The sequence below is a fragment of the Glycine soja genome, chromosome 9 (assembly GCF_004193775.1).
Source record: "Glycine soja cultivar W05 chromosome 9, ASM419377v2, whole genome shotgun sequence".
Classification (NCBI taxonomy): Eukaryota; Viridiplantae; Streptophyta; class Magnoliopsida; order Fabales; family Fabaceae; genus Glycine; species Glycine soja.
Genome location: NC_041010.1, coordinates 19024413 through 19096501, shown reverse-complemented (window position 1 = coordinate 19096501; position 72089 = coordinate 19024413). Strand labels below are relative to the sequence as shown.

The window sequence follows — 72089 nt, the reverse complement described above, 5'->3', positions numbered from 1 at the left end:
CCACCTTTATTAGGAACCACTTGCATCGGACTTACCTAAACACTGTCGGAAATAGGGTAAATGAGTCCTGCCTCCAACAGCTTGAGAACCTCCTTGCGTACCTCTTCTTTCATCTAAGGATTAAGCCTTTGTTGTGGCTATCTTAATGGCTTGTACTCATCTTCCATCATGATCTTGTGCATACAATATGAAGGAATGATTCCCTTTAGGTCTGATATATGTCATCCAATAGCAGCCCTGTGTTTCTTCAGAACCTCCACCAATCGGAACTTTTCATCATAAGATAGGGAATTGCTAATCACTACCGGTTTTGCTTCATTGTCCTCCAAAAATACATACTTCGAGTACTCTGGGAGGACCTTTAAATCTACCTTGGATTTCTTTGTAGGGAGGTCTTTTTTCAGCTCTTCAAATGGACCTTCCTCGGATGGACTTACTTTTAAACCATCCAAATCCTCCAAACAATTTCTCAGATCTTTCTCTTCCTCCTTTGTGAGACAATCAACAACATTTATCAGTGCTTTCTCCAGTGGAGAGTGAGACATTATACTTTGAACCACCATAGCAACTTCTTGCTCAACTGATTCCACTTTGAAACATGCCTTGTGATCATTCGAATGTTTGATTGCATCGAATAAATTAAAGGTAACTTTTTGATCATCAACACTCATTTCCAAGTTACCATTGCCTATATTAACTACACATTTGCCTGTCAACATGAAAGGACGGCCTAAAATCAGTGGAATATCTGCATCCTCTTCAATGTCCATTATAACAAAATCTACAGGAAATGTGAATTGGCGGACTTTGACTAGCACATCTTCAACCACGCCATAAGGTCATGTGATTGAGCGATCTGCAAGCTGAGGTGTCATTCTTGTGGGTGCAATTTCTAAATTCCCAATTCTTCTACACATCAAAAGTGGCATCAAATTGATGCTGGCTCCCAAGTCAATTAGTGTTTTTCCCACTAACACAATCCCTATTGAACATGGAATGGTTACACTTCCTGGATCCTTGAATTTTGGTGGTAGAATTCTTTGAATAACAGCACTGCAATTTCCTTCCACCACTATACTCTCATTGTTGATATATTTGCCCTTTTTGGTGAGGAAATCCTTCAAGAACTTGGTATAAAGTGGCATTTGCTGCAAGGCCTCTCCAAAAGGAATTGTAATCTCCAACTTCTTAAAAATATCAAGGAAGCGAGCAAAATATCGCTCCTTGTCCTTCTTAGATGGCACCAAAGGGTATGGAGCCTCCTTAACTGGGTTGGGGACTGCCTCTCTTTTTCTCTCTCTAGCCAACTCACTTTTAGTCCTCTTCTCTCCAGTCTCTTTCTTCTCCACTTCTTCAATCTCTCTCTTTTTATTTTTCTCCTCATTTTTTATCTTCTCCTTCTCACTTATTTCCATTTCTTTCATTTGTTCTCCTTCTTCTTCCTATTTTTCCTCTTCTTCTAGCTCTCCCTCACTATTTTTACTCTCCTTTCCCACTAGCATTCTCCATTGACTTCTAGTGATCATAGCCTTACACTCCTCCTTTGGGTTTTTCTCTGTGTTTGCTCCAAAATTTCTAGAGGAATTTTCTACTAACTGTTTAGCCAATTGTCCCACTTAAATTTCTAGATTTTTTATCACTGACTCTGCTTTTATGATTGGACAAAGAAACCTGCATAAATTGAGTCAGTATGTCTTCTAATTTGGTGGTCCGCTCATACAGATTAGGCCCTTGGTTGGGAGGTCGATTGGATGGACCTCTTTGGTCTCTATTAAACTGATTTCCAGGGTGTGACTGCCAACCTTGACCTTGGTTATGAGAAAAATTTCCCCCTTGTTGATATCCTGCATAGCCACCTGGATGAAATCCTTGCCTATTATGATTTGCCATGTAATTAACCTCCTTAGATGTATCATCTTGAGTCATACATGCACTAGACTCATGAGCTCCTCCACATATGTTGTAACCTCCAACTTGCATGACTGTTGAATGAGTGGGTTGGGCTGCCTGCAACTGTGTGGGCAATTTACTTAAAGTCTCAGTGAGTGATTCAAGTTGTTTAGCTAGAGCTTATTCTGTGCCAACAAAGCATCCTGTGATGTGAGCTCCAACAAACTTCTCTTTGTGGGAATGTGAGTCCTATCTTGCAATATGGCATGGTCGCTGGCTGTCATGTTTTAATTAATTCCATAACTTCCTCGGGAGTCTTCAATTTAATCTTTCCCCTAGCTGAAGCATCCAACAATTGTTTTAGATTGGGGGCGCAAACAATCAATGAAAATGTTAAGTTGAATAGGTTCAGTAAACCCATACGTTGGAGTCTTTCGAAACAAACCACGAAAGCGCTCCAAGGCTTCACTCAAAGATTCATCGAGAAACTGATGGAATGAGGAAATCTCTACCTTTCCCTCAACTTTCTTTGACTCAGGAAAATACTTCTTCAAAAATTTCTCGACCACCTCTTCCCAAGTTTTCAAGTTGTTTCCTTTAAATGACTGCAACCACCTTTTGGCTTCAACGGCTAGCGAAAATGAAAATAGATTAAGTCTGATGGCATCTTTCGAAACTCCTGTTATCTTTACAATGTTGCATATTTCAATGTATGTAGCTAAATGAGCATAGGGGTCTTCATTGGGTAAACCATGAAAAAGATTTCCTTGAATGAGCTGGATCAAGGAGTGCAGGTATAAAATGTTTGTTACTTGAACTTTTGGCCCCGCTATGCTAGTGAAAAACTGCGGCATAGTAGAACTAGAATAGTCTTCAAGAGTCACCCATGGTGCTTGATCTTCTGCCATTATGTTTGCTTTAGATACACCAACTTCAATTTCTCTCATTTCAGTGGGAAATGATGAAGAAGATTCAGATGAAGGAATTCTCTCGTCATTGAGGTCAGTTATCCTATCCTGTAGCTCTCTTCTTTTCTTTGCTGCATTGTCTCTTCTACAAGTAGCCTCAATCTCCAAATCCAATGGAGCTAAGTCCCCTGTTGGAGTTTTACCTCGCATACAAAAAGCAAGTTGCTACAGAGCAGTTAACCAAGACAAGAGATTAAATGAAATTGAAAATAAGTAACAGTACAAAATTAATCAATGAATAAAGAATAATTGCTTCCAAACTGTAACATACACATCAAGTAAAAAAAAGTTCCCCGGCAACGGCGCCAAAAACTTGTTAGACGATTGGCAAGTGCACCAATTCATTCAAGTAGTAATTAAAACGGTGAGACCGAGTATCGTGTCCACAGGGAATTTGTTATGCTTTGGCGATGCATATTCAGTTTGTAAACAATTTTAATTGCAATGAAGTAAATTGAAATAGCTCATTCATGTTTTCAAGTGTCTGTAATAATTTTTCTCAACTTAAGAACAAATAACAAGAACAAACAGAGTTGTAAGATGAAACAATTACCGAGGTGAGTGTGTCGGGGAGTATTCTACTGAACTTTCTCTTAATGTGATTAAAGAATTTTTTCTCTATTTAACATTATCCTAATGTTCTTTGCACCGTTAAATTACTCTAGATGTAATTCCTCACATGAAATAGCCTAGCCCTCCTAGCTTCATTCTTGATTCCTCAACAAACTCATCCTAAGCGAGCTGCATTACGAATTAGATACAGTGTTTACTAGATTACTTCACACTATTCCTAGAAATGAAGGCCTCTAGCTGCTCTACCAAGTTCTAAGGACTAAAAGAATTTCCTAATACTTAAATCCTAACAAAACATATAAATGGGTGATCAAGCCACAAATATGGAAAATAAACATAGATAAAAGCAGAGAACACTAGCAATAATCTTAAATAGATAGTTAGAGTTTTTACATCAAGAGTGCTCATTGGAAAAACTCCCCAACAATGAAGTGTTTAGCCCTCCATTAGCAAGGAGGGCTCAATACAAAGATGAAATAAGATGGAAATGGAGTGGTGAAGTGAAAGTGTGAAGAAAGTAGCTTCCTTCAGCCTTGATCTCTGTTTCTTTCCTCCCACACTGCTTAATGCTTGGTTTCCCCCTCCTCTTCCAGTTTTAAAGACTTTTGGACTTCTCAGATTATGAATGTGCGCTCAGTGACCATGTCTCGTTGAGCGAGAGTTAGTGACTAGGCACTTACTGGGGCTTGGACACACTAAGTGTGAGAAGCGACAAAGGCTTCGCTGGGTGGGTTGGCTGCACGCTTAATGGGCAGCTCTCTGACTTAACATTCTCTAGGGTTTTTCTCTTGCTGAGCAAGCTGGCTTCCTCGCTAAGCGAATTAGCCTCGTTTAGCCAATATGGCTCGCTAAGCGAGCTCTTCAGCAACATTTTCAAATCTTTTCTTCTTCTACCTAAAAATCCAAATAATTGCAACATTAGCCATCCAATTGGAGCTTCCACTATAAAAACTCACACAAAAATCAATTATTTACAAATCTCACACAAGAAACCATAAAATTAGAGGCACATTGCTACTTTTTATCCATTTTTAATGCATTTAGTACTCTTGAATAGCAATTATCACTCAACTTGCTTAAAAGCACCATATTTCTTAAAAGGGCCTCAGTTCCAATTTTAGGTAAGTAAATTATAGTTTCTCACCCTAACTTATATGATTTCGTCAAAATGCAAGCGACCAAGCCTTAAAAAAACTTAGACACTATCTAGCAAATGCAAAAAACAAAAGGAAGCAAAACACGAAATAGAGGAAGCACCTTTTGTAGAAATGAGAAAACACACAACTAAGGGACCAAATTAAAGGACTTACCAGTTTTGCAGAGAGGACTAGTGATAGCAGAGAGGGCATCTAGGTGTGACAGTGGCAAAAAGGGGTGAGGGAGTGAGGCACGAGGGTAGTAGAATTTGAGAACGAGCGATTGAAGGAGTAAGAACAATGGCGCGAGGAGTGAAGGAGTTTTCTTTTTTTCTTTTGTAAAAGAGAATGAGGGAGAGAGTTTTTTTCTGCTAGCTTTATTTTTTAAAATTTTATATTTGTCATACATATTTAAATAAAAAGTAATTTTAAACTAGAATACTAAGATGATGATGATGATGATAATAATAATAATAATAATAATAATAATAATAATAATAATAATAATAATAATATATACACATAATTAGTAATGTCAATTAAAAAGGTTTAAAATGATTATGAAAAAGATTATTGGAGAGGAACATTTTTCTAAACACATAAATAAAACAGAATATAGATTATTAGAAATTAGGATCTAAAAAATTATAATTTTTTACCGGTTTTATAAATTCAATGGTTCAACTACAGTTGAATCGTGGTTGAACCGATTTTATATTTTTAATATTATATAATATTTTAAGTAATAAAATAATATATAAATGAAAAATTAGGATCTAAAAATTATAAATGACAAAACTATATGTTTCATAAGATAAAAACTATTAATAGTTGGGCTTTATCAAACCTAGATCAATCATCAGTGTTACACTTAAACTTTATCGAACCTTAGTCATTCATCAATGTTACACATAAGTCTTATTGAGTCTTAGTCAATTATTAGTGTTACACTTGAGTCTTATTGAACCTTGCTTAATCATTAGTGTTACACCTAAGTCTTATTGGGCCTTAGTCAATAATCAGTATTACATCTAGGTCTTATTGGACCTTGGTCAATTCTCAGTGTTACACCTAGGAATTATTTGGGGGCCTTAGTCAATAATCAATGCTACACGTAGGCCTTACTAGGCCTTGGTCAATCATCAATGTTACACTTGAATCTTATTGGGTCTTAGTCAATCATCAATATTACACCTAGGTCTTGTTGGGCCTAAGTTAATCATTAGTATTAAAACTAGGTCTCATTAGGCCTTGGTCAATCATCAATATTAAACCTAGGTCTTATTGGGCCTTGGTCAATCATCAATTGTACACTCTTAGATTTTATTGGGCTTTGGTCAATCATTAGTGTTATCCTTCACCTATTGCTCAATCACCAATATACACTTGAGCCTTATTGTGTCATATTCAATCATTAATGTTACAACTGGGGTTTTTTAGGCCTTAATCAATCATTAGTACTACACCTAGACCTCATTGGGTCTTGGTCAATCATCTGTACTACATATAGGCCTTATTGAGTCTTGGTCAATCATCAATAATGCTTTTGGTCCTTATTAGGTTTTGGACAATCATAAGTGTTATACTTGGGCCTAGTTGGGCCCTTGTCAATCATATTTGGGCTTTAGTAGGTATTAATCAATTATTAGTATTACACTTGGGCTTTATTAGGTCATAATCAATCATCGGTGTTACACTTGGGTCTTATTAGGTCATAACAAATCATTAGTGTTACACTACTTAGTAACTAGGCCTTAAGCTAGTCATCTATCACAGTCATCTTTTTAGGCTGGCGTGTCTTGACCTTTTTTGCGGACTATTTTGGTCTAACCTACCTTTTTAAAGTTAACCATGTTAATGTCTCCACACAATTACATCTTTATGACCTATTAGGATTTTTTATAAGCCCAATGAGCCTAGCCCATTAATTATCTAAATAAAGTTTTTAAAAAAGTCCAAGCCTAACCTATTAGTTAACCAAATATTCATTTTTTACAAGCTCAAGCCTAATCTTTTAACTAAACATACTAGGTTTTAAAGAGGTTAGGTCATAGGCCCCTATAAGCAACTTGGCCAATTTTCATTCCTAAAGCTAGAAGTGATATATTTCACGATGAATTCCGTAGCATGTAGATCCAGAATTTTTTTTCGAGTGGGAGTAGAAAAATAGTTCAGTATTTCTTAAACAAAAAAAAATAATATAAGCTTTATTAAGATGGTATTAGCTTTGGAAATAATAAAAACTAAAAGGATAAAGAAGGTAAAAATAAATTAATACATATATTTATCAAGTTATTGTTTGTTCTATCTTCACAACTTTTTGTAGTTATCTTTTTTAAAAAATTAACTTATGGGAACAACCAAAAAATTTCTTTAATATTCAACTGAAAATATTTAATATGCTCAAGAAACCAAATACGTGGATCAAGGAAGGGTTTAAATTCATATATATATAGAGAGATTAACTATATATATATATATATATATATATATATATATATATATATAAAGTTTATATATATACAATTATATTTAATAACATTAATCATTTAAATTCGCTTATGTGTTTAACAATTTAATGGACCATTTTTTATTAGCTAGCATCAACCAATTGGTATGGTTGTCTCTCTTTTTTCTTCTTCCTATATTACCGATAGAACATCTGTAGGTAAAATCCATTAGTGATGTTAAATGTTCTAATAGATAATAATCCGTTGGTAAATTTCCGTCACAAATACATATTTATAAATTCCATTGAAAATCCATAAGAAAAGTTAATATTTTTGATAAATAAAAATTTGTTGAAAATATATCTGTTGGTATATGAATTTTACTGACGGATTTAGATCCTTAAAAAATCAATGCTTTTCTTGTCGTACATAAATGACATAATCTTTAACCAATTGCTTTGTGACTTTGAAGTTGTGTGGTCGATGACCTTAAGAAAAGATGTTCATGTCGTGGAAATGGTGCAGGGAAAAGGTCACTAATTTTAATTTCTCTCTTTACGCTTGGAAGATGGACCTTTTGTATCTTGCTTGCTCCATATCATGTAACTTGGCCAATCATTTGCAGTTGCAAATTGATTATCATTGGACTTGATACCTAGGGGCATTGACACGAACTAAAAACTCCTTGAATGCACCACAAAGGAACCCTAAGGCGCGGTGTGTGGCGTCAAACTTTTGATTTGATGTATATGGCTCTTGATGCAATTTGGGACGACTCCGACGAGGGGCAGGTGGTGGTGGTGTCTGGCCTCCATTTGGTGCTTGACCCCCCACGAGTGAGACAGTTCTATGCAATCCAAGTGTTGGTGATGGCAGGCCTTAACCTTTTATTTATGAGGGTGGCATAGATGTTCACCCCATGGTATTTGCAAAAAGTCGTAATGAGTGCCGAAAATCCCAAAGTGAGAATTTGGCCCAAGTCAATGGACCTGCTCTCGATGATGGATGGTAAGCCACTTCCTTTTTGGTACCAGATGCCTGCATGGTGGGCTTGATGTTAGAGTTGAACAAGATGAACCATACCGGAGCTACATTACGCGCACCCAGCACATTTGTTGGTATACCTAGCAAATCAGCTCGATTCCCGTTTTATCCTTTTGTAAAATTGATACGGATTGGACAATCCATAAACCTCATACGATTTTTTTAAAAAAAATTAAAAATATATTTTACGAATTAATTTAAAATTAATAATCCATGTAGGAATCAAATATGTGACTTTCATGTTATTAACACAACACTCTAACCAATTGAGTTAATAGGTCAATTATATTATAAAATAATTAATGTCGTTATATATAACACTACAATTTCTAATATATATTTAATGCGCATGTAAATTTAGATAATAAATTTTGTGACAATTAATTTTGATCTAATAATTAATTTGTTTACATATATAAATTGTAAATAAAAATCGTATGTTTATTAACATAAATCTACTAATGTATTTTTTTTACCTTATTACAATTAATTTTGATCTAATAATGTATTTTTTACATATATGAATTTTAAATAAAACCATATGTTTATTAACATAAATCTACTATTGTATTTTTTGACCTTATTAATATTAATTTTGATCTAATAATGTATTTTTTACATATATAAATTTTAAATAAAAATCATGGGTTTCATAAAAATTCATATGAATGAGGTTTACGGATTGTCCAATCCGTATCAGTTTTAAGGAAGGACAAAATGAGAATTTTGCAAGTTATGTTGGGTGTACTAACAATTTACATGATCCGTGTAGCAACACCCGAGCTAGAATAACCATATTGAGGCGATAGAGCCTGCTAGTGATTGACGGAGTGCAGGAAAAAATGAGAGCTCGAAAGGCACATAATGACCTCAACATCAGTATGATTGATTGGATTTTGGACCCACCGATCATATTCTAGAGGAGTGTCCACTTGAAGGTTCAACTGAGTGTCTAGGAGTTGATTGAGTGAAGTTGCATCATATGGGATAGTGACCCCTTTGACCATGGATGTCCTAGTGTCATCCTCTGGAGTGTAGGCATTCACATAGAACTCTCACACCAGAGTTTCACTTTATTCTTTTTTGGGGGCAAGCAATCTTCATCTAGTTTTTGTTGTCAAGCTTTTGAGAGAAATTTTCATGTTCTTCTTGTCTCAATTATACTACTATCTCAAGAATGAAGATCACTCTAGTTTAGATTGTATTGTTTATGGTGGTAAGTTGAGACGAAGCGGGATACATTATAGTCAAGCTCAAGCACCAACTCATTTTTAGCAATAATGTTTAGGGTGTTGGAGCCTGAGTAGCACCTTAAAGGGTTTTTTTTTGTGCTTTTATGGTGCATTGTATAACATCTCATTTTTTAAAATAAATTAAAAAAGAATTTATTTGAAAAATAAATAGAGTTTTAGGAAAATAATGAGGTTTTTGTAATCAAATAAATAAGGAGAACTAGTTTTATTTATTAAAATAATGGTTTTAAGGTAAATAAAATAAATATATATTTTTAGAAAATAAAAAGAATGTTTTATTTATTCATTGGATAGGGAATAAAAGTGTTCATTTTTATAAAATAATAAAATAAAGAAAAATTGAATAAATAATAGGTTTAGACTACCTTAGATATAAATAGGGATATATTAGGTCAATTTTTACATTTAAGGTATGTTTGTACGCTCTCTCTTCCTCTCAAATTCGTTCTTCCTTCTTCCTCTCCCAAAATCCTTTCTTTTTCCTGCATACACTCAAATATATCTTTAGTAAAACTACAATATTTGACTTGTTCACCGTTGGATCATCTTGATATTTAGGCACCAGGTTCAGAACTCATTTTTGCACATTCCCACCGATGGGATTTGTGAAATAAATTTTGTAGAGAGAGCAACACCCCTTGCACAAAGATAGTGAAATTGATGCTCCAATCTCTTCTCCTTTTCTCTAATACTTGGAAACCCTAGTAGACCAACTAGAGGAAAAGCTTGAGAAATCTTAAGGAACCACTTGAGATACCACTATTGTTGCTAGACTATGCACGTGAGCCCACTTAGAGGTAAGGGATGACTTTATCGTAATTGGGGGTTAGAGTGAACATGTGTAGGGATCCTTAGAAGATCAAATTGGGATTAATTTTGGGGTGTTTATGCATTTTAATTTTGTCCATACAATGATAACCACGAATTTACTCATGTTTGACGAGTCAATTGATGCCCTGATGCAAATGGATGGTTTAATTGAGTGTTTGGCTTAGAATGTTAGAAACCTAGAAATTAGGGAATTCTTGATTCTTGCATCTTTTCTTGAAATTGATTGAGGGGTTTTGCTCCCCATGATGTGATCCCCATGTTCTATTCTATTAACAGAATGAATAAGTGAATGATTATATGCCTTCAATGTTGGAAGATTGCTATTGTATGATATATATATATATATTATGTATGAGAAGTGATAATATGTTAGTGAAAAGGTGTAATGAGACATGTGTTATGAACAAGTGTGGAATTAATACGTTCCTCAATGTGATTGGTTTAATCACTTTGAGGCGCGACGAGTTAAAATGATTTTGAAAACAATTGAGTAGTTATTTGTATTGAATAGTTCATACGTAAAGTATATGCTATGTATATATTCATATTGTGTGATGTGTATTTGATTCATGAGGTGTGATAATATGTTGCTTTGGGATTATAACATTGTGATTGAGATAAGGTGTATGTGATAAGTTGAGTATGTGTTAAATTATGATATCACATGTGTATTAAGATGTTGTGTGCATTGAGGTTTGAGCTATGAACCGTACAATCACATGACTATAAGATCCTTTAAGGACAACGAGTTAATGCACAACGAGTATTGTGATGGGGTTCAATGTGGGAACTCGACGAGTTGAATCACTTTGAGGTGCAACAAGTTAAAACTATTTTGAGAATAATTGAGGAGTCATGTGTTTTGTATAGTTCATAGATAGAGTTTGTGTGTTAAAATATTTTCTGGGTTGGACTTGAATCAAGAGGGAGAGACCCAGACAAACTCTTTGGAGTCTAGTCCTTGGGGGTAAATACACCCGGTTTGAGTGCTTCTTTAAGTCTATGTTGATCCCACATTGTTGGAGCATTCTTGCAAAACAGCGTGACCCTGACTGGTCTCCCTATGATTTTACCTAGTGAGAGTGACTTTACTTACTAGTGTGTGGTCTGTCTTATCATGTATTCCTAGGCGCTCGACAAGGTTTTTCATTGACATGGTACCACATTGTATATAGGATTGAGTCTTAGTGTATTTGTTGCATAACGTCTGTGTAATGATCATTGTGACTTGCTACTTTAAGTGTTTGGCTTTAAAGAGCCGCATGCTAGAGAATGTGAGGACACAATGCTCTAGATGTGGCATTGGGGCATGAGTTTCTATATTATTTGCATAACATTCTGAACATTTTACTTTATGTTATTCCGCTACTTAACTTGTTTCCTTTTATAGGAAAAAAACTGACGGTCTTGTTTTGTGCCGAAGATGTTTTCATACCCTTATTTGATAAGTTTTTAATTTAATGATTAATGTGAAAGTGAATATTTTATCCACATGAATTTTTTTATGTTTATTGAATAAAATCTCTTTAATAAATTTCGCATTTTCATGTATGACATTATATAAATATGTATGTTGAGGTAGAGGGTGTCACACATTGGACGCACTTTTCCTATAAGGAGGAGCTATCATGAAAAACAAAACACAAGAACAAACAAATTAGAAATAAATAAAAAAACTAAAACCTTTTTTTTTCTTAAACTTGACAATGGCAATAATGGTTGTGCAAGCACGAAAACAACAAAAAAGGAACCCCCAAAGTGCATTCCTAGTCGCAAAAATCAACAAAACAAATTGAAAAAAAAATGAAATTAAATAAAAAAGAAACCCCACACCAGAAATTTGTCACCAACAGCCCAAACTGAGATGAGGATGAGAAGGGAATGCACGAACATGAGAAAATATGAGAAAAATGACAGCCAAAGTTACTTACTCAGAAAAATTGATGATGGTGATGCAAGAATGGTGTGTGCGCATGTCAATGGAGGTTATGGGCTCCATGGTTCGTCAAAATGATGATGATGGTAGGAGGTGGCGCGTCAGTGGTGATGGTGGCATGTCGATGATGGAACAAGTGTTGAGTGGTGGTGTGGATGGTGTTGAGTGGTGTGATGGTGGATATGGAGTGGGGGGTTCTAAAATAGAAGAAGAAGGAGAAGTTGCGTAAGGGTTTCCATAGCAGGGTTTCAGATGTTTTTTTGTCACTTACTTTCAACACTCATGTTTTATTATTCTCACCCGTTCTTAGACTTTTTTTTGTTAACTATGTTTTTGGTCCCTGAACTTTTCTTAGTTTTCACTTTTGGTCCTTAAACAAAATATTGACCAGTCTTGGTCCCTAATCTTTTGCTTCATTTTTGTTTTCGGTTCTCGACGCTAGTTTGCTCGTTAAGTGATGAGATGTGTTTACATGTGGCCATCTGGTGTGAGACACATGTAAGGTGTTGACAAGTAAGGGCTTATGTGTAATTATATTTATAATTATAATTATAATATTGTTTTGTGTTTATAATTTGTATTTAATAAAAACTTAATTTTCAAGAAGGTAGAAAGATTGTTTAAGAAGGAGTGCTCTTTTGATATCACCTTTTGTCATAAAATGTTATTGGATGAATCCTTTTCCTCTTTTTCTTTTGTTTTTCTAGTTTTTCTTCCTCATCCCTCTTATCTTTCATAGTTAGTTGATCTTTGGCTACCTGTAAAGGTGCTTCAGGATGCAACACAAATTTAGTGCCAAGATGGGTGAGGGTGATCTCATTACTTAGGCCATTGTAAATGATCTTCTTATCAAATTGCCATGGCCTTCCTAAAAGAATATGCCCTACCTCCATGCAAACTATATCATAATTAACTTCATCCTTGTAAGTCCCAATGGAGAAAGGTACCTTCACTTCTTGGTTAACTATCATTTCCCCTTGCTCATTGAGCCATTGAAGTTTATAAGGTTTTGGGTAGGGAATAATAGTGAGGTTCAACTTGGAAACTAATCTTGTGCTACAACAATTGCAACAAGATCCATTATCCACAATGAGAGAACAAGTTTTATCTAAAATTTTGCATCTTGTATGAAAGATGTTCTCTCTTTGGTATTGAGATAGATCACAAGATTGACCTCCAAGGAGCCTTCTAACCATTATGAGGTCACCTTCTTCATGGGTGTAGACTTCCTCAGACTCTTCACCCCTTACTTCATTTTCACTTCCACTAGAGGAAGGGGAAGAATGAGTCTTCTCTTGACTATAATAAATGTTTTAACCCCTCATAATCACGGTTTTCTTTGTGGGGCATTGAGAGAAAATGTGACCTCTCCCAACATATTTGAAGCATTTAATGTTGCTAGTGATATGAACCCTCATGGAACAAGGGCTGACTTAGGATCGTCTAGGATTAAACCTTGATGGAAAATGCGGAAATTGATTAAGGTAAGGATGGAAAATAAGGTGGTTAATTTCGTGGGTCTTAATCAGGTGGTTCTTGGCATAAAATGGATGAATGGGATGGTAAAATGTAGGTTAAGTGGTGGCTGGACAGAAATATAGAAATGGCAATAACTGAAGCTACAGGGCTCCAAATGAGGTGATTCCAAAACGAGGTGAAAGGTCTCGTTTTGAAATTCAATTTAGGCTCAAGAATCACTTAATTTGAGTGCGTAAAACGGGAGTTATGGCCACGAGATAATTCTAGGCAGAGGTGGATTTCTGGAATTGTGGTTTGAAAGAACAAGGGTGAAGATGAAAGGAAGGAAAGAATCACTCTTTTCAGCGAGGGCAACACACAAATGTTGTGAAAGTCCTTTGATACAGCCAGGGTGTTCTTGAATCACTCAAGAATTTAGGAGAATCACTCTCACTAAGATAAAAGAGATAAACTCTAATTTTCTGAATAAAACTCAACTTGTGTTTATTGATAAAATGGTTCAGCTTATATAGAAGCTTTACAACAGATTTTAGTAATGACCCACTAACCTAGAATTAAAATAACTTAATGCCATTAACCTAGGGAATTAAAACAAACTTAATGGCTGAGTGTAACTGAAATTGTGGCAACCAAAAGTCACCCCCAACAGCCAACAAGTCAACCACCATTTGGTCTCCCAAAAGGCTGATGCCTAGGTTGCCAATTGGGCCCTTATTACAACTTGAACTAATGCCCTTTTAGTTGATTAACCCAAAACATATTTTTGGTCAGCCAACTTTACAAGGATTGGGCCATTATTTAGACAAACTAAACACTCTAAAATTGAAACAAAGTGGTGTCATTTAGTCCTCCTCCATTTGGGCCATGATACAACTCACAACCTTGGACTTTTCTCCTTGAAACTTGGGCTTGTATTCAAATAGTATGGACAGCACTTGTTGAAGAGCTTCCTTGGCTTTCCTTGCTCTAGCCCTTGTCATAGGTCCTCCAAGTCCTTCAAGTGGATCCTTGCCCTTGCTCTTGGTCATGTCCTCATCATTCTCTCCCTCTTGAGAAGGATTTGTCCTCAAATCGGATTCTCCATCTGCATCAAAAAGAGATAAATCAGAGACATTGAAGGTGGAACTAACATTATACTCACCGGGCAGCTCAACTTTGTAAGCATTGTCATTGATTCTTTCAAGCACTTGAAATGGTCCATCTCCCCTTGGTTGAAGCTTTGATTTCCTTTGTTCCGGAAACCTTTCTTTTCTCATGTGCACCCAAACCCAATCTCCGGGTTCGAAGACAACCTTCTTTCTCCCTTTGTTGGCTTGTTTAGCATAGCTTTTATTTTTCCTCTCAATTTGATCTTTGACTCTCTCATGAAGCTTCTTCACATAGTCCGCCTTTGCTTGACCTTCTTTATGCTTAAAAACAGAAACATTAGGCATAGGCAAAAGATCAAGAGGAGTTAGTGGGTTAAAACCATAAACAACTTCAAAAGGAGAACAATTAGTGGTGCTATGAACAGCTCTATTGTAAGCAAATTCAACATGGGGTAAACAAGCTTCCCAAGTTTTTAAGTTCTTCCTCAAAACTGTCCTAAGCAAAGTTCCCAAAGTCCTATTAACAACTTCCATTTGCCCATCGGTTTGTGAGTGACAAGTGGTTGAAAATAACAATTTAGTGCCCAACTTGCTCCACAAAGTCCTCCAAAAATGGCTTAGGAACTTAGAGTCCCTATCACTAACAATGCTCCTTGGCAAACCATGGAGTCTCACAATCTCCTTGAAAAACAAATCAGCCACATGGGAAGCATCATCAACTTTTTTACATGGAATAAAATGAGCCATTTTAGAAAACCTATCAACAACCACAAAAATGGAATCTCTACCATTGCTTGTTTTTGGCAGCCCCAAAACAAAATCCATGGATAAATCAATCCAAGGATACTCCGGAATTGGCAATGGAGTATACAATCCATGAGGCTTTACCTTAGACTTTGCCTTTTTACATACAATGCAATGTTCACAAAATTTCTGCACATCCTTTTTCATATGAGGCCAATAAAAATGTTCTTGTAATGTTTCTAGAGTCTTTTGGACCCCAAAATGCCCCATTAAACCTCCTTCATGTGCTTCACAAACAAGCAAATTTCTAGTAGAACATTTAGGCACACACAATTTGTTTTCTTTGAAAAGAAAGCCTTCATGTCTAAAGAAACCATTTTCTGAAAATTTTTCACAATTTTTAAAAATTTCTCCAAAAGTTTCATCATTTTCATACATGCTTTTCAAACATTCAAGACCAATCAATTTTGTTTCAAGCATAGAAAGTAATGCATGATGCCGAGAAAGAGCATCGGCTACAATATTACCTTTTCCCTTTTTATGTTTGATAGCATAAGGGAATTGCTCTAGGAATTCCACCCACTTCGCATGCCTTTTGTTAAGCTTGCCTTGCCCCTTGATATATTTGAGGGACTCATGGTCACTATGAATGACGAATTCCTTGGGATAAAGGTAGTGTTGCCATGTTTTCAAAGCCCGTACTAAGGCATACAACTCCTTATCATAAGTTGAATAGTTAAGGGTAGGACCACTTAACTTTTCACTAAAATAAGCAATTGGATGGCCTTCTTGCATCAACACAACCCCAATCCCAACATTTGAAGCATCACACTCAATTTCAAAAGATTTTTGAAAGTTTGGCAACGCAAGTATGGGGGCATTAGTTAGCTTTTGCTTAAGAACATTGAAAGCTTCTTCTTGTTTCTCTCCCCATTTGAAACCAACATTTTTCATGAGCACTTCATTGAGAGGTGCTGCCAATGTGCTAAAATCCTTCACAAATCGTCTATAAAAACTTGCTAAGCCATGAAAACTCCTCACCTCGGTCACAGACTTAGGTGTAGGCCATTCTTGAATAGCCCTAACCTTCTCCTCATCAACTTGCACTCCTTTTGAACTCACAACAAAACCAAGAAACACAACATGGTTAGTACAAAAGATGCATTTTTCAAGATTGGAATACAATTGTTCTTTTCTAAGCACAGTCAAGACAGATTTTAAATGATCAATATGCAAATCAAGTGAAGTTCTATAGATAAGAATATCATCAAAGTACACCACAACAAACTTTCCTATGAACTCTCTCAAGATATGGTTCATTAATCTCATGAAAGTGCTAGGAGCGTTAGTTAGGCCAAAAGGCATAACCAACCATTCATACAAACCATATTTTGTTTTAAAAGCAGTTTTCCATTCATCCCCTTCTCTAATCCTAATTTGATTGTATCCACTTTTTAAATCGATTTTAGAGAAGTAACATGCACCATGCAATTCATCAAGCAAATCATCAAGCCTAGGTATAGGATGCCTATATTTAATGGTGATGTTATTAAGGGCTCTACAATCGGAACACATGCGCCATGTCCCATCCTTTTTAGGGACCAAAATCACTGGGACAGCACAAGGACTCATACTATCTCTTACCCAACCTTTGCTAATGAGTTCATCCACTTGTCTTTGAATCTCTTTGGTTTCTTGTGGATTACTTCTATAGGCTGGCCTATTGGGCAAAGAAGCTCCTGGAATGAGATCAATTTGATGCTCAATTCCCCTCAAAGGTGGTAGTCCACTTGGCACATTTGGTGGAAACATGTCTTGAAAATCCTGCAAAAGAGTTTTAACACTAGAAGGCACTTCAAAATCATCAAAAGTGTTAGTGGTCAAAATCTGATTTTTGCAAAACAGGATATAGAGTGACTGTTTAGCACGAAACAACCTCTTGACCTCACTTTTTGTGGCTAAATAGCTCTCCCTCACTTCAAGTGTTTCACTCTTCTTTTGTTCACTCTTTTTCCTCTCAAGTGTTTCCCTCTTTTTCTCACTCTCAAGTGTTTTGCTCACTTTTTCTTTTTCTTTTTTCTCTTGAAGAAGTTTTTCTCTCATTTTCTTTTGATCCTCACACACTTCTTGTGGACTCAATGGCTTGAGCACAATCTTTTTGTCTTGGTGCATGAAAGAGATCTTGTTGGTGTAACCGTCATGATTGGCTCTTTTATCAAATTGCCATGGTCTCCCCAAAAGTAAGTGATTGGCCTCCATAGGAACAACATCACAAAGTACCTTATCATTGTATTTCCCAATGGAAACGTCCACTTCCACTTGCTGCCTCACTTGCACCTCCCCATCCTTACTAAGCCATTGAAGTTTGTATGGCCTAGGATGTGGTTTAGTAGCTAAATTTAGCTTTGACACTAATCTAGCACTAGCCACATTGGTGCAACTACCTCCATCAATGATCACCATGCACACCTTGCCATTGATTAAACATCTAGTGTGAAAGATGCTTTCTCTTTGGCTCTCCTCCTCATGCTTCAATTGACCACCAAGTAACTGCCTAATCATCAACAAATCTCCCTCCGGAGTCTCCTCTTCCTCTACGTACTCACTCTCCTCTTCCTCTTCAACATCAGATTCACTTATATATTCTCCATCTCTAAGAACCATGGACCTTTTGTTAGGGCACTCATAAGCATAGTGTCCTAGGCCTTGGCACTTGAAACACTTCACATCTCTACTCCTTTTAGAGGGTTCCTCTTGGGACTTTGAGCGAGTTTTTGATGGGATAGGTGTGGAACTACTAGAAGTAGCAGCCCCATCTTTCTTACCTTTGTCTTTCCAACCAGAAGAATCAAAGTTGGTAAAACTCCTCTTAGCCACTCCCTTCCTTTTTAATTGTTGCTCCACTTGGATTGCTTTGTGAAGCAAATCATCCATTTCAACAAACTCCTGCAGCTCAACAATATCACGGATATCATTAGTCAAACCATTAGGAAATCGAGCCATAGTTACCTCCTCATCTTCTTCAATATTTGCTTGAATCATGAGCACATCCATTTCCTTGAAATACTCCTCAACCCCCTTGTTGCCTTGGGTTAGTTTTTGGAGCTTGAATTTCAAGTCCCTTGAGTAACTAGCCGGCACATACCGCTTCCTCATGATCTTTTTCATCTCCGTCCATGTATCAACCATTGGCTCTTCATTTCTTGCTCTCTCCTTTTGTAGCTTGTTCCACCACACAAGAGCATAATCGGAAAACTCTGTGGCGGCAAGCTTCACCTTCTGGTCCTCCTCATAGTTGTTGCATGAGAAAACATGCTCTATTTTCATCTCCCACTCCAAGTAGGCCTCCGGATCATTTTTTCCTTTAAATGGAGGAATGTTGAGTTTAATACCATCAATTCGGTTTTGTCTAGGAACACCATCATTCCCTCTTCTCCTCCTTTCTTCTTCATTATGATCTCTATTCTCCATTTGATCCAACCTCTCATGGAGCGCATCATCTCGTTGTTTCATTAACCTCTCCAAATGTTGCATCAAAGCTTGCATTTGGAATTGCGAAAGCCCCACTCCATCATTAGGATTAGTACCTGACATCTCAAACAAACAAATCAAACGTAACACGACAATTATAGTTGTTGTTTGAATACCTCACCCACTCAAGTGTATCACACAATTATGGCTTTTCTCTAATGAAACACTCTTGCCTTTTACCACTCTAATTCCCCTTGAGTTCTTAGGCAATTCAAGAGATTATGGCCACAACAAAGAACAATTCACCAATATGTGTAAGGTAAGGCTAGAGAGACAAGGAAAAGGTTAACCAAGAAAAAGGCTAACAATGTTTTTAGGCACAAATGAAGGAAATAAAATTCAGAATTTAGGAATTCGAGTAACAATCCTTCATGCAACCAATATATTACCTTAAAGAGATTTTTTTTAAAGTTCTTCAAGCATGAACCATTCAGCCCAATTTTTTTTTTAATTTTGCTTATACGAAATTCTGCTTTTTTTTATTTAACAAAGAGATCAAAAGGCTTAACTTTTGCAATGGTTCAGCCTAAAAAAAAATATATATGAATAAGAAGGTAATATAAATGGCAAAGAGAATAAAGAAGGATGTTACCCAATATTTCCAGCAAAGGAAGTGTTGATCCTAGAACCGGAGCTCTGATTATCAAATGATATGAACCCTCATGGAACAAGGGCTGACTTAGGATCGTCTAGGATTAAACCTTGATGGAAAATGCGGAAATTGATTAAGGTAAGGATGGAAAATAAGGTGGTTAATTTCGTGGGTCTTAATCAGGTGGTTCTTGGCATAAAATGGATGAATGGGATGGTAAAATGTAGGTTAAGTGGTGGCTGGACAGAAATATAGAAATGGCAATAACTGAAGCTACAGGGCTCCAAATGAGGTGATTCCAAAACGAGGTGAAAGATCTCGTTTTGAAATTCAATTTAGGCTCAAGAATCACTTAATTTGAGTGCGTAAAACGGGAGTTATGGCCACGAGATAATTCTGGGTAGAGGTGGATTTTCTGGAATTGTGGTTTGAAAGAACAAGGGTGAAGATGAAAGGAAGGAAAGAATCACTCTTTCCAGCGAGGGCAACACACAAATGTTGTGAAAGTCCTTTGATACAGCCAGGGTGTTCTTGAATCACTCAAGAATTTAGGAGAATCACTCTCACTAAGATAAAAGAGATAAACTCTAATTTTCTGAATAAAACTCAACTTGTATTTATTGATAAAATGGTTCAGCTTATATAGAAGCTTTACAGCAGATTTTAGTAATGACCCACTAACCTAGAATTAAAATAACTTAATGCCATTAACCTAGGGAATTAAAACAAACTTAATGGCTGAGTGTAACTGAAATTGTGGCAACCAAAAGTCACCCCCAACAGCCAACAAGTCAACCACCATTTGGTCTCCCAAAAGGCTGATGCCTAGGTTGCCAATTGGGCCCTTATTACAACTTGAACTAAAGCCCTTTTAGTTGATTAACCCAAAACATATTTTTGGTCAGCCAACTTTACAAGGATTGGGCCATTATTTAGACAAACTAAACACTCTAAAATTGAAACAAAGTGGTGTCATTTAGTCCTCCTCCATTTGGGCCATGATACAACTCACAACCTTGGACTTTTCTCCTTGAAACTTGGGCTTGTATTCAAATAGTATGGACAGCACTTGTTGAAGAGCTTCCTTGGCTTTCCTTGCTCTAGCCCTTGTCATAGGTCCTCCAAGTCCTTCAAGTGGATCCTTGCCCTTGCTCTTGGTCATGTCCTCATCAGCTAGTCCTTTCATGGGAACTAGTCTTAGGGGTGGATTTCTCTATGGTCTTACCCTTATCTTCCTTGGGTTTTGAAGGTGCAGCCCCTAAAATTCCTTGGGCTTGGTCCTTCCTTGGATAAGAGTGAAAGCCATAAGATTTTGAAGAAGGTTTTCATTTAAGTTGTTGCTCCACTCTTATACAAAGTTGGACTAGCTCAACTAGGTTCCTATATGGAAGGACTTCAACCTTGTCCCTCACTTCCATATTAAGCCCACTAAGGAACCTAGCTATGCTTGTTCTTTCCTCCTCCCTAAGTCCAGCTCTTAAAAGGAGTAGTTCCATTTGTTGTCTATATTCTTCAACACTCATACTCCCTTGTCTAAGCCTTTGGAGCTTGTCCATAAGCTCCATTTCATAGTAGGAGGGAATGTGCCTCTTCCTAAGGGCACTCTTAAGATCATTCCAATACTCTATTGGAGGATCCCCATGAATCCTTCGTTTCTAACAAGGGAAGTCCACCAATAGAGGGCATACCCTTAAAAGCTAAGGGTATCCAATGGAACTTTTCTCTCTTCGCTAATATGATGGCAAGCAAAGAGTTGTTTAACCTTCATTTCCCAATCTAAGTAGGCCTCAACATTATCTTTTCCATGGAAATATGGGAGGCTAATGTTAACCTCTTGAGGCCTTCTATCCTTTCTCTTCTTTGGGAATGATGTTTAGTATGTGAACTATGGTGCCCTCTATAATAGTCGCTAAGTTCTTCACTTAAACTCTTGCAAGAGTCATGACTTCTATAAGAGACATGTTTTTCTCTTTTCATTTCTTTCATTATTCTTCTTCTTTCTTCCTCTATTATTTGTTCTCTCTCATCTTGATTTATTTCTACCCTCTCTTTTCCTTTTTCTTTTCTTTCTAGTTTTTTTTCCATAACTTGAGGGAACTCAACTCATCTAAGATTCTAGATAGAGGATCCTTATGACTAGTATCCTCACCATTAACACTAGATGAATGATGACTCATGTTGGTTCCTAAGTTGTAGTTCTTTCTTGTTGGGGGTTTGTAAAAGGTAAAAGCTAGGGTTCAAAAGAACTCAAGATAAGTGTGATAAGCAAGAAGAAATTATTATGCAATTACAAGATAAACTAGGTGTGACTAGTAAAGAAAATAAGGTATGAAAGTAAGCAAGAAATTAAAGTGCAAGAAATGTAAATTAGGCGGATCCTAGGAGTGTATGGATGACCACATTAAGGTTTCCAACAAAACACTCATTATCCTAAGGGAAAATTGCCTAAAATTATTACACACAAATGGAAGTTTGGTAACCTATTGGAGGCTCCCAACACACTTCCAATGAAAGGCCTTTTTGTTACAAAACTTGAAAGCAATGAAGGTAAGTAAATTGCCAAATACAAAATTACAAAACGGTCCTCAATTTTGGTGGTTGTTCTCTCTTTGGTGATTCATTCAATTTGGAGTGCTTCTTAGTCCAATAGCTCCTAAGGTGGTTGACCCCTTGCTTCTTGACTCAAATTCTTCAAGGGATAACACCAATCCTCATTTCCAATTCCCTATATGGCAACTCACAAACAAGGAAACAAAGAAACAAGCAATAACCAAAGACCAAAAAAATGAAATGAAAGCTAAACCAATATAGTTTTACCAAGACAAAATTTCAAGGATTATTCAACAATTAAAGCAATGAAAAGCACATAAAAGCAAGCTAGGACTCAAAGAGAAACCTAGAATGACTCTAGAGTAGAGTAGAAAAACTAAAAAAAAAAACTCAAGAAACCTCTAGTTTTGGTACTTTTTTTCACACTACCTTTCAATTGAAAATTCATAACTAAGATTGGTATAAATTAGGCACCAATTATAGAACAAATTTTGAGCCAAACAACATGCACACTTCCTTTTCACTTTTTTTTTTTGGACACTAGTTTTCTTGCCAATATGTATGATATTTCCTATTTTTTCCCTTCATCCAAATCCCTTGGCTCTTTTTTTCTAATTTTTTTCTAGATGTCTAGAAAATTCAATAAAAATGTAAGCTCAAAATTCACAGTGACCAATTCTTAGTAATTTTTACAAGTTCATATGTTTAAGCTGCCAGCACCAACAATTTCAACGTAGAAATCAAGAGTAGTGTTTATGTTGCTTAAGGCTTGGATAGTTACAATTTGTGTTTTCTTATGCTCAATTGTCTTGAATAACATAATTCAAGAGAGCTTAAGACTTATTTTGATTCACAAATCCAGCCACAACTCAGCACCACAACTCAGCACCACAACTCAACTTCTTCATAGGCATCATGTAGGAAACTTAGAAAACAAAAAAAAACAATTCAACAACAAGACTACTTCTAGGAATTGATTTAGAACATGTTATGAACTAAATAACATGCATGAATTAGACTCAAAATTCAAAAGATAGGCTAAGAATGACAAGAATACATGAACAAATGTATCTAGAATTCAATCAACAAAATCAAAATTCAACACAAACTTAGAACATAATGTGACAATTATTATGACTAAACATGACTCTAAGACAACATGGATTAAGTGATTTACACTTAGATTTTTGTGTTTTTTTTCTAATCAATATTTTGGAAGAAAATTTATATCTAAAGGTTCAGCACAAGAAGATTATGACTGAAAAATGATAGAACCTAAAATCAACACAAAAACATGATTCAAGAGTAGATCTATAAAATTTGAACCATAGAAATCCAAGAACAAGTGTAGATCTAAGATTTAATCAGTTTATTTATTTTTTGAATCTACTCTAAACAGCTCCGAACCACGAGAAAATAGAGGATATACATGAAGAATATGATAAATAACAAGGAATTAAAGTGAATTGATTGAACAAAAAGATATAGGAAGCAAAAGAACATCACCTAGACATCATCAATGGAGTCCTTTGCTTCTTGAAGATGAATGTCAGCGGAATGAAGAAGGAAGAAAGATGATAAGAGACGCCACTTCAAGGAGAAGATGAGTCAAGAAGAAGCTCACCACCATAGGAAGCCATGGATAAGAGCTTGAAGGTAGGAGAAAATGAGTGAGAGGGAGAGAAGGAGCATGAAATTTTGTGCCTCAAATGAGGTCTTAACTTTGAGGTGTAATTCTCAAATCATCAAAGTTGAAAAAATGCACACACGTAGCCTCTATTTATAGCCTAAGTGTCACACAAAATTAGAGGGAAATTTGAATTTCTATTCAAATTTCATTTGAATTTGAAATTGAATTTGTGGAGTCAAAATTTCACTAATTATGATTAGTAAATTTTAGTTATGGTTCAGCCCACTAGTCCAAGATTCTCCACTAAGTGTGAATAGGTGTCATGAGACATGTAAAGCATGAAGGACATGTACAAAATGTGACTATATGATGTGGCAATGGGGTGTAGCAAGAAAATGATCACCTCTCCCTCTAAAATGTAATTGGATTAGGCTTCTCCCAATTCAATTAAATTTATTTCCCAACACGCACATCAAATATTCACTTAATGCACATGAAATTACAAAACTACCCCTAATACAAAAACTAGTCTAGGTGCCCTAAAATACAAGGACTGAAAAATTCTACATTTTTAGGATACCCTACCTACATTATGGAGTCCTAAATACAAGGCCCAAAGATAATGAAACCTTAATCTAATATGTACAAAGATAAGTGGGCTTATACTTAGTCCATGGGCCCGAAATCTACCTTAGGGTCTTCTCTTGCATCTCTGGCCCAATCTTCTTGGAGTCTTCTATCCAATGCCCTTGGGGGGTTGGATTGCATCACTATGGTAGCAGATGGTAGTCACGAATAGGCCATGATAACATGTGTAAGCACTTGGTTCTTTTTGCACAAAGATTCCTTTGTACCTAGAGATTCTTCAGTGCACCATTGGAGACGAATCTCAAGTTCCTTGAGGCATGTTTTGTGTGCTTCTTTTTGCTTATTGTATTGTATGTTATTTTGTGGTAGTCTTTATGGCATCCTTTATGTGTGGTCCCAATTTTTTGTATACTATTGTGTTTGTGTATGCAATAAAGGCATATGGGGTTGGTTGGTGTTTACAGTGAAAGCTTGTGGGATCATAATATTTTTTAGGTGTATGATTTCGAAAAGAGCTTTTGGGTTAGAGGTTATGCTTTGTTATGGAATAAGGACACTATAGGATAGAATATTGATGGAAATATTCATTATTTTATTTTTAATTTAATTAAATTAATTTTTTATTCAATCATATTGAATTCTAATTTAATTTTTTGTAAATATGTTTAAGGTATGTCATTTTCAATTGTCATACATCATAGGTGTTCTTTCAAAATAGAACCCCATTTGCATTACATTGACGAGGATGAGAATAACTATCATAAGGTAATATTGGATTTGGACAACTAGTCGTATTTTGAGGTAGTTGGTCTAGTGAAGGATGCTTTGGGTTCAAAAATGGAAATTTCAAATTATGGTAGAAAGACAATGGAGTAGATTTTCAACAAGGCTTGAAAGTGATGGGGTGTGTGTTAGGCTTTTAGCAAGTGTACCAATTGTCGTCACAAGTTATAGATTTGTAAAAAGAGATTGTATCCATAGGGACTTAGGTTACTTAATTCATTCAGATAAAGGTTATCAGTTCAATAGTTATGTATAAGTTTAGTTGAAATATCATGGGATTGTTTTAACTCACGGAAGATAATTTATAAAGTAATGAAATAACAGAATTTACGAAAATAATAGAAATAACAAAATTTAGTGCATCGAAAATATGTAAAGTTATGAAAATAATAAAAACAAAGTTAATTAATTCAAGAAAACGTAGGATTGGATTTCATCGTTCATACCCTCAGTATCCTAATAAAATTAACATATATGAATCACTTTCTAATATTACTTATGCCCACATTAAGTTATCCTGAATCGATTCCTCGCACTCGAGACCTAAGAATATTTACCGAATATCGATCCCTCACATATGAAGAAAATATCGCAGAATTACAATCATAATCTCATGCTATTTGGAATCAAAATGTTATGCTCTATTCCTAGCAACGTAATGTAAAGAGTAACTTCATTCAATTCAAATTCTAAGAGTACTTCTCAGTCAAACTTAAAATCCAATTTCATGAAACTAGTGATCAAATAGAATCAAGCATTACGAACAGAATGAAATTACCAATAATGAGTAGAAGAGATTCATACATATATAATATCAAATGAGATACATAAGAGTACAAAAATTACATCCAATCCTTAGTAAAATCTAATTGATCATTGCGTAGAGCATAAGACTAATAAGAGAAATCATGAAGGATGTGATCCACGGTCACAACTCTGTAGCGCCCGGGCTCCACTTTCCACTTTCTTCTTCACTTCCTCAGCTTTTCACGTTTTTTCTTTGCTACTGGATGTTTTTCTTCAACATATGCATGGCTATTTATAGAAAACAAATAAGGGGACCAGGCAAATTCGCCTAGGTGAGCTTGTGACTTAGTGTTGAGGCACCAATTTGCCCAGGCGAGTTGGATTCTGAAATCTTGAAAAAAATATCATTTTGCCTTTCCTTTTCACTTGGTTTTTGGATTCAACAAACAACCATCAAAACCTATAGAATCATGGATGAATCTTTTATATTTAAGCAAAAACATTAGTAAATGTACAATATATATCATACAACTAGATTTAAGGGAAGTTTATAAGAAAACTATTACAAAAGAAAGATAAGTGTTGGCATTTTAATCCAAAAAATAACTGAAATATGACACTTATCAATGTGATAAGGAGGCTTTGAATTTGTCTAATTATGCAGCCAATATTGGGCTTGCAATGCTTATATATGTACAACACATTCCCCCAACTAATGGTGGATAGGATATTGTGCAATTTACTGATAAAAGGATTGTGGAGGTTGGTGATGCTATTGTTGTTAACAACTTTGATGGTTGCATTCAAATTTGGTTTTATAGGGGAACCCATTGAGAATGGTGGTTTTAAGGCAATCAAAAGTGGCAAAGGAACTAAGTTTATGAATGCTAATGATTTGTTTGATGATAGGACTAGTGATGAGGACTTTGTTCCAAATTATGAAGATGCTAGTGAGGAAGAATCACTATATGCTAGTGACATAGAAAAAGAGGCTAAAGATAACAACTATGTGTATCGGGGTGGATTCTAGTTTAATCATCCAAATGATGATGAACTAGAAAAGAATTATTACTCAGAGGAATTACTTAGTGGGACTGATTCAAAGGATGAGGATGTTAATGTTCTAGTGTATGAAAAGTCCAATGGGCCTACTATCAGTAAGGACTTCAAGTGGAGTATTGGGATGAAGTTTAGTTCATCAAAAGAGTTCAAAGAAGCAATGTCGAAGCATTCTGTTCTCAATGGTAGACAATTGAAGTTTGAGAAAAATGATGAAGTTAGGGGTGAGGGAATTGTGTGTTGTGAAATGTGGGTTTAGCATTGTTGTAAGCCAAGAGGGTCGCCAAAATACTTATCGGATTAAGACTCTTAATCAATATCACAAATGTGGTACAATGTTCTCAAATAAGAATGCCAAAACAAGTTGGGTCGCTAAGCATTTCCTAGAGAGGTTGAAGTGTAATCCCAAAATGTCGGTCACTAATGTTATTGATGATATGAGAATAAGATTTGCAATCAAGATAACAACATTCGTTGTAACAAAAGCTAGAAAATTGACATTGGACATAGTGTCTGGACATGCAAAGAAGCAATATCTCAAATTGAGAGATTATTTTAAAGAGTTGATAAGTGCTTGTAAGAGTAATACCTGTGAGATAATGATAGACATATCGAATCCTACCATTGAGCCTAGGTTTGGAAAATTTTATGTGTGCTATAATGGGTGCAAAAAAACCTTTCAACAAACTTGTAGACCCTTCGTAGGGATTGATGGATGTCATTTGAAGAATCAGTTTGGTGGAATAATGTTAGTTGTTGTTGCTAGAGATGCTAATGAACAAAATCTACCTCTTGCTTTGTTGTTGTAGATATCGAGACTAAGGACACAAGGAGATGGTTCTTGACACTACTTTTTCAAGATATATGGGATCCTTATAAATAATTTGGTCCTTTTATCATATCAATAAAGGTATGTTTTTTCAAATTGCAAGTGTGTTATTTAATGATGTACATATTTAATTAGTTTAATGTTATTTAACACGTGTAATTATTTGTGTTAAGGGTTGGATTATTGTGTCAGAGAAATGATAGGAGAGAAAGGTCAACATAGATTTTGTCTTAGGCACACTTGTACAACAACTTCAAAAAATGGTTTGGAGGAGGGACAATGATTAGAGACTTAATGTATGGAGCTTTGAAGGCAACATATGAAGCAACTTAGATGCAGAAAATGCAAGAGTTGAAGGACATAAATGAAGAAGCTTATAATTGGTTGATTGGACACAAAAAAGGAAATTTGATATAGGCATGCCTTCCCATACAATAGTAAGTGTGATGTAGTTATCAATAACTTAACTGAGTCACTGAACAACACTTTGTTAGTGGTAAGAAATAAACAAATACTTAACGATGTTAGGATGTTATCTAATGAGAAGATTCACTACAAGAAGATGAAAGGTGATGCAACTTACTAGTGAGATTATGCGTAAGCCACTAAAGAGGTTACACTAAGAAGTAGAGGGTAGTAAGAATTGGTTTGTTGCCTATTCATTTGACACAATTCTTGAAGTCACACACACTCTTTTTGGGGGTAAATTCATAGTTGATCTACAAAGACAATCATGCACATGCAATTTATGGGAGTTAGTTGGCATCCCATGCAGACATGCAATGACATCCATCAACATGGCGGGTGGAGAGCCAAAAAACTATATCAGTAATTATTAGAAAAGAAAGATATTTGCCAAATGTTATTCAAATATAATTTCACTTATCAAAAAAGAAGATCAATGGCCAAAGTGTGATGGAATCCCACTACAACCACCATCTGACACTCATTGTCCTAGTAGGCCAAAAAAGCTTAGGAGGAGAGAGACTAATGAGGAAAGGCCAACACATAAAATGAGGAAGACAAAGACCATTATTGTGATCAAATGTAGTGTTTCTGGCAAAACTTGCCATGATAAGAAAACTTGCAAAGATGGTCCCCCTTCTCAAAACAAAGTATTTTTAATTTGATTTATTTAATTTCTATCAAGTGCAAAGTTATTTTGTCAATATATGATAACTTTATTATTACTGTTGTAGTTTGGACCTTTTGGAGCATTTGGTTCTCAGGTTGGACCATTCGGAACACCTGCAACTGATGTTGGAACATTTTCACTTGAAGTTACAACACCTAGACTTGAGGTGTAGCCTTTGGTATGCTAGCTAGGCCTGCTACAATACCTTTAGGAGCATCTATAGATAGTGCAACACCACCTAATGGGCTAGCTACTGCTACTCAAATAGCTAGAGCTACTGGTAGAATTATAGAAAAACCAAGGTATAATTGTTTTTTTTTAAAAGAATTCAACAAACACAAGTAAAGAGGACAAGAAAGTTGGTTTTTATTTATAGAAATATTTAAATTATTATATTAACTGTTATTATGGTCATGTTTTTTTACAATTTGAGTTGTATAAACATGTATCTACAAGCGGAAATGAATGCAATAGTTGTAGAAATGACAGAAAACTACAAGAATTATGTTATTAAAGTCTACTTATTCAAAAAATATTGTTTTGATACTACATATTTAATGAATGTTTTGGTTGCAATTATGCAACAATTGTTTTTGGATACTGATTATATAATGTTTCACAATTGCAGGATGGCAAGATTGACCAAGAGTAACAACAACAAATAAAAGAAGGGTACAATGCTTTGAAGTAGTGATATGTAACTAGAGGATTATGACATTGTTTTATTCACTATTATTAATAAGAATTGAATCGAATAACTAGTTATTTGATTGCAGAATGTGCTGTCAAAAATCAAAGATCATGAAAAAAATGCTTTAATCTTTGGGAGGTTCCAAGTGCATAACTAAGTGTTATTGATTAGACTTTTATAAATGTAATTAGTATGTAGGAAAACTTCTTTTGGATGAAAGAAAAATGGTCGTGGGTCTCAAAATATTGATGTAACCATAACATATTTTCTATTTTTGTGTTGCTTTTTTTGGTCAATTGGGATTTTTCTATTTTGTGAATGTAGTAGTGACTATACTTGTAATGACTATACTTATACAATATCATTTGTATTTAATGTCATTTAGTCATATTTTGTGGATGAATTCATAGTTGGCTTGGTTATCTCTTGATTATAAACAAGAGATAGAGAGACAAAGGAAGTGTTGCATCATAAGTTTACATCATAAGAATGTTCACTTTGGTTCAATCAAAATGTTCACTTGATAAGAATGTTTCCAATCCAAATGACTAACAAGTAATATTGAACCAAAAACTTGGGAAAATCATTAACAACTACAAAATCAACATTTTTAGACATTGAAGTGAAATTACATTAGCATTACTAGGACTCAAGTACATAATTGAAGAGGAACAATTAACTAGTGACTACATAAATGAGACCATTATTGGGTCTTCAAAGTGCAACATAAACACCTACATGTTGCACATTTACAACCATTCCTACTAATCAACCTCATAAACCACATCACATTACACAATACCAACCCAACAAAAAACTAATATCATCAAAAACAAAAAATACATTAACATATTAAAACATCCCCCAAAAGACACCTTAAAACAATCCCAAAACAAACACAAATTTTGAAACCATCTTCTACTCTTTGATAACCCACATTTCATCAAACAACTCATTCCCCTAAAACATGATAGAACCCACAATAATGCAACAAGACCAATACCAAATTTTTCCTTCCTACTTTCAAAATTTAGTTTCTTTTTTAACTTGGAGATTTTCATCTTATGCTCCTCCACAACTACGAAAATGTGTTCCTCCATTGGATCACTTCCACCTTCATTATCGTCAGCCCATCTAAAATATTCATTGTGCATCCTTCTCTACATTTTCACAATAAATAGGAAATAAAAAATTTAAAAGTGTTTTATTCAAATTGAAAACAATTACTTATGAGTACCTTCCAATTCAGACATCTTGGATTTCTTGTGCTTTGAGATGTTATGAGCACCTTTATGTCTCTGTAAAAGCAATGTTTCCAACCACCAATGTGGGATGATGACAACAAATACGAGAACATCGTAGAAAACCACTATGATAGAGAAGAATTTCCTCTTTAGGACATTGTTTCTTTCTCTTTCGCATAAACCCTAAAGTCTTTTTTCTTTCCAAACAAGATATGAAGAAACGCCTCTTTCTCTCACTCAAGATGCACGAGCAACACATGGGCCACAATCGTTTAAAATACTTATCTTACAATAAAAAAATAAATGAAAAAACATTCATAAATTTTATTAATTGTTTAATTTTAAAAAAATGGCATGTCTAACTAACTATTGACCACATAAGCATTACGTTCACCTTGGGATCCACCAGATGGCCACCTGAAACACACCTCATCACTTAATTGGAAAACTAACGCTAGGGACAAAAAACAAAAATAAAGGAAAAGGTTAAGGACCATAAAAATGGTCAATATTTTTTTTAGGGACCAAAAGTGAAAATTGGGAAAAGTTCAGGGACCAAAACCATATTTAACCCTTTTTTTTTGTAGGCTCACTTAAGCCATTTCATAAAAAGGTGGCTTAAGCCATGATAGTGACACCAAATATTTGATGATGTAGAGCTCACTTAAGCGACCCAATTAGGATTTGCTTAAGTCGCAACAATGGCACCATATTTTTGAAGGTGCAGGCTCGCTTAAGTTATCCCATATAATGATGCTTAAGCTGCGACATAAAAGTCACATTTTAGGCTTTTTAGCTGCCTTAAGCCAACTTTATAAGGGTGGCTTAAGCTAGCTCAGGAAATGGGTTCAAGGAATTGAATTTTTGTGTAGAATTTATCTATTTTGGTTAAGTTGACAATAAGATGATCCTTCCAGATCCAAAATGACTCAATGCATCAGAAAAATCATGAAAAAATGCATAAATGCAAAGAAAAAAAATGCAACAAAACCACATGCGAAAACATAAAAAAATTAAAATCACATGTAGAGAAGAGTTACAGAGTTGGGTTGCTTCCAGTAAAAACTTCTTTAACGTCACTAGCTTGACAAATGAGTGACCTCAAGGATCACTAAGATGAATCGTTGTGGTGAGTCATTCAACCTCACCCCCAAAGTAGTGCTTGAGCCTTTTGCCATTGACAAACCAACTTATTTGGGAAGAAGGGTCTTCCACCATAATTGCTCCATATGCCCTGACTTCCTTGGCTGTAAAAAGGCCACTCCACTTGGACTTTAACTTGCTAGCAAATAGTTTCAATCAAAAGTTGTACAAAAAGATCTATTGTCCTACTTAAACTTTCGCTTTAGTATCTTCTTGTTATGCCGAGCTTTGTCTTTTTGCTTATAGATTCGGGAAGATTCATAGGCATTTAGCCTCATTTTTCCTTGAACTCATGCAATTGTTTCTTCCTTTTCTCGCCCAATAGAGATGGGTCAAAGTTAAGGAACTTGATAGCCCAGTAAGCTCGATGTTCTATCTTTACCTATAAATGGCAAGCATTGTCATACACCATTTGATAAGGGGACAACCTTATTGAAACCTTGAAAGTTGTTCTTTAGGCCCACAATGCATCATCCAACTTGGTGGGCCAATCCTTCCTAGAAGAGACAACGATATTCTCCAAAATTTTCTTGGTTTTACGATTGGAGACTTCTGCTTGACAATTTGTTTAAGAATGGTATGGGGAAGCCATTTTACGCTTGACAACATAGTTCTCAACTACTTTCTTTAACTAAGCATTACAGAAGTAAGTACCCATATCACTTATTGAAACATGCAACACTCCAAATCTAGGGAAAATGTTCTTTTTCAAGAACTTTATTACTATTTTGGTATCATCCTTTTGAACAACAACAACTTCCACCCATTTAGACACAAATTCTATTGCAATAATAATATACTCATTAGAAAAAGAGGAACAGAAGGGATCAACAAAGTTAACCCCCCAACAGTTAAATACCTCCACGTCAATCATGTTTTGCAATGGCATCTCATGTCTCTTAGAGATGTTTCCCGTCATCTGACACTTATCTTAACTCTTGTCATGATTTGTGCATCCTTGAACCAAGTAGCCCAACAAAAGCCTAACTGGAGAACCTTTGCAGTAGTTCTATCTCCATTATAGTGACCACCATAAGGAGAGTTGTGACAATGCCCCAAAATATCTTTTGCCTCAGCCCCAGTAACACACCTCTTGAAAAGATTGTCAACACCAACTATGAACAAGTATGGGCCATCCTACACATAGTGTTTGGCATCACCAAAAAACTTCTTCTTTTGATGCCAATTCAAATCATAAGGCATAACACCACTTGCTTTAAAATTAGCCATGTCAGCAAACCATGGCCTATCTTCAATATATAATAATGCCTCATCAGAGAATTCACTTACAATATCTTTCTCCTTCATTGTCACCCCTTCATTCACTAACCTTGAGAGGTGGTCAACATCTTATTAATCTAGGCTTAGAGTTATCATTAGAAAGGAGATATTTTATAACTAAGTGATCAATGTAGATAATTACCTTGGCACTAATCAAGTATGAATGGAATTTATCCAAGGCAAAGACAATGGCAAGCATCCCTTTATTTGTGGTGGCATGATTGAGTTGAGTTTCACTCAAAACCTTGCTAGCATAGGATATGGCATAAAACACCTTATTCCTTCTTTGACCCAATATTGCACCAACTTTATAACGACTAGCATCACACATGAGTTCAAGCTTTTACTTTCAGTCTGAAGCCACAATAATGACAACAGAGACCAACATTTCCTTTAAAATTTGGAATGCCTTGAGGCATTTATCATCAAACACAAAAGGAACATCTTTGACAAAAAATTGCTAAAGGGCTTGACTATTTTAGAGAAGTCTTAAATGAACCTCTAGTAGAGCCCAACATGCACCAAGAAACTTTGGACCCCTTTTTCATTAGTCATCAATCTTCACTTTGTCCACCTCTATACCATGAACAAAAATGTTATGGCCAAGAACTATGTCTTCTTGGACCATGAAATGACATTTTCACAGTTTAAAATAAGGTTGGATTCAACACACCTCTTTGATACAAGCTCCAAGTTGATTAGACACAAATCATAAGAAGTACCAAAAACTAAAAAGTCATCCATGAAAACCTCGATACACTTCTCCACCAAATCAACAAATATGGCTAACATGCACCTTTGGAATGTGGTCGGTGCTTTATATAATCCAAATTCCATCCTTTTGTAAGAAAATGCCCCAAAGGGACAAGTAAATGGCATCTTTTATTAATCTTTTAGGTTAGCTACAATTTGGTTATACTCGAAGTATCTATCCAATAAAACATTAATAGACATGTCCAACAAATCTCTCCAACATCTAGTTCATGAACAAAAGTGGGAAGTGGTCCTTCCGTGTAGCCTGGTTAAGCCTCTTGTAGTCAATGCATATTCGCCAACTAGTGAGTGTTCTTATGGGAACAAGCTCATTATTGTCATTCCTCACAACTTTCATACCACCTTTCTTTGGAACCACTTGGTCTGGACTCATGCATGCACTATTAGAAATATGATAGATCATCCCAGCCTCCAAAAGATTCAACTCTTCCTCTCTCACCTCTTCTTTCATAATAGGATTTAGGCACCTCTGAGGTTGAGCAAGTGGCTTGACATTTTTCTCTAGGTGGATGTCATGCATACAATAGGAAGGGTCAATGCCTTTAAGATAAAAAAATATGCCACCCTAGAGCTCATTTATAAAACCTCAAAAGTGAAGTAAGCTTCTCCTCTTCAATAGGGGACAAAGAGCTACTGATGGTCACTAGCTTCCCATTGTCTTCCTCAAGAAAGACATACTTGAGGTGAGACAAAAGCACCCTCAACTCTTGCTTGTGTTTTTCTTCTTCTTCAAGTGGAATCTCCTTTTAAACCTCCAAGCTTTTGACACATTCTTCTATCACCTTTTTTTCCTCCTCTTTGAGTCCCTCATGGTGATTAAGTAAGACTCGATCAAGAGAAGAATGAGTATGCAAATGGATTCTAGCATCTTCTTTTATCTCATCAAGCATATCTACCTGGAAGCAACCACTCATATCATTTGGGTGATCCCTAGCATCAAATAAATTGAAAGTAATCTCCTCATTCTGAATGAAGAGCTTGAATTCTCCTTTGCCAACATTAATTATAGGATGTTAGTGAACATGAAAGGTTTTCCCAAAATGATGGGAATGTCAGAATCTTTTGCCATGTCCATGATGACAAAATTTGCAGAAAAATAAATTTGCCAACTTTAACAAGCATATTTTCTACTATGACATAGTGGTGCTTGATGGAACGACCTGCAAGATGCAGTGTCATGCAGGTTGGCTTCACCTCAACAACGTCAACTTGTTCCAACATAGATAAGGGCATCCAATTGATACTTGCCCCTAAATAAAGCAATGATTGACCAATAGAGAGATTTCTAATAGTGATAGGAATGGCGAAGCTACCAGGATCCTTGTTCTTAGCAGGCAACATTTTATGAACGAGTGCACTACACTTTGGCTCTAGCTTAATGGTATCCTTTGCAATGTACTTCTTCTTCTTTGTTAGGATCTCCTTCATGATTTTATCATATGTAGGCATCTGCTCCAAGGCTTCTGAGAATGGGATATTGATCATAAACATATTGAAGATATCAAGGAAACATGCAAATTGTCTCTCCTTATCCTTCTTAGTTGGATTTTTCGGATAAGGAAGCTTCGTAGTGATAAGGGTTTTGGCTTTCAACTTTTCTTCCTTAGTGCTCATATCTCTAGCCCTCACTCCAACAACCTCTATCACTCTCTTTTTCTTTTTCTCCATTCTCTATATTTTTTTGTTTTTTATTTTTAATTTTCTTCCTCACCTTCTTTGAATCTCACCACCTCAACTTTTTTCTTCTCACTCACAATCTCATACTAACCACCACTCCTAGTAATGATAACAGTGCAACCTTTAGGATTGTCTTAAATGTTAGTTGAGAAACCAATTTTTGTTGCTCCACCAATTCTACTACTTTCTTAGCCAATTGCCCCATCTAAGTCTCCAAATTTTTTAATGAAGCATTTGTCCTTTTTTGATTGGATGCAAAGACTTGCATGAATTTTGTGTAAAGTATGTTCCAACTTTGTTGTGCAACCATAAAGGCTAGGCTTTTGTTGGGGAGGTCTATTAGAAGGTCATGAGTAACCTAAGCTAGGATGAGTATGAAATCCACTACGGTTAGAATTGTCATTATAGAAATTTTGCCTCCCGTGACTATAATCATTTTGCCTTCCTAGATAACTTACCTTTTCATGTTGAGTGTTGGAAGTATATTGGCATTTCTCTATTGTGTGATCTCCCCCACAAATAGCATAATTTAGCACCCGATGATGAATTCAAAAGAAGCCTTTATCAAATGTGGAGGAAGATTAGCCATATGCACCTTAAGTGCCTCCACCTAAGCCAAAATAACATCCTGAGAACTCAACTCCATTACTCACTTTATCATGTTGAGCCCCAAAGTCATTGGCTGCCACGTTCTCAATCAACTCCATTGCCTCTTCCAATGTCTTATGTTTTATTATTCCTTCACCAGCTACAACATCCAACATCACCTTTGTTTGCCCCTTCAAACCCCCAAGGAAGATGTATAATTGATCAACTTCACCAATACCATGGTTGGGGCAATACATCAAGAGAGTCTTGTACCTCTCCCAAGTTTCGCACAATGGTTCGTCACTTTTTTGATGGAAGCTCAATATGTTTGTCTTAACTTGGCATATTTTTGCCTCTAGGAAGAAATGGTCTAAGAGATTGCTTTCAATGTCACCCCTGGTAAGGGTATGAGATGGATGGGTATTGAGTCACTTCAAGGCATCTCCTATGAGGAAAAAATGAAAAATACTCATATAGAGATTTTCCTCTTTAGTCTGGGCCCACTCCTGTGGGAAGAATTTTCACAAACACTTGGTGTGCACAATAAACAGTTTAAATCAATAGAAGAAGTTCGTTGGGATTTAACTTCATTAAGCCATCCTCATCACTATTTTTTTTATTTAAACACACGATTGTTATCATAAACTCATAATGTTATTCAAACCTTAATCCGTTGAGTAAGAGAACCTATGTAATATATATTATTTATCCCGTTTTCTTACAAAATTAGTAAAAAAAAAATTATATTTTTATAGTTCAATAGGTATTAAAATTGAAGTAGTATTAAAATTAAAATTCTTTACAAACCGATTTATATAATATTTATTTATTCATTCATATTTTTAGCTTATTAAATATATATCTTTCATTTTTCATTAACAATTTCTGGTCATACACCGTGACAAACCCTTGTTGATGCAATTTTATTTGAGAACCATTTTGGAATAGTCCACAGTCCACCGCACCCACTAGAAAATCCAATAATAATAGTTTGCCCTAAAAAATAAAATAAAATAAAAATATCTATCTAATCTAAAAGCGCCCACGAAACGAGGGCAGCAAGCAAGAGCGAAAGGTGTAACAAACAAACCAAAACCACAATAATAATCAATAATTAATAATTACTAATACGCAGCACGTCGTCGTATTGTCCAATCGTATCCGTATAACTAAGGTCCCTCCATCATTAACAAATACTCTTTCTCTCTCGAATAGAAAAAAGAAAGAACCCAACGAAGAAAGAAGAAAAAACAAAGGACCCAAACAAAGCCGAAAGAAAGAAAGAAAGCACGATTACTTGCACTTGTTCTTCCTCTGCAGTAAAACCCTAGCTAGCCATCATCGTAACGTAATCGATCCCTCTGACTCTCACTCTAGAACCTTCGACTCGATCCGAATCCCTAGATCGGATTGCAAGGCTGGCGGGTATTCTGGTCAAGTAAATGACGGATCTCCCCCGCCGCGGCTTCTTATTATCGTTGATAGGGTTACCGCGCTGTGACGATTGTTATTGTTTTTTCCAAGAAGAAGAAGAAGAAGAAGAAGAGTGTGAAGAAGCATGCTGAGCGTGGTGCGCGTGCACCTGCCCTCGGAAATTCCCATTGTAGGCTGCGAGCTCACGCCGTACGTCCTCCTCCGCCGCCCCGACAAGACCGTTTCCACCGACGATGTTCCCGAAACCGCTCCCTTAGACGGCCATTTCTTGCGCTACAAATGGTGACTTTCTCACTTCGCTCTTTCTTTCTTTCTTTCTTTTTTGCTTTGCGAATTAACCGCGTTTGACTTTCGCTCAATGAAAGAGGAACGATTAGGTTTAGGTTAGCAAGATGATTGAATCAGTATCGGTATCAGTGTCAGTATCGGTCAATAAAGGTTCATGATTAGTTTGCTAGGTTTTTTTGTTGTTTCTTTTTGTTTTTTCAGTTGAAGAGAAGTGTGCGAGTGTTCTTTCTTTCTTCCTTTTATTTAGTTTGAATTTGGACTTGTTAATTATTAACTTGTATTATGAGTTGAAGTTCGTCTATTTGATGTTAGTCAAGGTTTTGCAAATCTGTTTCGGCCGCCGCGTCCAGGTTTTAGATTGCAGTCTAGTTTGATTCTACACATTGCGGAAAATGTCAGTATATGTCAAGGTTTTAAGCTGCCGTCGCAATTTTGTTCAATTCTTGACATTGCGGGAAATTGCAGACAAATGACTGTGGTAATAGAGAGCCTGAAAACCTTGAGATTGCGGAAAATTACAAACAAATGAGCATAGAGCCCAAAAATCTTGTCGTCATCGATTCGCATTTTGTGGTCGCTGACTATTTTTTAAAGCCTTGGGTGTCTATGTTATATATATAAATATATATCATTTTTTGTTATAATGATTGAAATTCTTGAAGTATGTCGTCTTGTGTAAGGTTTTGAAGAAGATTTTGAGGATAGGATGAAACCTCATGCCACACATGGTGTTGCCAATTAATTGAATGATATCCTAGGGGATAGGATTGTTCTGTGTTGGTTGCATTTTCAGGTGTTGGATGTAATAGAATGTGGACCTGTACCTGTGCATTGTATAATTGCTGCCTCCTCTATTTTACTTTTATTGTTTTTTGTAAATTTTTTAAAGTTTCATAAATGCTAATTCAAACGTTGTCGTGATGTGGACTAGAACTGTGCTTTGTAAATTATTTTGAACTTTCATGATTTCTAATTCTAATTCAAATGTTATCGTGGTGATATGATAATAATACTGGATTGCATTGAATAGGCAATGATTTGTGGCCTCTTTATTTAGTCTACTCCTTCTCTATGTTAACATTACAATCATGAATTGCATGGTGTTATTACGTTCAGCTAAAAAACAAATTTTCGGGAATATTAATCACTGTGAGGTCCCTTTTAATAATTTCCTCCAATGGCCTTTGCACACGTCCAAACCACCTTAATTACATGATGTTATTAGGTTCGGTTAAAAATCAAATTTTAAGGAACATTAATTTCTGTGAGATCCCCTATAATAATAATTTCCTCCAGTGATCTCTGCATGTATCCAAACCACTTTAGCTGCTTTTTTGTCATCTTTTCCTTTATAGGCATTACAACACTATTTCCTCATTTACCGTCATATTTTTTTCCTCTTTGACATTCAATGATATGCTTTTTCTTTTTTCTTTTCAAGTCAATAAAAAACATAGTCAAGTCTCTTTTAATCCAATTTGATTCTTCATAATCTTAGTCTCATCTCTTGATATATACTCGGTCACCTTTACATAATTTCATAGTGCCTACATAAGTTTTCCCTATGTAATTTACTCAATTCTGAATATTTCCCTTGTAAAAGATACATTGGAACCAGAGTGCTCATCCCCCTATTCAACTAACATTTTTTTTCTAGATCTCGAAATCTCATTAAATAATTGTGAGTGATCCATGTTCGTGGTTTTGACAGTTTTACTTTGGTTGCTGAGAGCCTAACAAACCCTCCTCTTTTACCCTAGCTCAGGACTGGTTATGAGATCATAGATGGAGTTTTGTCTATGTTAACATTAGCCTTCATAATGTTATGTAATGTTATCAATAAATCACATTTGCTTTCTAAGCTTTGAATTTTGAATTATATGGGATAACTCATCGACTAATATTTTTGACCAGATGTGAAATTGAGCACATATGTATTTAATTAATAGTGAAATATATCACACTAAAATTTATATTATTTCTATAGAATTTTATTTAATTATGCTTCTACTTCTATTTTTGTTGTGGAGGAGAAATTTTGTAGGTCATCATTCTCATTCATCCTCATACTGTTGTGAGATTATCCAATTTTCATGTTTGCTGCAGAAAATTAAAGTAACTAAAGATATTCATAAAATAACAAAGAATGTAGAGACATCTTGGATTCCTATGTCATTGGTATTTAAAATTTCATTGATCTTGCTTTCTGCATCTCGACTATGAATCCAAGATATTGGGGGTATCTTTTGTGCCTGTGTATAGAGGAAGATAAGATACAGTGACACACCAACTTCCTCTAAGAAGCAAAGCTGAAAGCATTCTTGTATCTAGCTTGCATATGTTACAATTTTCATGGAAAATTTTATGGGGAATATGCTTTGTATTTAATTCGTGATTTATGATAATCTGTAGGGTAGTTTAAGATATACATTGTATCTGCATTTGCCTTCATAAGTGCATAAGTGTTCAATTAGATATCAAGTATAATATAATGTCTGTACTTGTTGAAGAGAACTTGTCACTACCTGTTAACATCACTGGTAGTGATACTTGGTTTGACTTGTTGGCGGACAACACCTGTATCAGATAGTTTTTGTAATTCTATTGGTTGCTAGGATATCCTTTTTGGTTCAAAAAACTGTATAAATTAAGGCTGCTCAATTTTTATAAGTGTGTTTTGCAAATAGTTCTTTTGTGTTTCATATGCTATCATGGTTAATTTGTTTGCATTCAAATGGTCCAGTGGATAAAGTTATGTCTTCTGGTTTATGAGTGCTGATGATTGCTTTATTTGTTACTGTCCCATGCTTGTTATGGGTTTTACCTGTAATTATAATTTAAAAGTTGTTTGTGGGTGAAAGGTTGTGCTTGTAGTGTGTTTGTGTATTCAGGCTCTAATTCTATATCTTAATACCTCCTTTTTCATGTTTTGGTTTTGGGTTATTTGGTATGTTCTGGATTCTTAATTTGTCTCTCATGAACCATGCACATATTTGTTAGTTCATGGATATATTGACTATGAAATATAAATTTGATCCCAAGTATGCCGCCTTTATACACTTTCTATTAATCTGATTTAGAAATTGGACTTTTTACATTGTTTGACTCTATCCTTTGGCCCTCATTTTTGGCAGGTATCGTGTACAGAGTGATAAAAAAGTTGCTGTCTGTAGCATACATCCATCAGAGCAAGCCACCCTGCAATGCCTAGGCTGTGTTAAGGCCAAAATACCTGTTTCCAAGAGTTACCATTGCACCACAAAGTGTTTTTCGGATGCATGGCAGCATCATCGTGTCTTACATGATCGTGCCGCAAGTGCTCTTAATGAAAATGGAAACGAGGAGGAGGAGGTATTTGGGCGCTTTAATAGTACTGGGTCTGGGGCAACCAATTCCAGTTTATCTGCCTCTGCATCAAGTGCTAGCTTGACAAATGGGTCTGCAACACCTTTGTATCCAGCAGCTATCACACAAAGAAGTGGTGAAACTTGGTTTGAAGTTGGAAGATCTAAGACTTACACCCCTACTGCTGATGACATTGGCCATGTCCTTAAGTTTGAGTGTGTTGCAGTTGATGCAGAGACAAAACTGCCTGTGGGGCATGTCAACACTATACTAACTTCACGTGTCATTCCAGCTCCCTCGCCTATTCCTCGCCGACTGATACCTGTTGATGGGATGGCGCATTTAGATGTGGATGGGAGAATGACATCTTCAGGAACTTTTACTGTCCTATCATACAATGTATTGTCTGAAGCATATGCCTCAAATGATCTATACAATTACTGCCCTTCATGGGCTCTTTCTTGGCCATATCGCAGGCAAAATTTGTTACGGGAAATTATTGGTTATCGCCCAGACATTATTTGTCTTCAGGAGGTACATGAACATGTTCCTGCTTGTGATTTTGCTTGAAAAACTTGATTTCATTACTTGGCTCTTCAACTTTTTTTTAACAAGATTGGTGTTTAAGTAGCTAGAGAGGGTGTTCGAGTAGCACTTATATATAGAAAGATGATAGAGCCTTAGGTGGTTTAGACTTGTTGAAGACTCTGTAAGGAGAGTAAATGAAATGGAGTGTAGCCTAATTACTAGAGGCAGAGGCATACCAAGAAAAACTATAGGAGAAAATCATTAAAAAGGATTTAGAGGTCCGTTGTTTGTTGTCTATTACAATGATTTTCAATAGAACATTATGACATCATCTGATCCATGTAGATGACCCACTTAATGGGAAAAGGCTTGGTTATTATTGATGGTATTGAATTAATTTTTTCACTTTGTTGAGGTCATCTTTCAAGTTCAATTGCAGTTGTTCTTTAAAATAATGTTATTATTGAATTGGGACACAAAGCTTATCTACCAGTTGTAAATGATTAGGTTGTTCTTGTGAATTATTTAAGTAGCAGTAAACATTAACAGAAATTCCGTGCATGTGGATGTATGTTTTCTTTTTTACTTTTCTCTTTCATTTTTTTTTATTTATTTTTTTATTTTTGGGGGGGTGGGGTCTAGTGTAATGCTGGGATATAAGTTATAATCTTTTATTCTCTTCTGATCTAGATAAGGTCATAACCCTTACCATTTATGATTTCACCCTATAATCCAATAGCTTCTGTATTAGCTAATGGACAACCTTTTTTCCTCCAGGTTCAAAGCGATCATTATGACGAATTCTTTTCTCCTGAACTAGACAAACATGGATATCATGGTCTTTACAAGAGAAAAACAAATGAGGTTGTTGCAATATTCTGGTCCTTGTGATCATAAACTTTTAAAGTATTTTAGATGCTAACCTGTTTATTATGGGTTTACAGGTGTACAGTGGCAACACAAATACAATTGATGGGTGTGCAACATTTTTCCGTAGAGACAGATTTTCACATGTTAAGAAATACGAGGTTGGGAATTGATTTGGCATATGGTAGTTCAATTATGTTTGTACACAAATTAGAATGATGTGTGCTTGCATGCAGGTTGAATTTAACAAGGCTGCACAGTCTTTGACGGAGGCTACAATTCCAACCACTCAGAAGAAAACTGCCTTGAATCGGCTGGTTAAGGTGGCTATTTTACCAAAGATTACATTTCACTTTCTATTTTCAGAAAGGAAAAAACAAATGGTTGTCTTGTGTAACTGTTACTTACGAAGTTTTCTTTGTATTTAGGATAATGTTGCACTAATAGTGGTTCTAGAAGCAAAAGTTAACAATCAGCCATTTGATAATGCTGGGAAAAGACAGCTTCTTTGTGTGGTAAGCTCTTCCATGTTCATATCTTCGTGATCAATGATGTGTATTTTTATTTGGCATTTTCTTTTATTGTTTATTGTTCCTCAAGGCAAAGTCTTAGTGCATGAAAAAGATATCAAGGAAAGGTGGAAGGTGTATTTCCACAACTTATTTAATGATGGATATGGATATGACTCTAGCAGTCTAGACACAAGAGAAGAGGACCGGAACTATAAGTACTATCGTCGGATTCAGAAACAGGAGTAAAGGAAGCGTTGAAAAGAATGAGTAATGGTAAGGCGGTGGGGCCAGACAACATACCTATTGAAGTGTGGAAAACTCTTGGAGATAGAGGTCTTGAGTGGCTCACCGAACTCTTTAACGAAATTATGAGGTCAAAACACATGCCGGAGGAATGGAGGAGAAGCACGTTAGTGCCAATCTATAAGAACAAGGGGGATATACAAAATTGTGCAAATTATAGGGGAATCAAGCTCATGAGTCATACCTTGAAATTATGGGAAAGAGTGATCGAACGGAGATTAAGAAAGGAGACTCAAGTTACTGAGAATCAATTTGGTTTCATGCCGGGAAAGTCGACCATGGAAGCGATTTATTTATTACGGCGGGTGATGGAGCAATATCGCATGGTCCAACAAGACTTGCACTTGATTTTTATTGACTTGGAGAAAGCGTATGATAGAGTGCCTAGAGAAATTTTGTGGAAAGCTCTAGAGAAGAAAGGGGTTAGGGTTGCATATATTCGAGCTATCCAAGATATGTATGATAGGGTATCGACTAGTGTTAGGACACAGGGTGGAGAGTCAGACGATTTTCCCATCACAATTGGTTTACATCAAGGGTCAACCCTTAGCCCCTACCTTTTTACCTTAATTCTGGATGTCCTCACGGAACAAATCCAAGAGATAGCGTCGAGATGCATGCTTTTTGCAGATGACATAGTCCTCCTTGGAGAGTCGAGGGAGGAGTTGAATGAGAGGTTGGAAACTTGGAGACGAGCTCTAGAAACACATGGCTTTCGCCTAAGCAGAAGCAAATCGGAGTATATGGAATGTAAGTTCAACAAAAGAAGGAGGGTTTCTAACTCAGAGGTGAAAATAGGAGACCATATTATCCCTCAAGTCACACGGTTTAAATATCTTGGGTCTGTAATACAGGATGATGGGGAAATTGAAGGGGATGTGAATCATCGCATTCAAGCAGGATGGATGAAATGGAGAAAAGCATCGGGGGTGTTATGTGATGCAAAGGTACCGATCAAGCTAAAGGGAAAGTTTTATCGAACTGCGGTAAGACCGGCGATTTTGTACGGAACAGAATGTTGGGCGGTCAAGAGCCAACATGAGAATAAAGTAGGTGTAGCGGAGATGAGGATGTTGCGGTGGATGTGTGGTAAGACTCGACAGGATAAAATTAGAAACGAAGCTATTAGAGAGAGGGATGGAGTAGCGCCTATTGTAGAGAAGATGGTGGAAAATAGACTTAGGTGGTTTGGGCATGTAGAGAGAAGACCGGTAGACTCTGTAGTGAGGAGAGTAGACCAGATGGAGAGAAGACAAACAATTCGAGGCAGAGGAAAACCCAAAAAGACTATAAGAAAGGTTATCAAAAAGGATCTCGAAATTAATGGTTTGGATAGAAGTATGGTACTTGATAGAACATTATGGCGGAAGTTGATCCATGTAGCCGACCCCACCTAGTGGGATAAGGCGTTGTTGTTGTTGTTGTTGTTGTTTATTGTTCCTCAATTTTCTGTTTGTCGCCGCATTTAAGAATTTTGTATCTGATGACTGTTGTGGTAAGCTCTTTCATGTTCATATCTTCGTGATCAATGATGTGCATTTTTATTTGGCATTTTCTTTTATTGTTTATTGTCCCCCGATTTTCTGTTTGTCGCCGCATTTAAGAATTTTGTATCTGATGACTGTTGTGGCTTCTTATTTTGCTGATGGTTGTTGATCTGGTAGTAAATCTCTGTATAGTTACAGGTCCTGGATGCTTCCCCCTCCCCCTCCCCCTCCTTCATAGCTATACAAAATCTCAAATGGAATAGATGAAGTTATATGTGTGGTTTCAGTGTTTTCTGAAAGCATAATTTTGATCTTGCTCTAAGATAGATATGCTGTTTCTCCCATGTCCGTCCCTGCCCTACCCTATTTTAGGTTTAGGTCGAAACTATTTTATTTAGCAATTCTACTTATAAGTTATAACTCATTACTCATATTGCTTGTGGACTTTTAGGCAAATACACATGTAAATGTCTCCCAAGATCTAAAGGATGTGAAACTCTGGCAGGTAAATTATTTTCTTTAGTTTGTTCATATGCATCAAATTGTTCTGAACATTACAGTTTCTAATTTTCTCCTATTTTAGGTTCATACTCTCTTAAAAGGTTTGGAAAAAATAGCTGCAAGTGCAGACATTCCGATGTTGGTTTGTGGAGATTTTAATTCAGTTCCGGGAAGGTTTGATGACATCTTTTTCTTTATGTAATTATTTTTAGTTTTTTGTTTTGTAATAAGGATCATGTATTTAAAATGATTATTTTGAACATCGTTGCAGTGCTCCTCATGCACTTCTTGCAATGGGGAAGGTAGATCCTTCACATCCTGATTTAGCAGTTGACCCGCTTAACATTCTACGTCCTCACAGCAAGTTGGTTCATCAGTTACCACTGGTAATGTATTCAGTGAACTGCAATTAAGGAATATCTTATTTAAAATATGCTTGTTTACCCATTTTAGTTCCGTATTTGTATCAATTCACCTGATTTAATATGCTGTTGGTTGTTTGTAACTTCAAATTTAGGTTAGTGCATACACATCTTTTGCAAGAACAGTTGGCCTTGGATATGAGCAGCATAAAAGGAGACTGGATGGTGGAACGAATGAACCTTTATTCACAAATGTCACTAGAGATTTTATTGGCACTCTAGATTACATATTTTACACAGGTGAGCATGGTGTTATATCATTTTGATAAACATAATATCTGTATCTTGTTCACAATTTTATGAAGAGATATGACTTGTGGTTTCAGCGGATTCATTGGTTGTGGAGTCATTATTGGAGTTGCTGGATGAGGAGAGTTTGAGGAAGGACACAGCACTTCCTTCACCTGAATGGTCCTCAGATCACATTGCTCTCTTAGCTGAGTTTCGCTGCTGCAAGAATAAATCTAGGCGTTGACAGTTAAGGTAGGCACCATCCTCAACCCCCCACCCACATATAGCTTGTTTGAAAATTATTATTGGAAAAGATCAACGGCAGTGGTCTTTCTTTTGGTGCTGATTCCTTTAAAATTCTTACGGCAGTGGACCCACATATAGCGTGTCTCAGGTTTATTAGCAGAAAAAGGTTACAAGGTTGTGTCATTTAAAGAGTGTGAGTGAGGGTTGAGACTAAGGATTTAATGGATGAAAATAATGAGGTGGTGGAACTTGTTAGTACTTGGAAGTAGGGCCTTACAATTTTGGTTTATGAAATAGAAATGACATTGCTGGCAGTGCCTTAAAAATTCCGAACAATCCGTGTAGAACCCATGTAATACTGTGGTGCATATAACTCTTAGAATGCTGTTATCACTCTGGCATTGAGGAATTTCCAATGTAGGCAGCCTTTGAATTTTTTTCCTCTTCTCGTTGAACTTGTTAAAGATTAGCAATATGCATACAGTTTTGTACCTGCTGTTTGTCATGCAAAGAAATGTTAACATGAACACTATGAAAATTGCCATGAACACTAAGAAAATATGGTATAAAAGATTCTTTAGGTTTATATTTGACCCGACCTTTTTTCTGATTTAACAAATTTGTTGTCTATTTCACCTCTTGCACCAGTAACCACATTGGTTATAGTTTGGGTGTAATGTATACATTCTTTTCACGATTGTTAATTCTTTATTGACGATGATTTTTATTGACGATGATTGTCAATCTTTGTAGGTCACTTTCAGTGATACATAAAGAAAAAGTCTGAAAGAAGCATTTGGTTGGTAAGTTTTTTGTAAAAATGGTAGATCATGCCTGTCTTTTTCAGGTATCTCCATGTGGAGTCATTGCAATGATCTGCTATGTATCATGTCACCTTTATCTCAGAGAAAAAAAATATGATTTTCTGCCTTAACGACTTGCCTGTCTGAGCCCCCTCCCCCGAAATCTCCAATTGTTTTCCTTTTAAAAGGGATTTTTTTTTCATAGATGCCTATTGGGGCTCCATATATCCCCTACTAAAGAACTAAAGTCTTTCTGATTTAGTTGCCGCCGCCGAGCCTAGGGCTAGAATTTCTCACATATCTGTACTGGTAGTCTTCGAAAATTAGATAATTGTTTTTATTTTGTTACACCCGTCAGAAACAAAATTGGTATGGCGTAATTGATAATGAAGTAGAAGAATTCCACCCAATACGAAGGTAAAGTTGCTTAACATGGGGGTGAGATCCGAACTGTTGCTATAATTGTAGCAACATAGAAGAGATGCTTACTAGTGATTGTAAAAAAGGGTATGACTAGTCAAATACTTGATTTTTCTGCTATCCCGTTTTAAATATGTTGGCAGCAAATGGGCATTTCAACTTTTTCTGATTAAAATACGATAAAATGCATGTCTTTTCTTATTTTTTTCAGAATGATTTGTTGAGAATCCTCTTTCGTTTACACCTATGATCCTTACTATCGTTGATCACTAAAATTGAGATTACACTCAAACTTAAATCCATTATATGGATCACGTGTATGATAATCTCCGTTATTTGGATGCCGCTAATCATCTAATAGATATTTTATAGGGTAAATTATCTTTATACTTCGTAAAATTTAGAATTTATTTTTAGTCCCTGAACTTTTTATTTCTTTTTTTAGTCCCTATAAAGGACATGAAAAAGTTCAGGGACTAAAAGTTAAAAGGAAAATCCTATAACTAAAATCAAGTTATCAGTATTTTAGTCGATGAAATTTTATCAGTGATTTCTCTTAAAATATATTTTCTATTAAAAGGGAAACAGATTTAAGGTGTTATAAAAATGCTAAATTATGATCCGTGAAACGAAGCAACTGTGATGAACATTTCTACTGTTTGAAAGAAGGGAAATCGTTTTTAATGATCCGGATAACGTGATAATGCATGGCTAAATGTTCACGATTTCTTTTAATTTGTCAAAAACGTAATGTATAAGTTAATTTTAATTAATGGGAGAAGCTAGCTCTATTTATTTTATGTTTTTTTTTTCTCCTTACAAGTGCTGATGAAGTTTATCACACTGAGCCTAAATTCAATAAGCTATTTGCATGAGCATATGCACAGGACTCTAACGAACCAGAGATGTTACGATATGCACCACCAAATAAGCAGTTGTAGTATGTTATGACTTTGGTTTGAGGCCATATTTGCATTCTTCAATGCATGATTAAGTTGCATATCTTAACTAAAAATTGAGGCTAGCCACTACAAATATCTTTAGACAGCTCGTGAAACATGAAAGCAAGGAAGCGACAAAAAGTGATATGATTTTTTTAGTTTAATAAAGGAGAAAATGAAAGAAAATAAAGAAAAAATTTTCCCCTCTTCTTTGGCTGTGTAGTAAGTGGAAGTAAAGAAAAAAAAAAACTCATAAAATAACATAAATATCCTAAATGAAGAATGAAGTGTGGTATAGATAAGAGTATTTTTAGGTTTGTATAAAAAAGAGTCCCTCTGGTGTTCACTTTAGGTCGAAAGAAAAAGGTGACATGAGACCTACTTGCATGAGATTTAAAATTTAAAGTATTTCGTTCTCTCTTCAGTTTTTGGCCACCACTTTCTTTTGTAACAAATGAAACCTAAGAGAACAAGTTCGATAAGCTTGGATAAGTACAATAACATAAACTAGAGTAGGGGACAAGGTCAAGCTCTAATAATTGGGAGATTTTGTTTTGGTTCAATATTTCTGAGAAGTTTTAGCTAAGACACTTGGTATACGCAATCTTTTTTCATCTCCAGGTAGATGATTATATTTTTTGAGAATTATGCTTTTTTGAATATTTCATTAATATTAGTTATTATCGAGAATTAGAAACATAATTATAAGAGAACTTTTTCCTTCATGAGAATCTTGAATTTTTACCTCCTTCCATGAGAAAATATTAGTTGAAAACTTAATCAAAAAAGGATTCTTAAAAATGAATTTTATAATATTTATACGAAACAAGAAAATTTAAAAGGAAAAAACCCAAAACATCGCCTCTAGAAATAATCTCTAGCAGTGACGAACGGTGGCCAGAGATGATGCTATGAAGGGTTGAGAGATCTGGTGTTTCTGGTCCTATAATAACAAGATTCATCTTATGGATAAAAATCAGGGTGCACCATGGACCACCTATTATGGTGATCCACCCTAAAACTGGTCAATTTAATATTCCCATTTTAAAATTCCTAAGAAACTTAAGATAACCACACTACCAAACACCCCCTTAGCAAAAATCATTTTGCTAGCGCCAAATGTATATCTTCATTCATTATGGGTTAATTTGAATAAACTTACAAGTATTTATAAAAAATTAACCAATTCCTTTTATAAATTAAAATCAACTTTTACACTTCAATTTTTGAACAAAAATATATAAAAATTGAAATGCATAAATTGATTATAACCTTATATATGTTATACTCGACTTCTTATGTCAATACTTGCTGCATAGAAGGGCATCATTCAGATCAACAAAATTACTTGGATATAAGGTTTTTCAATGCCCCGAAAGACAAACAAATTTGTTACTACAAATTGTTAAAATAATAATAATAATAATAATAATAATAATAATACAACATGCAGAAAGAAATGCTATAAAAACTGATTAAATTTGCAAGTTTTACGGGTTATATGCCATAATTGTCAAAAGGACTGATTTGATTACCAAATTTCTGCTAACCACTCATTAGCTATGCACTTTAAAACATTTCAAATATGGAAACAGTTGTAGCAACTCTTCGCGGCTTCGTTTCTGCAAAAGGGAATAAAGGAACTGTTAGAAAACTAGTCCAGCTAATACTTGTAAGTAACATGTCACAAACATAGAGCTACTTTCAAGCAGGAATTTACCTTAATGCCAATACATCCGTTCACATCAAGGGTCGTAATTTTGTTGGAACAGGACTTTGAGAGTTCCTCCAGACATTTATCGGTCACGCCAACTATTCCGAACAAGCTGCAAATATGTCCCTTTCAACACATCAGCAAGAGAAGTGATTTTGGGATAAGTAATACAAACAAGCTTGGCCCCTATCCCCAAGTCTCAAATTGGCTCAGTTACATCAAACAAGCTTGGCCCCTCGATAAATGCGGTATGCTACTGACTATCTTATTGTGCTCAAGTGAGATGAAAGATGTGTACTATCATTGCATGCCATGGATTTTAAAACCAGCTACTCAAGCTATTATGCAAAAATGGGATTACTCGGGAAAATGAAAGCCATGTACTAGTATTGCATGCAAACTTGTAATGAACATTAAAATGCTGCTCCTCACTGTAACAAAAAAGTGAACACTCAAACTCTACCATATATCTTGAAAAGCATTACTGTTTGTAATACAACTAAGCCAAAAAACAAATTCAAAAGTCAAGAGTGCACCATCCACTACCATTTATGTAAGAGCTACAAACTTCTGATACCTTAGAAATTCAAGAGAGGTGCAACCCTTTGCAATGGATATGACCCCTTCATCAGTCACACGTACACACCTATCATGTAAAATTAGATACAAGCCCTTTACTTTTATATAATGAGAAAGATAGATGTTCAGATTGATGATTCATTTACCATGTCAAATTGAGAGATTCAAGGTTCTTGCATTTAGAAATACAGGAGAGTGCTTCATCTGAAAGATTCTGCAAGCCAAACTTTTATCTATTAGTAGTCGGCATTAGATAGGGATGTGCAGAGAAATCTGTGGGAACCCAATTTTTTTTACCTGGGCACCACAAAGATCCAAAAACTTGAGACGTGCTAGAAGGCATATTTTCCTGTAAGCTTCATCTGTGAAGCTGAATAGGAGTAATGCTCTTAATTAATCCAATTTCAGGCCAAGACAACTTGAACTCAATGTTGAGTTTCAATGCCTACCTTGACAGTGCATAGAGATTCAAACTCTGAAGAAATAGACATTTGTGCAATAAACTCTTCAACCCATCATCTGTTAATTTGATGCACCTAAGCATCAAATAATGAGATATAACCATCAAAAGATAGGGTATAAATTGACCCAGTGTTCATTTGCATCATCGTAATGGACGGTTGTTTGGTATCTTAAATTCATAATATGTTATAGTTTAGGAGAAAAAATTGCATTTTGCATACAACTAGAAACAAAATCCTTGATCCTCCCACCCCAAACAAATGCCTGCTTGATTCAGTATTTGGGAAGTGACATTTATATGCATGATTTCAAAGAATCAGTCATAAATCTCATGAGATACCTAGTCAAATTTAGTGACTCTAGTTCTGGATAATTATCAGCAACAAGTTGTGCACCTTGGTCTGAAATATTCTGCAATGATAATAGAAAGTACTTCATTCAGACCCCAGAAGATGCAAGTACTAAGTCTCAATAGATAAATTTCCATTTAACATACAACTGTATAAATGACATTGCATTCAGAAGATAAATACCAAAACACCACTTTGTATCATTAGTAATACTGCAGAGAATATTCCACGCATTGATAGTTGTACTTTATGCACAACAAGCATTAGGGCTACCAAAATTATAGCCACTTTGTTAAAGGCATATATGCAATTTTTGTACAATCTGTTACTTGTTTTTCTATATTGGAGCGCACACATGGAGAAAGCTATAAATTAACAACGCAAAGAATGCAAAATTGACACGACTATAAATTAAAACTGAGTGGTGGCCATGGAGCATATTACAAGTGCACATGACCATAAAAAGATAAGTTGGACAAGGGATACTTAAAAGCTTAACATTTAATAGATATCTTACTAAAAGCAAGGCGTATTTCATATTTGTGAAGATGCAAACCCATGAGCTAGAAGCCTAGAACTATAATTTTCAGACAAGTTTAATCAAAATTCGGGTGCATCAGACATACTTTCACGGGCACACTTGTCTGTGAAGTTATTTAGGATTTTGTGGTATAGTAAGGGTATATTCAGGTCAGCTGTCACATAAACAGATAAGCCGAACCTTGGGCAACTTAAGGTACCCCATACATTAGTCTTTACATTAGATAAATTAAAATGCCCTAGGTACTGGCCCAAGGTTTGAATCTCAGTGAAGCCAGGGAGCAGGGAGCAAACCTCCTTAACCACAAGGACAACTCATGTGGTTTAGGGCATGTTTTACAGATCTAAAACTTCAATACTGAAATTTTTAGTGATGGAAAATTAGGTTCTGGTCTGCAATGTTTGAAAATAATTTTGTAGTAAATGCTCAAACAATAGACAACAATTTAAATAAGAAAAGTGCTGCTGTTGAATGAACCCATCTAGTGGCCTCTCATGTGCAGAATGTTTTCAGAACGTTTCACTTAAATCCTTTTTGGTTGGCATTAAACCACTAAATCAATTTTAAGTGCCAAAAGTCCCAAAACTACTCTTTCAGCACATAATTATATTTTCAAACTGGCCCATAGACTTACAACGAAGGGATGCATCAATTAAATGGACATACATGGGATACAATTCTTTCAGCTCAATATTGAATTAATAATACTGAAAGATAAAATTACAAATCCAAGGCAGCATGTACCTTACATCCACTTATGTTCAAGTCAATTATGTGTTTGCAGTTCTTCACTATATGTTGTAGTCCTCTGTCTGTTACCCTGTAATATGAATTATATTTCAGTATACTACTAAGGATTGACTTTTGAATCCAAAGAAATATTTTCAACTGCTAACGTAATCATCAAAGATTAAGAAGCGTTTAAAACACCTGACATTCCAGTAGATCGAAAAGCTTTTCAGCTGGGGGCAACAACTGGTTATAGCTTCAATTCCTGTATCCGATATTTTTTGGCAGCCATTCAGATTTAAAGACTCCAAGCTTTGAAGAGAATTAAAACACTAGAAAAAAATGCTTAAAAATCTTTGGTTAGAATCGCAGTCAGCATATATTCTACACCATAAAGTATTTGCACAATCATTCTCATCCAAGGCTGCCTTATTTATCAATAAATATCTAATTAGCAATGATTAAATATTCCAGATTCTATCAAAGCATTTATGAGTTATTACGACACAGAAGCATCAGATGGGACTTCAACATTTTAACCACAAGCAGGTCAATAAAACCCATTTAATCTGCAATCAGTTGTTGGATGCCTATTCATAATGTGCTATACTAGTAAGGTGGTAACCATATCTTTATCTTTGATTAGGTACAATGAATTTTTGTTTCTGCTTCAATCCATGATCAGCATTCCCATTACTGGAATATTTTGAGCTGAAAGTTTACATCTTCTTTCTGTTTATTATTGAACGAAATCACAATTACACGAATTACAATTTGAGGCATGTAAGAATAACTCAACATGATGATATAATAACCAAATTTTCAAAATACAAAATCACTTTCATCCCTCATGCTCATGCATCAAAATTTTAATCTTGTCAAGCTGGATGCATCAGGTTAGCAAAATATATCAATTTTCTGCATCCTAGGATATTAGAAATTGGTTGAAGCAAGTTTCTGTGTTGTGAAGTCAGAAAATATAAGAATACATGCATATTTGGTGAATTGGTTGGTGGACAGTGGACACTCTAAAAACACATTATTAATACCTATTGTTTCTCTCTATCTCTCTCTTCCTAGCATATCACATTCCTACACTTCTCTCTCTTTTTCTCACTAGTGGAGGTGTCCACTAATCATTTTTGTTGTGGATAATAGAATAAAAAATCTATGACACTGTTTTCCACTAAATCAGCATGGTTCTTCCATCCTTAATATATAGATGAAACTAAAATTCATAGAAAAATAAAAAATAAAAAATTATACATTATGCATTACCTTATCCATAATGAGAATCAGATGTGCGTCTTCAACATCTCTCGCAAACTCAAGGTTAATCTGCTTCACATTGCAATATCTAGGCTACAAAATTGCATCAAATTTCACCTCAAAACACTATTAACCACACAATGTTAGGCCAACAAAAAGCCATAAAATAAATTTAAAAAAAAAAAGAATAAACCATCAATTTAGTCCCTAAAGTATTACTAACTCTCCTAAATAGTCCTTAAACTAATGAAATTATATAAGTTGCCAGTAAAGTATTAGAAATCAAGCTATACAGTCTCTCAAATATTGAAAAAACCTTCAAATTGATGGTTTATTAAAATAAATAAGAAAATGAGCAAAGACCTTTATAATTACATAGTTAACTTACTGCACCATTAGGTAATTCAAAAAAAAAAGAGTAAAATTCAGCAACATAATCAAACATAGGCTGATTAATTCAATAAATAAAGAAAGAAAGAAAAAAGACTAACCAGAGAAAGAGCAGCTATAAGGCGATTCCCAGCATTGTTTAACTCGCGAAAATTGAGTGACTAATTAGAAGCCAAAAACAAATAAATAAAAGATTAACAAATAAAAAAGGTGAAATTATAAGTTGATGAAAAATAAGAAGAGTTGAAGGGAGAGGGGTAAGTACCTGCCAAAGGGGTTGAGAACAGAGAAGGGTGCGATGAAGGGAGGGAGAGACCAGAAGGAGAGAAACGAGGTTTGTGTGAGACAGAGACAGAGGTAATGTGGAACAGACAAGTTTCAATACCTTTGGCACTGTTTCTCTGCACCAAACATCTTCCTTCGATTCTCCCTCCATTCGCGTCAACTCAGGTTCCTGCTTCTGCTTCTGCTTTCGATCGGAAACCAGGTACCGTTTCAAATGTTTCCTCATTAATTTACATAGATAATTGCTTGGGGCACCAACATTTTTGTGGGGTACCAGCAATTTTCATAAATGTCGAAAATACCCGGTTACAAATAGCAGAAGGAGTTTTTCATTTTTGCAGCGCTATCTTTTTCTGCAAAATCTCTCTCACTTAGTGTAAGTTGTTTCCTGTAAGGTTGGTTTCGAAGCGTATTTGGTCTCCGGTGGTGTATTTGCGTTATTCAAGAGTATATAGTGAATTTTGGTCAGTTTTCATCACCAAAGAAAAAGAGATACACAATAAAAAAATTTACGAACCTACGGATCAGCAATCCGTATGAACATACTGTATGAATCATACGGATTGTTGATCCGTATGGACATACGGATTGATAATCCATATAGTTAATACGGATTACTAATCCATATGAATCGATCCGTATGGACATAGGAATTGCTTTATTTTTTATTTTATTTATTAAATTGTAATTTAAATATTTTTAATTTAATTATTATTATTATTTTATTTTTTTTGTACTAGTTTTAGTAATTTCAGAAAATTTGATTTGGTGATATTATTTTTTAGTGACATAAAAAATGTATTAAGTAATTAGAATGGTGAAAAAAAATGCTAATGATTAATAATTAACTAACATTAGATTGCTTAAAAATTAATATACTAATGATTAATAATTAAACAAATTTATATGACAATGATTATGTATTTACATGTTTAACTGAATTATGTATTTTATTGAATGATGTATTTATTAGATTTATATGACATTTTAATGAAAATGTGGTAATTTTTTTTTTTTTTGTAAACAACTATATTTGTGTCAATAACAAATAAGGTGATTGTATAATTTTTTGTCATTGAATTGAATTTGTTAAATGTTTTATTAAGATGGGCGAAGACCACTAGATGTATGATAGTATGATGTCTGAAGAAGTTGATATGAATGTTGAAAATGAGAAAGATGTTGGCGTTAAAGTAGAACACGTTAATTGTTCTGATGCCTTTAATACTTTTCAGGTATTTGTATAATTTGTTGTTGTTGATACAGTAATTATATTACATAGATGTTTATTAATGTCAAACCTTATTTGAATTGTGTTATAGTTGTTTGCTAGCCGTGATGAAGTTTTACAATGGGCTCAATCGTTGGCTCATGACATTGGATTTGTTGCCATTATAATGAGGTTAGACACCAATACTGGTGTTCAAGGAAGAACCTCATTTCTGTTGATAGCTTGTGAAAGAAGTGGTGAGTATAGACATAAGAAACATAATTTGGTAAGAACATGCACTGGCAATAGAAAATGTGGATGCCCGTTTAAGTTGCGTGCGAAGCCAGTTTTGGGAGGAGGAGAATGGATGGTGAAGTTAATTTGTGAGGTTCACAATCACGAAATGGTAAAGTCATTAGTTGGGCATCTATATGCAGGTCGACTGACAAAGAATGAGAAGATTGTTGTTGCTGATATGACAAAGTCCATGGTGAAGCCAAGAAATATTATGTTGACGTTGAAGGAGCACAATGACAACAGTTATACAACAATCAAACAAATTTACAATGCCAGACATGCTTACCGTTCTTCCATAAGAGGGAGTAACACCGAAATGCAACAACTGATGATGCGGTTTGATCGAGATCAATATATTCACTGGCATAGGCTAAAGGATGATAATGTTGTACGTGACTTGTCATCCTAATGCAGTAAAGTTAACCAATTCTTGTAATTTGGTTTTTTTTTTATCAACAGTACCTATAAAACAAATAGGTACAAACTGTCGTTGCTTGATATTGTTGGTGTTACACCAACAGGAATGGCATTCTCCGCTGCTTTTGCTTAATTGGAAGGAGAATGTATTAACAATGTTGTTTGGGCTCTATAGCGGTTTCGGGGTCTTTTTATGAGAGTTTATGCACTCCCCAAGGTTATTGTCACCGACAGAGATTTGTCTTTGATGAATGCAGTGAAAACTGTATTTCTAGATGCTACGAACTTGCTGTGTCAGTTCCACATTGACAAGAATCTGAAGGCAAAGTGCAAAACTCTGGTTGCTCAAAAGAATGCATGGGATTATGTGATGGAGGCTTAGGGGAGTTTGGTTGATTGTCCACTTGGGAGTTCTTTTGATGAGTACCTCAAAAAATTTGAAATGACTTGCTCTCCGTGGCCTATGTTTGTGAACTATGTGTGTCAAACATGGGTGATTCCACACAAAGAAAGATTTGTGAAAGCATGGACCAACAAAGTGATGCATCTAGGAAACACAACCATTAACAAGTATCAATATTTTTTTTGTTTGTGTTCATTTGTTTAAGTGTTGACTTAAATGAAAATGTTGCGATTGTTTACATGTTGTTGTATATTTCATCTGTAGGGTTGAGAGTGTTCATTGGTCATTAAAGAGGCTCTTACAAAACTCTTTTGATGACATATGTAGTGTTTGGGAAGCAATGAATAATATGATGACACTTCAACACACCCAGATTAAAGCAACTTTTGAGACAAGCATGCACGTGGTTGGACATGTGTTTAAAGTTACCTTGTACAAAAAACTACTTGGCATGGTATCAAGGTACGCTTTAAATGAAATTGCTACTGAGTTTGAGTGTGTACCTTATGCAGGCAAAAACCCTTCACGTTGTGGATGTGTCATGAGGAGTACCCACGGTCTTCCATGTGCATGTGAGTTGTATAAATATATTGTTAGCTCCATACCACTCGAGACAATCCATATTTTTTGGTGGAGACTTAGTTTTTCAGATCAAGGGTTATGTGAGACACAGGTGACCATAACTGAGGAGATGGAAACCATATCGAAACGCTTTGAGCAGCTCAATGTTTGTGGCAAAGTACATTTGAAGTCAAAGTTGCTAGAAATTGCTTATCCTGATATGAACTTCATGTGTCCTCCTCCAGAAAAGGTGAAGACCAAGGGTGCTCCAAATAAACCGTTGACAAAACAACAAAAGTCAACAAAACGCGATCCATCTTATTGGGAGTACATTGATGCGTTACACTCTATGCAAAATAGTAATTCTTCAGTGAAACGTAGTGCATCATCATCTGAGGAACCAATACAGAGACAAAATATTCCAATGTTGGATCAATTTCATTTGTGCATCCATGATTCTATTGAAAACATTATTGATGTCAAAGCGGATGTTAATTGTGGTTATCGGACAATAGATGTGTTATTGGGTATGGGTGAAGAATCGTGGTAATTGGTGTGCAACCATCTGCATAAAGAACTAACAAGCTAGTCGGAAGAGTATATCAACCTGATTGATGGCATAGAGAGATTTGAGGAATTAAAGCGTTCCCTACTTGTTGACGGATTATCTATGGTGCGTAAGTTCATTGTTATGTCACTTTTTCTTAAAGTAACCTTTAAGTAATCGTCATTTGTTGTCTTTTACATGTAGGTTACCATGGACAAATGGATGAATATTACGGATATAAGATATGTCATTGCTTCACGATACGACGTGATTGTTATTTCTCTTTCACGACAACAAAGCATGACATTTTTTCCTCTTAGAAGTCAGCCACCACCAGATTCTTCTGTGCATCGCGTAATATGCATTGATCATGTGTATGGAAATTATTTTGTACAGGTAATTACATAATTATGATGTTAGTATAACTAGTGACACTGTAGTGGGGTATCTTATGTTTAATTTGTTTGTCATTATCTAACAGGTTTTGTTATGAGACCATTATCCTTTACCACCAGTGACATTGTTGTGGAGTACACATTGTTATTCTCAGACAAAGCAGTGGCTCACTCCGTACATAGGTAGAATGCAACATAACACAAATTTGTCTAGGCTGAAAATCGAATTTGTTGATTTAGGTGAACCATGAACATAAAATATGTTATTACCATTGATGTTTGTGTAAATAATTATTTTGTTGACATTCATAATTTTGTTTTCAGTCATTATTTTTAAAAGTTAGGATATAATTAAGTACTTTGAAAATAATAAACATACAGTTTCATTAGCTAATGGACACGAATTCAAACATTACATTAACTTCAACATAGTTGAAACAAAAAAAATGAATGAAAAACTACAATTAACTAATACTAATTTTGCACTGAATCATGTTGCGACCGAGGCATGCCGTCTTCCATTTTCATTACCTATTTACTAAAAACAACTAAAATTTTTATTGGGCCAAATTGTTTCCAGTAGTTAGACTGTACTAAGACCTTTAGCACGTCATCGTCAGTTTTTGTTAGACATGTGGCCTCAATAAGTTAAGAGGGATATGCTTAGAATACAGAAGAAACAACAATCAATTTAATAATGTTCTTTAAACATGTAAAACAAAATTGATTGCAACAAAATAAATGAGATAGGGGAAGAAAGAATGCAAACACAGTTTTTATACTGGTTCGGCAAAGTCCGTACCTACATCCAGTACTCAAGCAGCCCACTTGAGATTTTCCACTCCCTTTGTAAAAATCCGTTTACAAAGTCTGAACCACACAGGGACAACTCATCCCTTGTGTTCAGGAATCCTTAAAACTTAAGAGACCCTCAGTCCCTTAATCAATCTCTTTGAATGAGAAGAAAGAAAGAAGAATTCTCTCTTGAAGAGAAGGATATTACAATTGAAGTCCATGGAGAAACTCTTAATGGATTTGCAAGTGTTTGCCCAAGAGTTTCTTTTGAGAGAGCATTTGACAATGAAGTTCTCTTGGAATATCTCTCTCATACATTTTGTGTCCCAAGTCACCTATTTATAGGCCTTTGATGACCATTCAAAAATCTCTTGAACAGATGTGACTCTCAGGAGTTATTTTCTGAAGAGTTGTGACTCTTGGGAGTTATTTTCTGAATTCTTGACTTGGATCAAACTTGAGAAGTGTTTATCTTTGGCATCATCAAAATCATGTATACATACATTCACAGTTTTCAGCTCAATAATTTCAAATTTGATAACTTTGTCTGAATACTCATAATGACCTGGTTGTCAAAAAAACAATCGCCTTATCGTTTGTGATTCATGAATAGCATAAGGGGGAATCCCTTAAGGTGCAACTTGCTTGATAAAATCCTTCATTTCATCGATGGAACATCCCGAAGGAATGTCAAATTGTTTTGGATTTTTTTCCTGTGAACGAGTAACTGACAAAGTCGTGTTGCCATGATATGTTCCACCTCCCGTTGTAATATAGCAGGACATCATGAGTAGGGGTCATAGTGGCTTGAAGTAAGTTTAATATAACATTTAGTGTTCTACCAATGGTGCATAATAACTCAATCGTACTAACACTTGAGAATTATTCATTACACATTAACATTGCGTTAACATCATCATCGATTTTCAATTGCATAGACTAAAAGCGAAATTGGTTACCTGCATCTCTGAATGACCATCGGTAGTAAATCTCATCCAAATATTGATCGTCGGTTAGCTAAAGGGTATTGTGCATTCTACTTTTTAGCGTTTGAAAACCATAATCGTTAGGTATTTGAATGGGTATTGGAGTGAAACTTTGGAAATAAACACTAGTTTCGTTGTGAATAATCAATCCATTCGGAAAAATAAAAGCTAATCTGGAGGAGTTCACAATCGTTTGACTGTTTGTTTCTCCCAAAAATGTCATAGTTTGTTGTAAAATTTGGTTTGTCAAGTTGGATTGGGAGAGAATGTGTGATTTTTTAGAGTGTTGATGTGATATATATAGATGGTGTTTACTAAGACTGCTTGTATTTTTTTTTATAAAAAAATAGACACGTGCAAATTTGTGTTTGTGTTGTCAAGTACAACAATGTCGTGTCATGCTTTAATTTCGCATCAGAAATGCATTGGTTCTATTAGATCTATAACAACTAAGTAGTCATTTCTATGTCAGTATGTACGTGTAGTATTCATTTTTTTAAAAATACGAATGCAATTGACAGTGTCTTGTCAACTTTGACAACGATTTATCATACATACGTTATTTATTTTCGTTGCACAAATTAATTTATTTCTTAACACAACATTAACGGATAATTAACGATAAACGAATGACAAAAAATTATATAGCATAGTCGTTAACGTGTCCATACATAAATGAACCAAATAAATAAATTATCCAAAAAATTATATATGACATATATAAGGAAAAAATTAAACAACTTCAATGACTGTCTGTACGCCACTTACGTCTCGATCTGTGACCTACAGTTGGTTGACTAATGTAACTTCTTGCGATGCCCAGACATTCTTCAGCAACAGTATAGGCTTCTGTTCTTTCGGTCAGGATCCTTAGGTTTAGTAGCCTCTCCAACTTATCAACAATAGCTACATAACCATCCTAGCAAGTGAAAAAAAACAAACATAACAATTGTTAGTAATAAAATACAAAAGAAAGCAACAAACACAAATACCAAAAACAAATATTACCACTGTATGTCGAAGATGATGCACATCAACGTCTGCCTCATTAGGTGTCGCTGCCGCCATCGGTTGTTAATACACATTTGGTTCAACAAATGTGTCATATTGCTGAATCGGCGAAACTCTAGGAGGATCCCCTGACTGTGCCGGACTCATGAATGGGTGCGAAATCATGTAGAACCAATCCATGTAATCTGCCAAAAAGTGGTCAGGCACTGCACATAATTGCCCTACAGGTGCAATGTACTCACTGAACTGCATTCATCTATCATCAATTTCTTTAGCAGAGAGCGAAGACGCAGTAAGATGTGGAAAAATAGTTTGGATGTAGCCAAACTGTCATACAACCCTCTTCAGTCAGTGAATGACCATCAAGGGACCCCATATGAGATGGCTGGAAAATAATGAGATGACCTCAAATTCTCTAAATGAATGGTGGTCATCGTATGGAATCCAACACACCATGTCAGGGGTCAATCTGTCCAGATGCCTGCGATATGTGGAAACGAGCAGTGCCTTGCCAGAGGTCCATCGACATGCACGCGGTCTCCTTTCATCATAATCCAACACTAAATATATTTTGCAAGCATATTCATTAAAATACTCGGCAACATATAATATTCAACTCCAGTGAAAAAACATTTGGTAACATCTTCACTAACCTATAACAGAGTGATATATCCTGCAAGCTGTCTCACCGTGCTCTTCGATGCGTCATTTAAATTATCATACATGTGCACAAGTGTAGCAGTGCCCCAAGCGTAACTCTCACTCTGCGTCCAAGAATACCACGTGCACGTGTGTGGCACTCTTGTTAGCAAAGAGTGTGCATCCAAGCAGATGCAACAAGTACGCTTGGGCTGCTATAATCCAGTGACATACCTCGATCTTCATCTGATACATGTCGTGCAGCCACGATAGTCAAACATATAAGCCATGACATTGAATTGTCTCAGCACTGACCTCGAGTAATTCCACCAACATATCGACAGCATCATCGACATGAAGTAGCTCGAAGTTGTGGAATGCCCCTACAATAAGCAGATGTAGCAATGACGCGATGTCATCCAAGGTGATGGTCACCTCTTCGATAGGCAAATGGAAACTACTAGTTTCCTTATGCCAGCGTTTCACAAAAGCAGACATTAGTCCCTAATCGCCCGTATCTAGGGAACAGGCGATCAAAGGACTTAGTCCACTGGCCGCCACAAGGCCTTCAATCTCTGGAGCAAGCCTCCCGAACTTAGCCATCTTCCTTCCATGGGAAGATAGCTTCAACTCAGGATGTTCTTGCAAACAATAATATCGATCATGTAAAAAAATTATTAACTAGTAAACTACATTCATTATGTTTTTTAAAAATTACATACATCTCCATTCCAGACTCTCAAAGCAATGTGATTTTCAAAATCTCTAAGAACTAATGTATCATGGGGTTTGCCTGGAAAACCTTCAACATCAGTAACAACTTCTTGAACAGGTGTTTCTGGCTACTCTTCGTTCAATTCCTCTGTCTGGACAACACACTCTTGATGTCACTGTCTACGGGCTAATGCAGTAAGCCTTCGCTGCTGGGGGACATCATCGTCACTCGCGTGTCTCTCCTCCCTAGGGCTTTTCCTATTGCTCGGCCTAAAGCCCGACCAAGACCCCTAGTTCTAACTATTATCTGCATCGTTTTTTTTAACTAACTAACATTTTAACATATCTTAAATTTTCTTTTCAATCATGTATTACAAATAACTATTATTTTTAATTTATTTAAAAATTTCCTTTCAACCATTTTTTTAACTACAATTTTCAAATATTAATAATTTCCATTTCAATCATTTTTTTAAATAAATTCAAATTGTAATTTTTTTATAATTTCCTTTAAATCATTTTTTTACTAACTCTAACATCTTAAAATATTTTAATTTTTGTTTTCAATCATTCTCTAAAAATAACAATTTCATTTTTTTTTAAAATAGGTTTTCAATCTTTATTTTCACTAACTAACATTTTTAAATATTTTAATTATTGTTTTCAATCATTCTATAAAAATAACTAACAATTTCTAAATTTTTAAAAATATGTTTTCAATCTTTATTTTGACTAACTAACATTTTTAAATATTTGTAATTTTCGTTTTCCACCTACACAGCTTTTCATCCTATCTATTATTTCAAACTAAATAAATATGTTCTCTACTACAAATGCTACAGGAAAATAATAAATTAACAATTCAAAGTAATTACTAAATCATAACAAACAACAAATAAATAAATAAAATTACATTCCAACAAAATCAAAATTTCGTATAAATGCATTCCAACAATAATTTTAAAAAAACATACAGATTGTCAATCCGTATGGACCATACGGATTAGCAATCCGTATGGGTTTTAAAAAAAAACAAGGACGAAGGAGGGGGAGAACGAAAACGAAGAAGCAGGAGCATGGGAGAACCAACAACCACAAAGGCAAACAACCAATGCAAATCAAAACACAACAATACAATACTGAAAAGCTAAGGAGAAGGATTCACTAACCTCAAAGGCGATCAAGAAGACCAAAGGAACAACAGCCGAAGAAGACGAAAGCACCACAACAGCAACCACGGACCACCACGAAAATAGGAACAAGAACCACTGCTGGAGAAAAGAGGAACAACAACCAATGACGTCGGAGAAGAGAGGAAGAAGAAGCACCAGAGAAAAGAGGAAGAAAAAGCAGTTCCTATGAAGAAGAAACGGTGCGAGAGAGGAGAATGAATTGCTTTTTATAAGAAAGAGTGAAGGGCATTTTAGCCCTTTCACCCACGTTGATGGGTGCCCAAAGCAACTACCATTTACAAATGAATCTCCAAGTTATGGTTTCGTGGTTATTTTGCAATAATTTTAGGGTAAATGATTACTTTTGTCCCTCAATGTGTAATTTGTTGACAAATGTCTCCCTGAAAGATGAAAATACAAAATTTAGTCCCTGAAAGTGTAAAAAGTGCGACAAATATATTCTGCTGTTAATTTTCGTCCGTCGTCATTAATAAAATAGTCTACCTGGCACGGAGGGACAAATTTGTCACTGAAATGATTGTCAATGTGGATTGCCAACATAGGGGCATATTTGTCATAATATTTTTTTCACTTTTTGTCTTCCCACCCTGCTGACAAATGTGTCCCAGAAAGATGTAAATGCAAAATTTAGTCCCTAAAAATATAAAAAGTGTCACAAATATATCCAGACGTTAATAATATATTGTGGGTTATTATTATTATTATTATTATTATTATTATTATTATGTGTTTATAATTTACTGCTCTTATTCGTTTAGTACTTATGCAATATATTTTTTAAATTTCCTTTTAATATATATATTTTTATTATTTTGATTTCCTTGTCAAATTTGCTGTTAAAAAAATAAACTTTATCTTATATCTTATAATTTTATCAAATTTCTCACTTTTAATCTTTAAAATTATTCCATATCACATTTCCAACTTAAGTGTCATCATATTTAGATTGAAAATAATATGTCGAGAGTTTTGTGTAGAAAAAACACAACCGGCCGCGGGACCAAATTTATTTGTTTATTTATTTTTAAAAAAGAATTTAATCAACTATTTAAAAAAAAATCTCACGAAATTTAAACTAGGTGAAGCTAAAGTGTAATTATAAGTCTTTTTCCTTAATCAATAATATATATATATATATATATATATATATATATATATATATATATATATATATATATATATATATATATATATATATATATATATATATGAAAGAATCCCTTGAATAAATCTTATGTGCTTCCATTCGAGACAACACTTATTATACATAATATGAATGAAATGAAAACAATTACTAACAAATAAAGAACCCAAATAAATTTAAATAAAAATACAATAATGTTCAAACTAACACAGATGTTAACTTTAAAACAAAACAAAAAAACCAATACATAGGTTTATTCTTTGCCTTTGGGACATAGAGTTGTATCTCTCGCTGATTTAAGGACTGCAGCGACCTTGCATTCCATTTGACATACTTCAGCAAAGTACGTAATAAAGATTAATAATTAATTAAAGAAACAAAAAATTTCAAGAAATAAAAGGTTTTCATTTTTTTAAATGGTAACTCAATTTTTTATATCATAAAACTAAAAAAATTTATTTTATTTTAGAAAATAAGTAGTTATATTGATTAATTAAAAAATTAATTAACAATTTGATAGATGGATAAATAGATAGATAATCAAAGTATAAGAGTTCAAATCTTAAGCTGTATTTCACTGTTTTTTAATCCCTTTTTCCATAACTTCTCTCCTATACAATTCATTATTAACGTCTGGATATATTTATCGCATTTCTTATACTTTCAGGGACTAAATTTTGCATATTCATCTTTCAGGGACATATTTGTCAGCGGAGTGGGAATATGAAAAGTAAAAAAAAATTATGACAAATATGTCCCTATGTTGGCAATCCATGTTGGCAATCATTTCAGTGACAAATTTATCCCTCCGTACCACATAGACTATTTTACTAACAGTGACGAATGGAAGTTAACGGCATGATATATTTGTCTCACTTTTTACACTTTCAGGGACTAAATTTTGTATTTTCATCTTTCAGGGACGCATTTGTCAGCGAATTACACATTGAGGGACAAAAGTGGCTATTTACCCATAAATTTATGATGGTTAATGTCAGTTTTGGTTCTTTCGTAATTGTTTAACTTTCCTAAGTTAGTTTTAAAAGTTTTATTTAGTCATTTATGTTTTTAAAATGTATCGTTTTAATCGTCTTTTTAATTCTATGCTAGAGATGTTACTACAATGTTAACTTTAAATTTTTTTAAAAAAATGATCAAAATAATTCATTTTAAAAACATAAAAGATCAGAATAAACTTTTAAAACTTAACGTATATGACAACCAAGATGAACCGCAAAGAGGGGCCCACCGGTCAAACCTTATCCAAAATCGGACATTGTCAGTCTTCTTCTTTGTCCTCATCAATGTGTTATTGTCAGCGGTTGCGATGAGATAATTGTCGTCATCAGGCGAGGTGATGATTTCGACCGTGTAATGAGATAGTGGTGGAGACGAAAGTAGGGGCATCACAATATTCGCTACGCATTAACTTGTCACCCTTAAAAGATCTTATAGTTGTGTGATTGATTGTACGATTTGTAGCTCACAACTCAATGCACACAACATCTCAATGTACATATATATTACAAGTCAATACATACTCAATTTATCACATACAATCAATCTCAATCATAATGGTATAATCCCAAAGTAACATGTCTTCACACCTCATGAATCATATACACTTTACCTATGAATTATGTAATACACGCAACTACTCAATTGTTTTCAAAATCATTTTAACTCGTTGCGCCTCAATGTGATTCAGTTCGTCGGGTTCCCACCATGGATCTCATCACAATACTCATCGCGCAAAAACTCATCACCCTTAAAGGATCTTACAGTTGTGTGATTGCACAGTTCATAACTCACAACTCAATACATACAACATCTCAATACACATGTATCTCACCATTCATCATAGGTTCAATTTGTCACTTACCCACAATTTGAATCACAATTTCATAATCTCAATATAACAATTTATCATGTCAATCTAGCAAATCTTGTCCAAAGTATAAACAATTTAAACAAAAATGTTTCTCACAACATGGGTAGTAAAACCCCTCAAACAATTTTACACAATCATATAGGAAGAATTTCAATACTATAAACATACCAAAATAAATCCCAATTTGATCCTCTAAGGATCCCTAGGCATGTTCATTCTAATCCCAATTATGAAAAACTAATCTTTTACCTCTAAGTGAGCTCGCGTGTGTATTAGAGCAAAAATAATAATAAGCCTAAATTTTTTTATTGGTCAATATTGGATAAGTTTGTTTAAGGTTAAATTTTTTTTTTAAAAAACCATTTTTTAAATAAGGAGATAGGATTTACTTGTTAAAAATTAGAAAATCATTTATTTTAAATAAAAATAATTTAGACAAACATATCAAAAAACATAAAATTACTTATTTTATTAAAATAAGGGTTTTTTTGAAGAAGAAAAACTTAAACAAACTCACTCAATTATATAATTCATCACCCAATTACATAATTCATCACCGAAATAAGCATAACGCAACCCAACAACACAACTATGTTTCTTACATGATTTGTTTTTAAAAAACCCAATAACAATTTTTAGCTATTACTATTTTAAATTAATTATTTCAAAATTTAAAAGATAAAGAAACACTAACATTAAAAAATGGAAGAAAATATTAAAATAAAAATTTCAAAAACATAAAGGATTAAAATAAAACTTTTAAAATTTAATGTATTAAAAAAAATACTAAAATATAAAAGACCAAAAAGTAACATTTAACTTTTTTTAATGATATGTTTGGTTTAACTCTTTTAATAAATAAAGTGAAAGGAAAAAAGAGAAATAAAGAAAAAGAAAAAAAATGGGTGAAAAGTTAGATATTTTATGCAGTAAAGGAAAAGTTAGATATTTTGTAGATTGTTGGATAAGAAAATGAAAAGAAAGGAAGATAAAAAAAATATTTAATTATATGAAAAGTAAAAAAGAAAACAGAATGAGAAAGTTTACAAAAATATTCATCATAAAAAAAGGCCTTATATTGATAATCCAAAGCATATATATAAACTGACATAAATCTTTTTAGTTCCTAATTGTTTTAGAATTAATACTTTTAGTTCCTATTTTTTTTACTTATTTTAATTCTTGGACAAAAAAAAAGTCAAGGAATCATAAGTAAGGGAAAAAAGTTAAGAGATGTCAATAAAAAAAGTTCAAGAATTGAAAATATAAATTTTGAAAAAGTTTAGGGAGAAAAAAAAGTAAATTCAAAATGAAATATCACTTCACAATAAAATCTAGTAGAGTAATTTATTTATTAGTGTAGTTTTTTTATATTTGGTAATACATTAATTAGAGTCTTAAGATCGTTAGTGGTACTTGATCCTCACAAGTTTTTATTTTTTGGACTAGTTATAAATTTAATTATTGGTCGAGACTTAATCACATTTAAAGTTAATCGCCTCTCTTCAAAGATGTATTTTGTGGAGATTAAACACAAGTCCTCTCCAACAAACTAGTGTGGTCAACTGAGTTACACTTATTATGTATTGATTAGTGTGGTTTGAATTGAGTAGTAAAAAAGTCCGAAAAAATAGAACAAATTACAACAATACCACCTAAGGTTTCATGTAATTACACATAACCCATCTTTTTTTTAAGTTTGGAAACATTATATTGACACCCCTCACACCTTACACAAACACCCCTACAAGAGAGACAAAAGTAATGGTTAAAAAAGAAGGGAATACTTATTTAATTTCACAAAATCTCAGGACTATTATGATGGAATTTTTGGATGGCCCATGTTCTATTTCAACTATTTTTTTGTTTTTTCTCGTTGCAATTTTTTCAGGAATTTATTTTCTGAATCTGGTCCATTTTCCTCCCACGTTCAATCCTTATCTTTGCAACGTTCAGTAACAAACTCATGTCCCTATCCTCGAACTCACGTTCTGATAACGAATTGGTGGAGCTCTGTGATGGGCAGACTCTATAAATAGGATGAGGTGCTCTTAGTTTTGTATCACAAAATCTACTTCTCTATTCAAAAAATACACCATCTATTTAGAGTGAGTAAAGGTCTGGAAAAACAATGCCGACTACAGGTTCGTGTTTGTGCCGCTTCGTATTTGATCTGCAATGGCTGGAGGTACGCTTGTGCTATTTAGCTTCCGCTGTTTGATTTGAATATGGCATTTAAATTCATTTGCATGTTTAGATCAGTACCTGTATATTTGTTTACAAATGGTATCAGAGCTTGTATGTCTCTGTCTTGCTTCTGTTTTGGAACTATACGTGAGTAACGCTGTTCTATTCGATATGGTTGGAAACCTTCGGGTTCTCCTTTGTGCTACTTCTTTTGCTCACGATGACATTAATGAGTCACGAACCCATCTTATTGGAGAGGATGGAGATGTCCGTGCATGTGACGCCGAACCACTGGCATGGCATCGCGTCACTGTCATTCCAATCGGAGAAAGTGGCGGTGCCAAAGGCATCCACGACGGACTTTAAAGTGAGAAGCACGATGCCGTCGGAGGAGAGAGAAACAAAGGGTTGAAAGAAGAAGATGAACAGCGTATACGGAAACCTTTAAATATATATATATATATATATATATATATATATATAGTAAGACCATCTTTTCATTCGTAGGAAAAAGCATATTAATGTATTATTTCTCTACTTAATCAATATGATTTAAATATGAGTTGTTAAGTGCCTTTTAGTGTGTTTGAATTATTTATTTATTAAGATTAATTGTATGTTTATTTTGGTATTTAAGCATGCAATATTAAGCTAAATAATTTATGCACATTAAATTTAATGGTTAAGAGCTTATATGTTTTAAATATTGGATAATCATATGCATATATTATTTATTTACTTTTGAAGTTTTGTGTATATGATTTTATACATGCGAAGTTATCTTGAATATTTTTATGCAATGTTATTCAATTTGTTTACATTATTTAGAATATTATGTAAATATTTAGCTCTTATTAAGAATTAATGTTAAGTGATTAATATGATTTAATTAATTAAAGAATAACCACAACATCTTTAATTGATTAGGTTTATATATTAAGTATATAAAAAAAAATTGGTTGTGATTAATCATATTTAATGTGATAAAATATATCCACGGGAATTTTGTTATGTTTGTATGATTAATTAGGATAAAATATCAGGTTATATTTCTTAATTTATCCACAGGAATTGAGAAAAAAGAGCATAATTTGATAGTTTTATCATAAGTATGAATCTAATTGAGTAGGACTTTGACCCACAGGCAAGTTGTATGTCACTAGGTTCATGAACTAATACATATTTTATATTGGTAAAACATGACAATTTATTGAGTCTCAAATTATGAATAATGAGAATGTATTCTTGAACTTTGCAGTTAATCAATCTGCAAACATTTCTGATATTAAGTGTGATATTCTCGAATTGAAAAGGGACAATTATAAGGTTTGGAGGGAGAGAATTCTCCTTCATTTAGGCTGGATGGATATTGATTATGCTATTAGGAAAGACGAGCTGCCAGACATTAGTGAAACTAACACTCCAGACGCTGTCAATCTTTATGAAAAGTGTGAGAGATCTAATCGTCTGTCCGTAATGTTCATAAAGACTAATATTCTGCTAGTATCCGTAGTTTCGTCGATCAGCATGAAAAAGTCAAGGACCTTTTGAAGGCCATTGATGATCAGTTTATTACATTTAATAAGGCCCTTGTCAGCACCCTTATAATGCAGTTCTCATCCTTAAAGCTCCAAGGGATAAAGGGTGTATGTGATCACATCATGCGCATGAGGGATATAGTGGCTCGACTAAAAGCCTTGGAGGTTACCATGTTTGATTCTTTCCTAGTACACTATATTTTGTGTACTCTACCCTTGTAATATGCTCCCTTCAAAATCTCTTATAACACACATAAAGACAAATGGTCAATTAATGAGTTGATGACCATGTGTGTTCAAGAAGAGGAAAGGTTAATTATGGAAGAGGGCGAAAGGGTGAACTTAAATGGAAAGAAGAAAGGGGATCAACCCAAAAACAAGGGTAAGATTCCTGCTCAGTCAGTCATAAAGAAATAGTCCAAGTGTTTCTTTTGCAAGAAGAAAGGGAACATGAAGAAAGACTGCTTAAAGTTTAAGAGCTGGATGGACAAGAAAGGTACTCCATTTGCTTTTGTTTGTTATGAATCTAATATGGTTAGTATTAATCATAACACATGGTGGATTGGTTCTGGTTCTACAATCCATATTTCTAATACCTTGCAGGGTATGGAAAACCTAAGGAGGCCAGTGTGAAGTGAGCAGTACATCTATTCAGGAGGCAAGATAAGCTCACATGTGGAGTCCATTGGGACGTGCAATTTGGTTTTAAGCAGCGGATTCATTTTACGCTTAGAAAAGACCTTTTGTGTTCATAGTTTTTCTAAGAATTTGATTTCTGTATCGAGACTTGCGACATTGGGTTTTTCTTTTAATTTTTTGGATTCTGGTTTTACTTTAATTAATAAATCTAGAATTATTGGTTCTAGTACATTACACGATGGTCTTTACTATATTGAATTGCAAAATGATGCTGCTTATAATTATATGCATGTTACCACTGGGGTTAAACGATGTGTTGTGAATGAGGAATCCTCTATGTTGTGGCACCGTAGATTAGGACACATCTCTATTGAGAGAATTAAGAGATTGGTAAATGAAGGAGTACTTAGTACTTTGGATTTTGCTGATTTTGAGACTTGTGTGAATTGCATTAAGGGTAAGCAAACTAACAAGTCTAAAAAGGGTGCAAAGAGGAGCTCAAACCTATTAGAAATCATACATATAGATATTTGTTGTCCAGATATGGATGCAAGTAGTCCAAAATACTTAATCACCTTTATAGACGATTATTCATGATATATGTATCTTTACTTACTTCGTACTAAGGATGAAGCTTTGGA

General features: G+C 34.9%; 2 protein-coding genes across 2 annotated transcripts; one reads left to right on the top strand and one right to left on the bottom strand.

Moving 5' to 3' along the window:
* Positions 1–37434: 37434 nt before the first annotated feature.
* Positions 37435–47753, top strand: LOC114367901 (carbon catabolite repressor protein 4 homolog 1-like). The gene is made up of 12 exons (XM_028325156.1): positions 37435–37950; positions 41091–41835; positions 42607–42693; positions 42774–42857; positions 42933–43019; positions 43125–43211; positions 45450–45503; positions 45582–45673; positions 45771–45885; positions 46017–46161; positions 46248–46404; positions 47152–47753. Exons 1-11 carry the CDS (start codon positions 37793–37795, stop codon positions 46394–46396), a joined length of 1803 nt encoding a protein of 600 aa, XP_028180957.1. The 5' UTR covers positions 37435–37792; the 3' UTR covers positions 46397–46404; positions 47152–47753.
* Positions 47754–49964: 2211 nt separating this feature from the next.
* LOC114425828 (F-box protein At3g58530) lies at positions 49965–55130 on the bottom strand. The gene is made up of 12 exons (XM_028392791.1): positions 54862–55130; positions 54698–54757; positions 54216–54299; positions 53139–53269; positions 52953–53028; positions 51658–51728; positions 51305–51391; positions 51153–51225; positions 51002–51069; positions 50854–50922; positions 50283–50388; positions 49965–50184 (listed from the first exon to the last, which is right to left on the bottom strand). Exons 1-12 carry the CDS (start codon positions 55105–55107, stop codon positions 50119–50121), a joined length of 1137 nt encoding a protein of 378 aa, XP_028248592.1. The 5' UTR covers positions 55108–55130; the 3' UTR covers positions 49965–50118.
* Positions 55131–72089: the final 16959 nt, after the last annotated feature.

What these genes read in the sequence shown, in the direction of transcription:
- LOC114367901 (XM_028325156.1), top strand. Translation starts at nt 37,793, where the DNA reads ATGCTGAGCGTGGTGCGCGTGCACCTGCCCTCGGAAATTCCCATTGTA. An exon ending in CATTTCTTGCGCTACAAATG is followed by an intron (nt 37,951 to 41,090) that starts GTGACTTTCTCA and finishes CATTTTTGGCAG; the next exon opens with GTATCGTGTACAGAGTGATA. An exon ending in ACATTATTTGTCTTCAGGAG is followed by an intron (nt 41,836 to 42,606) that starts GTACATGAACAT and finishes TTTTTCCTCCAG; the next exon opens with GTTCAAAGCGATCATTATGA.
- LOC114425828 (XM_028392791.1), bottom strand. Translation starts at nt 55,107, where the DNA reads ATGAGGAAACATTTGAAACGGTACCTGGTTTCCGATCGAAAGCAGAAG. An exon ending in TGGATCTTTGTGGTGCCCAG is followed by an intron (nt 51,070 to 51,152) that starts GTAAAAAAAATT and finishes TTTGGCTTGCAG; the next exon opens with AATCTTTCAGATGAAGCACT. An exon ending in GAATCTCTCAATTTGACATG is followed by an intron (nt 50,923 to 51,001) that starts GTAAATGAATCA and finishes TTTACATGATAG; the next exon opens with GTGTGTACGTGTGACTGATG.